This window comes from Canis aureus, chromosome 15, assembly GCF_053574225.1.
Source record: "Canis aureus isolate CA01 chromosome 15, VMU_Caureus_v.1.0, whole genome shotgun sequence".
Lineage (NCBI taxonomy): Eukaryota > Metazoa > Chordata > Mammalia > Carnivora > Canidae > Canis > Canis aureus.
The window spans coordinates 9,820,746-9,892,834 of NC_135625.1; the positions used below are offsets into that span (position 1 = coordinate 9,820,746).

At 46.3% G+C, this 72,089-nt stretch overlaps 3 pseudogenes; 2 read left to right on the forward strand and 1 right to left on the reverse strand.

Annotated features, from left to right (window-relative positions):
- Nucleotides 1-12,210: 12,210 nt before the first annotated feature.
- LOC144284123 (ubiquitin carboxyl-terminal hydrolase 17-like protein 6) lies at nt 12,211-13,818 on the forward strand (annotated as a pseudogene).
- Nucleotides 13,819-24,071: 10,253 nt separating this feature from the next.
- On the forward strand, nt 24,072-26,046 carry LOC144284124 (adenosine deaminase pseudogene; annotated as a pseudogene).
- Nucleotides 26,047-31,640: 5,594 nt separating this feature from the next.
- LOC144284126 (RNA-binding protein 4B pseudogene) lies at nt 31,641-33,233 on the reverse strand (annotated as a pseudogene).
- Between the last annotated feature and the right edge of the window lie 38,856 nt (nt 33,234-72,089).

Genomic DNA, 72,089 nt, shown 5'->3' on the forward strand with positions numbered 1-72,089 from the left:
TGCGAGCCAGCCCCTCCTCAGGGAGCAGGCCTGTGGCAGGCAGGTCTGCCAGGTGGCAGGGGCACAAGGAGCAGGACTGCCTCTGACACCCCGCACGGGAGGCCGGGTCCCCGGGTCCTGCAGGGCTTCCCCGGGACACTTGCATGTGACAGAGCCCTGTCTTCTGATGCCTGTGCCCGCCTGTCCCTCCCCAGGGCCATCTCCTGCATGCTGGAAATATGGCTGGATTATTATGGGGACAACTTTTGTCAGCTCCCCGAATTTCCCTCCCTTATGAAAATTCTCTAATTCCTAAGACAGCACATGCTGAGTTCAGACGTGGAACTCCGTGCCCGGCGTAACCTCCAGCAATTCAGACTCCTCCATACAGTGGAGCCAGAGGCTGGGGGTAAGGAAGCCTGGGGGTGACTGAGCTGGGGACAGGTTGGGCCCCACGGATCCAGCCTCCAAGCAGCTGGGCTGGGAGCAGGGGGTGGGCTCACACTTCACGCCAAGGGCTGCAGCCTGGGGACACCGCCCAGGGCTCTTGCCCTCACACACGTGGAGCAGTGGGAAGAGTGGTCTTGACTTGGGAGGGACGTGGAAAGTCCGTCCTGATGGGGATACTTCGCCTTCTTGGAGCTACAGCTTCGTCCCAAAGAATATACCCTGAAGCAGCTCAGGAGCACACCCCAGCTCCGACCGTGGGGACTGCTGCCCCGTCGGGGCCTGCGGGGATCCAGGCCGTCCTGGCTGCTGTAGCTGAGGGCTCGGCCCGCGCTGAAGCGCCCACTGGGGAGGTGAAGCCCCTGCAGATAGTGGTCACTGCTCTAGTTCACTGCTCCACCCTGGAGGAGCCCCCTGCACCCGCGGCCACCCCAGAGGAGGAGCAGACCCCGGCACCTGCAGTCGGGGTCCCCAGAGTGCCAGAGCTGCCACCTGCATCTGGAACAACTGGCTTCGACCCCTGAGCTCGCCCCAGCTTCCAAAGCAGGGCTCGTGGTGGCTGCAGCCCAACGGAGGCTTGCCCTCCCCTGGCATTTCACTGTTTCTTTATTTTCCATTTTTCTTTAACCTTTAACCTGTATAATGGCTTATGAGTTTTATTGTAATAAAGGATAAGTTAACTTCACACAAAATTGACTCTGATGCTTTTAAATGCTACATTGTACTTAGGTCCTTCACAGTGTGGCAGGCTCGGAGCCCAGGGCACCGGGGGACACAGCCCAGGATCCGGTGCTCCCCTGGGAAAGGCAGAGGACGGGAGGACACAGGACATCAGGTCATTCCTGCCACCGGGCAGCGGCAAAATTTTGAGGGTACTCAGGCCCCTGCTAATTTGTTTTCCAGTATTTTTGGATTGCAAGAGCAGTTGCAGGGCACCCAAATGACATTAGAAATTTTATGCGGGCTCTAGTGAGGCAAGGAGGGTTGTGTGTATCTCCCAGGTCTACAGGGAATGGTGCTGATCTCTGGACGGAACGTGTACATTTTTCTAGGATCTGCCAACCTGGGGACATTATCCACTTGGCTTCCCTGCCTTCATGGAGGGTATATGCCTCAGGAGAGGAATGTGGAACATGCTGAAAGGGTTTCTGCATGAACGGAAACCAAGCAGTGGAGTGGGAGAACTGTAGCCTCGTTGTGTGAAAGTCTTCTGGGGAACAATCAGAAATGGTCTCCAAATATCGAACCCTCCTCTTGAATAGAAAATGTAGTCAGTGTTTTATAACAACCACCCATGAACAATCCATAATAAGAGACATAATAGTAAAAGTAATAATCAAGAGCAATGTAATGATTGGAGGACGATCACAATGACTTTAACGCTATTAAAGCAATTAATACTGCCAAGTCTCCTACAACAAACCTAAGAAGTTGGGAGATTCCGGTACATATTTCTCAAATTCCTTGTCAAATCACAAGATATGAGGACCTTCTTCCTGGGGTATCTCAGGCTCTGAGCCCCATGTTCTTTTTTTTTTTTTTTTGAGCCCCATGTTCTGATCAAGAAAATTATTTCATAAGGCCAAAACAGGTAGCCTGTGGCATAGAAAGTCAAACCAACTAGGTCCAGGTAATGAGAGATCTTGAGAACTTGTGTGCATATCCCAGTGGGGGAGCTTTAAAGAATGGAGATGGAAGGGGGGCTGTCTGGGGCTGGCCAGCCACATGATACCCATCAGATTTCAAGTATTTGGCCAGCCCTGGGTGCATGCAAAGAAGGCAGGAGCCAGACTCACAGCCAGGGTGCATGAACCAGGCTATGACTCCCACTAAACCCCAGTATTTTCTTAGCCTTAGCATCCCATTGCCCTTCTTCCACCTCTTCCATCCAACCACTGGAAGTCCAGGTAACCATATTTGCATATAGAGGCTCTGGGCTGTTGGAGTGTGAGCCTCTGTCAACCAGACCAGCAGGGGTGACAAAGGCCAGCATAGGAGTTTCATACTGCTTTTGGGTGAAACCAGGAAGTGCTGAAGTTGCTGAAGTAGGTGGGCAGTCACCACCCAGCGCCTTCAAAAGGCAAGTTCCCCTCTTTTGGAACAAGGAGAGGACTTTAAACATTTCCAGGGACTCAGGCTGGCTGAGATTGCCCAATGGTGGTTCCCTGACGCTGAGCTGAAGTACAAAATTCTAAGGATATTTGGGCAGGTGTCAGCTGAAACCTCTCCAGGAAGACAAGAGCTGCTCCTTGGTTCCCAAGTAGACTCGAAAACATTTGACGACTCTGGCCATCCAAGAACAAAATCCCTATGTCTTCCCGCTCATCACAGGAGGTATCTGGACCTACAGGAGCTCTCATAAAGTTTTATTAGAGATTCAGTTAGGTCATGGGAAGCCTGGTTGGATTTCAAGTTTTGACACTATCGGTTCTCAGGGTCTGAGCTGAAGCAGATAATTCTGAGGATGCTTCAGTTCAGGATAACTTTCTCCATCATCTTCACAGAGGCGAGTGATCCCTGGGCCCCCAAGTGTTCTTTAAAAACTTTGTGGAGGTTCTGGTGGACCAAGGATGCCCGGAAATGGCCGCAGCTTGCTATGTGGAGAGGGTTTCTAGGAGGTGTTCAGAGGAAAAACCAGGCATAGCCCAGTTAACTCCCTGAAATGAGGATGGAGTAGAGATGGAGCAGATAAAAGGGGAAGGGAGAGCTACTTGGGGAGGCAACCTGAGCTCCATGAATAGGGACCACCAACCCCAACTGTCAGAGTAGACAAGCACATCTCCGCACCCCTCACCCCTGCCCCCAGCCTTATCCCCTGGGTGTTCAGGCACAGCCGTGGTCAGTGCTTGCTTTGGAAGTGGTGCTGTTTAGAGAGCGCTACAGAGTTCCTGTCCTGCTCGACGTGACATTCTCCCCAGGGCTCATTCTTTTCTCTTTTTTAATATATCTGATTTTGTTTCCCCCTTTTCTGTGTTTCAATCCTAAGCTCTCTGCCTATTGTTCGACCCTCTTAAAAAGTTCAGTCTGATCAGGTATGTCCATCAATCTCATCATCTTGTAGAACTCTGTCTCAGAGATTTCTGAGGTGTCACAACCAATATTGTTGCCAGCTGTGCATGTTGCTCCCTGTCGCATGGAGATGTCTCTTGGCTCTCATCCTGGGATTCCCACCAGAGTGTTCTCTTGAGTTTTCCACTACTTTCCTATTGTCACTATAATGAATTACCATACACTTAGTAACTAAAAACAACAGAAAATATTTTTTTTTTACAGGTTTGGAGGCCTAAAACCTACAATGAGTCATTTTAATAGTCGTATGGTGGTATCTCACTGGAGAAACCCCTATGGATTCTCTATGTTTCTTACATACTTCATTGTCTCATTTGATGAAAATACTTTGCTGCAGTTTTCACAATTGGCGTTGGTTCTTTAAAAGCAAATAACTTTGCTTAGTAAAATTATATATGGAGAAAATATAGAAGTGAAGTATACATAATTGTTTCATTGAAGATCTAGTAGGTTCCTTGAGAATAGAGAGTGTGCCTCATTTGTCCATAAGTCTGCAATGTGTGTTAATAAAAAACCCCAGGACCACCGTCATCATTACTCTTCCCCCATTTTGAGTTACTACCATTGGTAATTAAGCACTGTTGTCACCTCTGTGTCTACTTCATACATTTCAGCAAACCCTAGGTTTCTGTTCATCAAAACAAATGAATAAATATCCTACCTCAAGTGTAATAATATCGCCTATTCCTCCTTGAATATACTTGGCCAGAACTTTTAGATACTGGCTGTTCTCTTTTATACTTCCAGTTCTTTCCTTGGTCAAAAGCAGGGAGTCTGATGCAGGCTATGGTAAGGCATGGCTGGACAGGATGGTTAAGACCTCTAGTTCCTGTTTCTACCCTAAATGTAGAAGGACACATTCGGTTATGGAGTCAGCTGGAATCTTAGGAGGAATCCATTTGAGAAGACCAGAGTTGAAAGGTAACAGGGGGAGCCAAGGGTGACTTAAGCCCCATAAAAATGACTTAAGCCCCAAAGATCAGTTGTATGGAGCTAATGTTCTTAGACTCAGTTTTCCTATAAGTAGATCCTTATCATTTCCCATTGCCTGGGCCCCCGAGCTATATCATGGCTCTGTCATGCTATTATCTGAAAGTCACTAACTCTTGGAGAATATAAGCAGAGGAGGTTTGGAGACAAAAAACACTGTTAGGAAAATTCCCCATTTTCTGTTACCCATCTCCTGTTCTGTTTCACTGATGAAGCACAGATGGTTCTAAACACCTGGAAAGCCCCTGACTGCAGTTCATCCAAGTCCATCTTACCAGACCTAGGATGTGATGCACACAATCAGGAGGGAGCATTCAGGTACCAGGGAACTATGGTTCTCTCAAACACTGACTATCCCATAGGACGTAGTGGGATGTAGGTAGTGTAGGTCGTGGAGTCTTTGGCCTCTGTGTAGGATTCTCTCAAGTGCTCAGTTTCTCAAACTGAATAAGTCTTTTATAAACTTGTTTTGTTACCTGAGGAGACTTGGTTCAAAAAAGAATAGATTTTCACGAAGATAGTAATGGTTCTCATGGGTGAAGGTGTCCATACAGACAGGTGGAAAATGACTTCATTTCAGTCCGCACTCACCAGGACTAGTAGAATGTCCCTGCATCATGAGGACATTTCAATACCTCCCTACAGGTATCTGGGGACAGGGGTGTCCTATGATAGCAGAACGGCCTTCAAGGGAGGACAGAGAGCCCTTGTTATTTTGGATGCTCATGGAAGTGGGCAGTTTTGAATGGAAGTAATTTTCAAATGGGAACATAAGCTACGGACACTTTGGCAATAAAATGGAACAGCAATCTTTCAGGTCAGTTAAAGTGATTTTGACTAGATTGACAAGAAGTTGGTTTGAACGAGGACAGGGTATTTTGTCTGAATTCTTGTTTCAGACTCTGCTAACTAAAGTGAAACTCAGTCATTCTGTTCTGAGCTCCCACAGGCTTCCCATCAGGCTGTGGAAACTGCCATGTTCTATGTTACTTTGCTGGACATGTATTTTCCAATGAAAGTCTGAGGTTCTAGGGCACCTGGGTGGCTCAAACGGTTAAGCATCTGCGTTTGGCTCAGGTCATGATCCTGGAGTCCAGGGATCCAGCCCCGCTTTGCTCAGTAGGGAGTCTGCTTCTCCCTCTGCCCCTGCCTTCCCACTTGTGTATACCAGCTCTCTCTCAATTGAAAAACAAACAAACAAACAAATAAGTAAATCTATCTATAAAGTCTGAACTTCTGTTTCCCAAGCAAGGAGGTGAGACATTTGTTATGTTCCTCTCAATATCTCCTTTTCAAAAAGTGCAGGACAGTGAAATACCACTGGGCTGAAAGACAGAACTTCTAGATTTGAGTGCTGAAGCTCCACTCTGGCTTCTAACTGGAAGTGTGGGACACAGAACCAGGGCACTTTCAAATCTCAGATGCTCCTCTGGTCGGTGATCTATAGTTGCCAAACATCACTATGCAGGAGATTTGATCGGACATGTGGTTTTAAAAATTCAGATTCTTAACTTAAAATTCCGAATATGAAAGTGTGAGAGTCGGGAACAGACCTCTGATTTTCAAAAATATTCTAGGTGACTAGAATCAACTTTCTAAAAAAGATTTTTTTTATTTATTCATGATAGACACCGAGAGAGATGCAGAGACACAGGCAGAGGGGGAAGCAGGCTTCCTCTGGGGAGCCCGATGTGGAACTCGATCCCAGGACCCCGGGATCATGATCTGAGTCAAAGGCAGATGCTCAACCATTGAGCCACCCAAGCATCCCTAGGTGACTAGAATCAATTTGGCTCTAGAAACACTGATTTATATTACCTCCAAGGCCACTTCTAGCTCTAACATTTTAATATTCTAAGAATTCTTGTAAATCTGAGTGTGACACTTATCCTTAGTTTTTATGATTGAACAAGAAACCCGGTCTGTGGGTGTGTATGCGTGTGTGCATATATGCATAATATGTAGCATGAAATGTAGAACCATATCCAATCCCTAATTCTTGGTAAATGAGAACAATGTTAGTGAGGAGAGAGAAGGGAGGAAAAGGTATGGCACAATTTGCACACACTGGGGAATAATCTATGTACATTTATGGTGTGAAGGAATTGTGTGATTTGTAAGGGACAAGAAGCCTGAGGAAGTCATTTTCAACTTGAGTGCCTGAGTAAGTGGTAACAATATTTACTAAGATCTAGAACAGTAAATGAAGATCAGTTTTGGAAAGGAAGGGATAAAGTGCAATAAAAACTAGTTATTTGTGGGTGCCCATCAGAGATCCAGTTAGGGAAGACCAATGCCCTGTAAAACTTTAGCATGAAGTTGAAGTCGGAAATACAGTGTAGAATTTTTATCAGACAAAGCTCATTTAGGTCAACAGAAATCATGCTGGGTATTCAGAACACGAAATTTAATGCAAAGGATTGCTTACACAGGTAGCAGATGGTCAAAAGACCACAGAGATTAATAAGTACAGGCCTGGAAGAGGAAATGGGAAAGGCACAATCAGCGGCAGGGGTCCGAAATCCTGGTGTTAGCTACCTACAGCTGGAGGCTGGATGTATGAGTATGGCACACAGCACAGCTGGTGCTCAGACCTCTAAGTCAAGAACAGCTCATGAATGATGCTTAAGACTTTAAGAAGGAGTGCTCCATGGCTGGGGCCTAGACAAGTGGGGTGGAGACATCCTGCAGCCAATGTTCAGACTTTTGAGGGGAAGATATGGCCAAACAGGGGCCATGGAGAACCAGGGTACACAGCAAAACAGGTTGTGGCCCAGCCATGCCTTTATGGGTGCTGGGTGCTGTTAGTTCCTTCAAGGGTTATTGCAAGGCTGCTGAGAAAGCCAAAAGGAGTTGGAGCCTGGAGCCAACCATCTGTTGCTGTTGGGGTGCTGCTGGCCAGAGCTGGAAATGAAAGGGACTGTCTTCACCCTTCATCTTAATTTCCTGCCTACTGCCAATGTCTTGCATTAAAGGGGCTAATGGGAAGCAACTGGCCTCAAGGTCTGGAAGATGCAGTGTGCAGGGCATCCATGCACTGCCGTGGAGTGGAGTAGAGAACGGAGGCTTGGAGCCTGGAAAGGCTGGTGAGGAGATAATGCCACATCAACAGGAGAGGCTGAAACCACGGGAGCTCCTGGAATTGCTTAGAGACATGTGTAATATGAAGATGGATGAATCCAGGGTGTGTGCAATCGCAGGAAAGGGAGAACATAGGAGAAAAGGGAAGAAGAGAAGGAAAGTAGCTGGAAGACTTCTATCTTCAAGGGCAGAGGAGACAGGAATGAAGGAGGAGACAGACCACATTATGAAATACTTGTGAAGTATCGAGGTAACAAGAAACACCAACCATTGATTGCCGAGGGTGCCCCTGGAGTCTTTACAAAGAGCATGGTGACCAACACATGTCTAAGAGTTCATGGTCTCCTCATTAAGAGAAATCCCAGCAGGCTGAAGGTGGTAGAGGATGTTTCTGTAAGTCGAGAAGCAGAGGAAGACACTATACACACCACTGTTAATTTTGCAAGGAAAGCGGAGGGAAAAAAAAAAACAGAAAGAACAGGGGATGAGACCTAAATACATTTAGATTCTCAAAGGCAGTTAGTTTTATCTGAGGCCTGGGCAAACAACTTCTGGGAAGACCCCAGGACCTGTGATACTTGCAAAAAGAGAGCTTCTTCCACCCACTCGTCTCTTGCGTAGTTTTCAGAATAAAAACATCAGCCCATTAGCCATGAAGATATGTAGCAGCACCAGAACATTTTTTAGAAACATGTTTTGATTTCTTTTTACAGCCTTTATAAATTGGCTCATCCTTGGAAGTAAGTTGTGTTTTATTCTGCTCTCCTTTATTTACATCTCTACAGAAAGCAGGCTTAGTCAAATAGGTAAGGGAATTCTCCAGACAGAGCCAAGGGGCTGTCTTTCTTCTGTTCTGGAGCAGTGTGCTGTCAGTCTAGGATGACAGTGGCCTATGACATATATATTGCTAGCCCTGAAAGCTGGGAGTCTGAATTTTGGCAAATAAGGGCAAAAGCAAACCTGTGTGCTGTTACCATCAGCAAGGATCACAAGGTCACAGGAGGGATCTTGGAAAGTGTCCAACTCTTCTGCAGCTGTTTCCACTTCTTCTTCCACCCAGCTGCTCACCGGAGCTGCTAAAAATAATCCCTGTTCAGGCTTCTGCTCTCAGCCAGGGCCCCATTTTGTGGACATGCTAAGAACATAAGACCAAAAGCCAAAGTGTTGCTGTGACTAAGCCGGCAACAGTGGCATCTTCTGGGGTCTCTATCTCCTCCGCTGTAATGAAGGTGTTGAATTAGACTATCTCTAGGAACCCTGCTCTTGAAGAGGCCATGACTGCTACATTCTCACTACAAGAGGCCAGCATGAAGACGCTACCCAATCTTTGGCCAGCTTAAACTCTGACACAGGCCCTTTTCATTATGGCACTTGATGTCCCAGATTGAACAGGGAGGGGAAGCCATGCTAACAGCTATCTGTGAAGGAGCCGGAGAAGCATGAGCCAGCAGGACTGCTAAGGCGGCCACAATTTGTGTCCATCACGTGGGCATGTACTATGTGGTTGAGTCGTCTCATATTACGGAGACCAGAGTCTGAACGACAAAGACCCAGGGTCACAGCTCTGTCTGAAGCCAGGGTTTTAGAACATTTCAACCATGGTCCCACCTTTCCATTCTACCTGTTTAATCTGTTAATCTGCTCACTCACTTTATCAATCCATAAAATAATTAAGGGGGCCTCTGCCAGCAAGTGAGGATTCCGAAGGTCAACATAACACAGTGCCTTCCCCCGGGCCCCTCACGGCCTACAGATCATATTTCTCTGCAGTGTCAGAAGCTGGATTGACAGCTTCATTCAAAGAATGCCCATGTTGGAGGTCAAGAGAATAAATCCAGAGATGTTTGCCGCATGGAGCTCACAGCCAGAGGATCTTTGCTTCTCACTTCCTGTAGCTCCGGCTTGGCTTTTAATTATTCTTCCTTTTTTTGCAGCAAAGTGGCGTCAGTTCAGCTCTACAGCCCCCAATCTTATCTTCAAAGGAAAGGCACTCAACCTCACAGCGACCATCCATCTCTGACACTGCATCCTTCTGTGTATAGCTCCATGGGCTGTGTGGAGAAAGCAAGGCCTCAGTTATCCAGTACTTGGTGACCAGAAAGCAACATAACATCACCCAGGCCAAAATCACAATTCCCTATTACCGAGTCTCCTGCAGACACCGAGTACACATCTGGCGATCAGAAAAAGCACATGTCACGTGAGCAGCTGTATGGGAGCTCAGATTCCCTGCACAACTTACACAGTGTCCCTACTGGGTATTCAATTCCTTCTGCCATAGTCATTTCTAGGATATCTAGAAGCAGAGTATGTCTTCCTGGGATGGAGGCAGTCTACTTTCTAATTTTAATAACATTCCTTCCCAATGCGTGATTGTTTTCATGTCTCCAAATTAATAGTCTCAGATATATGACAAAAGGTAAAGATGGTGCTGTTTATACTGTAGGCAGGTCAACGATAGGCCACATGCAACGATAGACCACAGCCACGTGGCTGTGGAGTTTCAAGAGTTTAGGTGCAAAGATAAAAGAAACCTGAGGCTGATCCATTCTGTAAGAAATATCAATGAATAATGGGTTTAATTCTGGAATTCAGGGTGATGTGGACAATGAGTTTTTCTTCAGAACAAAGATTAAGCTGAAGAGAGTAAAGGTATTTTGAGATAAATGATTGAAAAAAGTTTTTGGTGACAGATGTTCTCAGGAGAAATAATACAAAGAACTGGCAGCCACTCCCAAAGGGAACTTGTTCTTGGAAAATACAGCTTTGAGGAGAAGAAAGAACACATATTGCTGTCTAATACTTGAGATAATACCATGCTGAAGAAACATTGAACCTGTTCGTACCCCAGTTAGGACTCAGACCAACAGAAAGGAATTGCACAGCCTTAGATTTCTGCTCAAAGTAAGAGGAAATTTTTAATAGAGTCCAAAGTTGAACTGGGGATATTGTAATAGACTACTGAAGTTCATCAGGCATCTAGCCAATCAACTGACATGGAATACTCATAAGGTGTTTAAATACTTAATTGAGGCAGATAATAAGAATGAGAATGATGATTAAAAAAACAATGATAAGCAGACAATAATAATATTGTACTTTCTCAGGCACAGAGGATGTGCCTGGCTTTGTTTAAGCAGATTATAGAAACAGAGGGATTGTTAAACCTTCCCAAACAGTTATTTCTCACGTCAAACAATGAGTAATGGGATCTCTGGACAACACGAGGAGACTCAGCAAAAGACATCATTCCTAGGCCCCATGTCTCTGTATGGTTGCTCAATTTAGAGCTAATGGCAATAAAAATGGGGTCATAGTTTGACGATATTCATGATGTAATATTCATTTTGTCAATTAAAACTTTCAGTTAAACACGGAGATATCATAAAGAGCATCCTACACAAAAGTTTTTTTAGACTCCATGGTTTCAGAATAAATATCCTAAAACATGGTGGCATAAGAGATGACACTTTTATTCTCTCAGTGTCCAGGGACGACAAGTGAACATCAAGAATTCAGCAGGGCCCCAGGGCTTGTACAGCCCAGTCACTGACCAAGGCCTTGCAAAATTTCTCTTGGCCTCTGTTTAGTAAAGAAGACAAATGGACTTAGGTTTTCACCTTTCCTAAGGCTTATTCAAATTCATAAACTGGAAATGGTCATGGTCACAGTAGGAATTAATTGTCTTGTCGAATCAAAAATCTTCAGCAGAGACTACCAATTGTGTAAACAGAATAAGCCATAATGACACTTCCAAACCACGAGCTAACCCCGTGCCTACCTCCCTGCATCTACAACTGCCAAAACCATAATGTGTAAAAAAGGTGCAAGCCTACGACATACTCCAATTAAGTCAAAAGTATATAAAGAATATTGGTGTAGAATTACCTGAGGAAAAGTTAAAATTCGGCATAATAACACTGGATTTAAGATATAGACCTGTCAGAAAGGAGCTTTAAAGGAATGTTTCCCAAAAGCATAAAACCATCCAGAGGATTTCACTTGTTGTAGACCCGAGACACACCTAGACAGACAATGATATTCATTAAGACCTTCATCATCTTTGTATATTGGAATCATAGTAGACAGAGATGAAGGTGTAGAAGCAAAGCATGGACACCATATTCCCAAATAATTGGTTACAGCTACAAACATTCTGGCTGGTGAGGATATGGTGTTCCTATGTGATACCTGAGCTCTTTTGGGAGAATGATCTTCCCTGTCCTAGATCACTAATGTCTAACTCTCCTTGGCTCGCTTGAGGTTACTCAAAATGAAAGAGGACACCCATTAAGATTTCCACTGAACATAGAAACACTGAAGAAAGTCTGTTCAGAAATAGGTAGGGGCAGTTAGGGAGCTTGAGAAAGATCTGAAGGTGCTGTCTGTTGTGGGAGGCAAGATTAGGAGCTGGGCTGACCTGAATGGTCTCTGTCAGGGAGAAACACACCCAAATCCTGTAATCCAATCTAGCAATTAGAGTGGATTAGAGGACTTTGTGCCTTATCCCAGGGCCCAAAAGCCATGAAAGGTGGAGGTGAGGGTCACTATCTGACATTTGGAAACTGGCACAGTGAGAGGAGCATCCCTTTGCGACCCGAAGCTCCTGGTTGAATGTATCTTGTGGACACTGTTTCTGCAGACATGGAGGCTGCCCACCTCCACCCCTCAGAGGAGCCTCAGTTCAGCGCCTCTCCCAAACCCCAGTCATGCTGGTCAAGGAGAGCCGGGGCTGAAGTCCACGGAGGACCCTCTGTGCCCGAGACGACATCCCCTGCATCAAAGACGCTCTCCTCCCTGACTGACCCGTTGGCTCCCGCATCAGCAGGGCTGCCTCCCACCAAGACGCCTCTGAGTTGGAAGAGCCTTTCCCACGTGGGAGCCGGGCTTCAGAACATGGGCAACACTTGCTATGTGAATGCGACCCTACAGTGTCTGACCTACACAGAGCCCCTCGCCAGCTACATGCTGTCCCAGCAGCACGGGACCACCTGTAGGAGGCAGACATCCTGCATGCTGTGTACCCTGCAGGCTCACCTGACGCGGGTTCTCTGCCATCCTGGACGTGTGCTCCGGCCCCTGCCACTCCTGCTCGCCGCCTTCCACAGACACAAGCAGGAAGATGCCCATGAGTATCTCATGTTCATTCTGGATGCAATGCAGCAAGCATGCTTGCCTGAGGACAAGCTCTCAGACCCTGAGCGTCCTCAGGACAGGACCCTCATCCATCAACTCTTTGGGGGGTACTGGAGGTCTCAAATCCAGTGTCTCCACTGCCAAGGCATTTCGAGCACTCTGGAACCTTACCTGGACATCAGCCTGGACATTGGGGCTGCTCACAGCGTCATCCAAGCTTTGGAGCAGTTGTTGAAGCCAGAACTGCTGGAAGGTGAAAATGCCTACCATTGTAGTAAGTGTCTGGAGAAGGTGCCTGCGTCCAAGGTGTTGACTTTGCACACTTCACCGAAGGTCCTCATCCTGGTCTTGAGACGATTCTCAGACTTGACAGGCAACAAAATGACTAAGGAGGTGCAATATCCTGAGCGCCTTGACATGCAACACTGCCTGTCTGAGCAGAGGGCATGACCCTTGGTTTATGTGCTCTATGCCGTGCTGGTGCATGCTGGGAGGAGTTGCCACAGCGGACATTACTTCTGTTTTGTAAAGGCAGGAAATGGCCAGTGGTATAAAATGGATGATGCTAAGGTCAGCGCCTGTGATGTGACTTGCGCGCTGCGCCAACCTGCCTATGTCCTCTTTTATATGCAGAAGACTGATCTGGAGAGAGACCTTGGGAGGGAGTCAGTCAAGGAGGGAGGACTCGCATCTCCCGAGGCAGACCCCACAGTGGTGTTTGAGGCCTCAGGAGAGCCGGCAACGGATCCCTCCATGAACCTTCCTGAGTTGGAGGAGCGTGGGGAAGAGACCTCAAGGCAACAAATGACATTAGACCAGTGGAGATGCCTCCAAGAGTGCAACCGCCCTAAGCCTGAACTCAATGTCAGGAGAAGAGAAATTGCTCTTCCTGCGAACGCAGTCATCCTTCACCACTCCAAATACAGACCTGAGATACCGAAGAATCATCCTCAGCAGACCGTCGACCTGCTCACCACTGCAGCTGGGATGCTCCCACCTCAGGTGGCCAGAGACGTGGCCAAAGTCCCGCGTGTGCCAGGGAGAGCCAGACCTACCAAGAGGATGAAAAAGAAGGGACAGAGGTCTTTAGAAGCAGTCCAGGGATGTGTCTCCTAACTTTGGTGCACATGGGCGCACACACCCACACACACAGCGTCACTCACTCACTCCAAACCCGAACACAATCCCATACTGGAAATATTTTGTGTTGTGTGAAGTGTGTGTTCTATATGTATGGAAGAACCATCTATCTGGTGTGTTCATGGGATATGGCCTTCAACTGAAACTTGAGGACACTGATATTTAAACCTGGTTCATTGTCATGATCTTTTATTGGGATAGTGTGGATTTCATATGGGGTGTATCGAGGAACCTGCCTCTCCTTCAGCCTTGGGGAGAGTGGGGGCCACTTGCAGGTGAGAGGCAGGGAGCAATCAGGGTTGAGAGTGGATATGATGCTGAGGACCCGGGGTTGAAGTCAGTATGTTTGACCCTTTCGTCATGCTCCCCACTTCCCAATGCTTTTCTTCTATTTATATTGAAAGAATATTTCTCTGAACATAAGTATGTATTGGGTCTTGCTAGCGATGTGTCTTGGTCATTGCTTGGAAATTGTAAGATGGAAATTAAGTGCTTATTTTTGGGGCGATAACTGCATCCAGACATGATTGAACCACAGTGATTTTATTATGTTCCCTTCACTCTCTCCCACATTAAGACTGAAGAGAAGCAAACTAACAAGGACTCTTATTCCAAAGGGAAATGCCCAGCCTCCCACTGAACATAACTTTTTATGATATTTTGCTACCGTCTACTCTGTGGCATCTCTTGACCCAGAAGAAGTGGACTCTGGATTTCAGACCAGTTCAAATTCAAATTTGGACCTGGGTTGATACCTCTGGAAAACAGTGCCAAGTTCATGAGTCTACCAAAGCGTTTTGAGGTCAGGTTATAGGTGTTCTGTGTTATCATTGCATTTCTTACAGAAGAGTTTGACAAGTTCATTGTAGAATGGAAATTATTGCATGACAACCAAACGCCTCTGAGTGTGACCATAGATGTGCAGTTGTAACATCACATCATAATGTTATTTTCACTCTGTATTCAAACTTGGACATGCCACCCTTACTGGAGAGTAAGGGACAATAGGATCTGTGCAGAAGAAATCAGGCTTTTTTGGAGATTTTCATGTACCTAAGACAAATTAGAGATCTAAGGTGTCAGGGTTATTTTCATGTCTGGGAATTGTGTTTCTTATGGCCAATACAGTTTACTGTGTCGTAAAGAGTGAGGGAACCTGTGTGCATGTCTTGCCAAGAGTTCCCTAAGAGCATCTGCAGGTATCCCCGTCCTCTGAAGACTGTCATAGGGAATGAGACAGCTCATGGACTCGGGGACTTGTCCTCCACAGCAGAGGACCCTGAGGAGGTGTCTGTGGGAATGAGGATATGTCCCCACCTGGACTGATGTGGTGAACCAGCAATTCCTCCGCTGAACTGGATGGAAACGGTCAAGTCCACCACGTGCTGGGTGTCCTGCTTTTGTGCGCCTACACATACACTCCCCCCACTACACAGATGCTGCAGTTTTTCTTTAGGTAAATCTATAGGACTGTCAAAGCGTGCTTCCCAGTCTGGAATGTCAGTTTGTCTTAGTGAAATCCATTTTCTAACAAATGTAGGGAAATCATCCTGGCAATTTGTAACTTGGTTGTAAACAGAAATTAACAAGTTAATCTGAAATTGTTTTATAAATGTCTGAATTTCTGATTTAGAAAAAGATCCCATCCAGAGTTTTGCAAATTACACCATGTTTTCTCCTAGAAGACATTTTCTGTACTTGTTGATATTATTTCTCTGAAATTGTTATGTAAAATATTGCACCTGCTTTGTTTGTTTTTGCTCTAAAATGTTATTACAAAGTTGTGTGTTTTTTTATTCTTAATAAAAGATTCCCACATATAATTTGGTGTGCAGGCTTTTTCTCCCCAGTATTTCAGAACCTTGAAACAGTTATTTTATTTCCAGGCTGGCTCCTCACAGAGGCCTCTTTGCCTGCTTCCCCTGAGTGGAATTCCACAGCCACCTCTAGGTCACCTGCAGCTCAAATTCATAGCCTCCCCCCATGGGAATTTCTCACTCCTACTCACTGGCTCAATATAGGGAAAGCGCCAGCAGCCATTTAAGAGGAAATGCAATGGGACATAGGGACATTATTCTTCAGGGTTTCTTCAATTATGAGATCTCTGACCAGGAAGATGCTTGTATGAGAAATTAAGGGGGAGGGAGTAGATTGAACTAGAAGCACACCATCTCTGTCCAAGGCTAGCAGAGACCCCTAGGAGGGATGATGGGAGATGGTTGGATAACACACTGTGGGGACTGTGGAGGCTGGAGTGTCAGCAGATTGATTCTCTGGTTAGGTGTCTGGACGTCAATGCTCATCCTGTCCAGGTATCCATTAGTCACTCGAGGGGTGTCTCTCTATATCAAGATCTATTAGTCAAGAGGACAGACCAAGAATCTGCAGAGCCTCCCACAGACCAGATTCACGAGTTCTTTTTCTTTTAAAGTTCGATTTATTCATTTATTTATTTATGATAGACAGAGAGAGAGAGAGAGGGGCAGAGACACAGGAGGAGGAAGAAGCAGGCTCCATGCCCGGAGCCTGACGTGGGACTCGATCCCGGGTTTCCAAGATCATGCCCTGGGCCAAAGGCAGGCGCCAAACCACTGAGCCACTCAAGGATCCACAGATTCGTGAGTTATTTCCTGAGAAACTGGAATTGCCAATCCTAGATGGAGTTCTAGGGGGACCTCATAACTGTTTCCAGGTTACAATGTATTGAGACCTGGCTCCATCAACCTGTGGCAAAATGTCAGGCTGGAATTGTTTTCACAATAGAAATCTGGGCTGCAATTGGGTTTTGGGGACAGCCCCAAGGCTAGATTCCATGGCAGTATATGGAGGTTTAATCTGGGAGGCCACATCCAATCAATGATCTGTGAGCTTGACAAGGAGGGTAGGTTCCTGGCCATGGTGGGTGAATGTAAGCAGAAGGATTACCTGACTCCCTTTCATGAGCTTTTGTGTTGTCCAGCAGGAGAAAACAAAGTCAGGACTTTTCACAGGTGATATCTTAGGGCATGTGTCTCGTGGCAGGTTTGAGCTCAGGCAGAAGACAGGAAACAGCTTCTAGGGAGATTGCCTCCTCCCGTGAGGTGTGCATCATCCCATTACCAGCTGCTCCAATAGAAGACACCACAGATGGACCACATCTTAGCTCTGCCTCTCCACTTCATAGAAATGAAGCACAGTAAAGGCATGGAGATGAGAACAATCCATAACACGGTGATATTATTAAAAGTGCTCATTTTAATGGGAAAAGAACCCCACCCCTGCGGTGATTAGGGGACATAAATACATTAGCCTCCTGTTACCAGAGGGCAAGATGAGAAGGTTTCAGTACAGTGTTTTAGTTTCTTTTGAAGAGGCCATTGCATTCACTCTTCTGGCAGTGGACAGAGCTAATCCTGTCTTCAGAGTGTAGGATAGAGGGGACATTCCTCAGCATCTTAAAAGCCATCTACAGAAAGCCCACAGCAAACATCATTTTCAATGGGGAAACACTGGGAGCCTTTCCCCTAAGATCAGGAACAAGGCAGGGATGGCCACTCTCACCCCTACTATTCAACATAAGATACCTAGGAATCAACCTCCCCAAAGAGGTAAAGGATCTATACCCTAAAATCTACAGAACACTTTTAAGGAGATGGAGGGAGACACAAAGAGATGGAAAAATATTCCAAGCTCACGGATTGGAAGAAGTAATATTATGAAAATGTCAAGGGTACCCAGGGCGATTCACACATTTAATGCAATCCCTATCAAAACACTGAGGACTTTCTTTAGAGATTTGGAACAAATCATCTTAAGATTTGTGTGGAAATAGAAAAGACCCTGAATAGCCAGGGGAATATTAAAAAGAAAACCATAGCTGTCTTTAAAATTTTTAGTGATACTTTGTGTGATACACGATTTGGAATATATACAGAATCAATACATTTTGTTGCATTAGGGATTTTTCCATTTGGAGACATCTCAGTAAATCAGTTCCACATGGTGGCTCTAGCATGTTGGGGCTCCCATGCCAGCGATCACACAGAAGCAAAGAATTGAAGGACACATGGAACCTGAAGACTCCATAAGCAAGGAAGGGAACTCGGCGAGAGAATGGAATTTTAAGAAATCCCTCACGGAGGAAGAGCATGGAGTGAAGACACTCTGGGTGCAGAGACGGGGGACGGTGGAGCATAAGGAAGAGCCCCGCCGTCAGGAGGATATCCGATACTGCCAATTCCTTCCAACGTGGCTGCTTTTGCCCTTGGAGTGTTCTAGATAATGTCTGCTTGAGGGCAACCTCCCAACTCAGTGACATTTTCAAGACTTTTCCAACAATGTGGTTTGGTTCTGGGGTTTTCTGTGCACAGTCTGGATCCTTGCTCAGTGAGAGGCTCCATCTCACTCTCCAACTGGCACAGATCTATCCCCTTAGCTCTCTACTCAAACTGTCTGATTAATAAATAAAATTTAAAGAAACCCTGATATATTCTCCACAAAATTCAAACTGTCTCATTATTTTCTAATAACTGTGATTCGTGACTGTTATAATTCATTCTGAAAGGAAATAATGGAAACATTAAATGCATGTATACGTGACCAAAGTTTGAAAGAACACGAGAACGCTGCCCAAATCATAAGAATCAGCATAATCAATAAAAAAAAAAGAATCAGCATAATCACACATTAATTACCTTTCAACAATGCATTAGTCAATCGTGCCCCAAAGGAATATAATTGTTACATAGCACCCATTAGTTAACCTCAAAACCCACATTCATTCAGTTGAGAATGTCTTTCTGAGGTGTCACCCAAGGACCAAAATTAGAGTGGAAGTGATCTGAAATCCTGTGCCCACCTCTTCCTTGTCAGGAGATTGTCACACAGACGGATGAGAGTAAAGTGTCTGGACAGGTTAGAGTTGCTGGGATATGGAGCAATTCCCTGCGGGAGATGGGTCCTTGCCAGGCACCTTCTCTTCAGTCAAAGGTGGGGGTGGATTGTGAAGGGTCTGTGATTCAATCAACATGATCTAATCAGGCAGGATGCATTTAACTCCTGAAATATAAGCATTTCATTGCCTCTTTGCATTTCCAAATATTATCAAGCACCAGGTTTATGGGTTGACTTCTCAATATATATTTTGTGCCGATAATTTCTTGAAAAGAAGTCTGTCGCCATACAAGGCTGTAGGTCATCGACGTACACGGTAGTTTGTCATTTCTTTGTGTAGGTGCCTGGGTTATCAAATCGGTGCTGGTTGTATATGACCAAACACATTGCTTCCAACACTCCACCCACGCTGGTTTGGACAAATGGTCTTTCAATATAAAGAGAAGATAAGCAATGGGATGAGGGATGCATGAGGACACGGTCAGACATGCTCACACTGACCCCAGGTCCTCAGCATCATTTCCACACTCAAAGCTGGCTGCTCTCTGCTTCTAATCCTTTCACCTTCAAGTGGCCCCATTTTTCCCCAAGGCTGAAGGAGGGGAGGATTCACCCAATGTGCATCCAACTGTGCTAAATACATCTATTACTAATATCTATAACCTATACCTGTTTGTTCACATAACTCTGTCATCTTCCATATCTGGATGAGAGTGGATTTTGCTTTGGGAAGATAGGTTTGGCTCTGTTTGGTTGGGTTTGCTTTGGTTTGGTTTGGTTTCGTTTGGTTTGGTTTTTTAATGGCAGGGAAGCAGAAGACATGTCAGTTGACTAGAGGGGAGAGCACAGGACTGCTCAGACCTTCTTCCGCTAGCCTTTCTCCCTGGTCTCCCTGTGTACATGGACTGAATCCCCTCCACAGCGCATGAAGTCCTAATTGTGCTGGAGAGCCCAGCATTAAGGCCCTTTGCTCAAGCCTGCCTGCCTCCTCACTCTTCTGCCCTATATTCCTGGAAGTCCAATAATCCTTAGACTACTTTGCTAGTTCCAATCCCAACATGCCCCCGTGAGGATAGACCTTCATACCTTTGGACCTCTGGGATTTTCATAGGCTTCCAGAAAGTAGGGAATATTTCTATTTATGTACGCATCTCTTGAGGGCCCAGGAAGCTGCATTTTCCTCAGAAGCCATGAGATAGCAATAGGGCGGCATTCATGGGATGAGACAGAGGCCTGAGGCTCAAGGGGCCAGACTCTGATCCGGGTCACATAATGATTGCATGAATGGGAGTTACTCAGGGCTTGGGGGCGGGAGAAGGATCCCACATTGTGGCTTTTCTACTGCCTTTTGACATATTAAACCCTAGTGTGCTCATAGAGGAGCTCCTCTACCCTCCACCTACAGGCATCTGCACAGAGAAAGGGAACACCCTTAAGCAGATGCTCTGTAGTGAGAATAGAGCAGTCAGTTGTTTTTCTAAAAAAAAAAAATTCTCTGAATACAAATATGGAAGTGCTTGGTGTGGTTTGGTTTCATTTGGCATGGTGTTGTATTGTTTTGTTTCCATGGGCCCATATCAGAGATATCCCTGAGAATGAGAGACTGAGAGAGAACAAGAGTGAGAGAGAGAGACACCGTGGCCTTGGTCTTGTGGTATTTAGATGACTTGTCAACCATTGCCTCCTTAGGAAATCATCAGGAGGGTAAAAAATCTCCTTGCCCAGGTCTCAGAAAGGAGGCATTATGATCCAACATTAAAGTTGGATCCAGAATATGTATAGAGGGAAACCTCCCACCCCATTAAAGACCAACCTGTGACCCAGGGCCCATACAGTACACAGGGCTCCCTCACAGGGTGCACACGGTCAATGTTCCCTATGCAGTACTTTACGAAGGAGACTGGGTGTGCAGGAGACCCTCAAAGTCTACAGATCCCCCAAAACTATCAAGTTGTTGTCCCGTCTCAGTTAATTAAGGCTGGAGGAATTAAATTAACTATAGAGAGTTTCAGAATTGCTGAGATTAAAAAAAAAGCACAAAATCAAAAGAACCACATGGATGCATTTTATCGGTGCTAACATTTTATTAAGGGAAATAAAACACTACACACAAATCTAAATTAAGGCTGAGAATAACTGAAATGCACAGATGAAATATTGCCCACCTCAATTCCCACAAAGCTACCACCACAGTCTAGAAAAACTCATCTCAGGAGAAAACAATATGTCCATTTGCAGGGCCCACAGTGGGTTCTTGATGCCAAAACCCCAAAGGCACACATGTGTACACCATAGACACATTAACATCTTAGATTCTATTTCCAATGGAGTAACAAGTGCTGATTCAAATTTCCCCCCATTTATTGGAAAACCTATTTACAGAAGAGAAAATTTACATTCCAGAGGGAAGACTACCCTTTGCCACAGCACACAGATTTCCCTAAAGAAAAGTGCAAGGTGTGTTTTGGGGGGTGGGTGTCTATGCATAGCCCCAGGGGTATGAGAGGCAGCACGCTGTGGACCCAGGAATTTCCATGCAAAGCAGCTGAGCAAGTGCTGATTCCCCACATGAGTCCAGGAGGGGCCACGTCCTGAGGTCTTCAGTCAACCCATCAGGTGGCAGTGGGGTGGAGGACAATGTCCGAGGCAGGAGCTGGCTCATTCACTCTCAGTGTCTTCTGAGGATGAGGACACCTGTAGGTCACCGTGGAGGACACTCCAGGGGCCACAGACACAGGCTCCATCCAACAGGTGGGAGGCAGGAGGGCCCTGAGCAGGTCCTGGCTTCTCAGGAGGAAGGATGAGGGAGCTGCGAGGAACCGGGAGCTCCAGCAGCTTCTGTCCAATCTGGAGAAGACCATTCTCAGGGGCTGAGTGGGGGCCCGCGCAGAGGGCGGCCGAGGGGGCTCGGTGCATGGCTGCAGCGACTCCAGGTGAGGTGTGGCAGGTGTGGGCTGGGGGCCCTTGCTCGGCTGGAGGGCAGGTGTCTTCCTGGGCTGCGGGGGTCCGGCTGTGCATCCACAGGCACGTTTGCTTCCTGGAGGACTCAGATTTCCTGAATTCCCCACAGGGGCACCCTGGATGCTCCTGCGGGTGTGCTGGCAGGGGCTCCACCATGCTTTCTTTCGGGGGTTCAGGGTCCTGTCTAGGGGCATCTGGGCACATTTCTTGCCTGGAGCCTGGGGGGCGGCATTTGGAATTGTCTGCCAATGCGTTGCTGACAGCGGGACGGGTGTTCTCCTCAGGATACTTGGGTGGTGCCTGGGTGTGTCCCAGCCCATGGCCCTGGGAGCCAGCCTGGGGACCCTTGAGGGACACTCTGCAGGGCCTCTTGTCTCTCTGCTGCACAACCAGGCTGTCAGCCCTGACACAGGGTTGGCGAGCCGGCTGAGGGGTGTCAGTGATCGGCACTTCCTGGGCACCAGGAGGTCCACCAGGTGGGCTGAGGCTAACTTGAGGGCTTCTGAGACGAGATGTGGAATGGGACCAGACACTCATGACTGGATTGTCAGTACGTGGTTCCATCAGCAGGGCAGGCTCAGGGATAGAAGACCTCCTGGTGGTGTAGACAGGCATCAGCATGTGTGGACACTGTGGGAATACAGAACACATGGGACTCCATGAGTTTGGCCCCAGCACTAAGGCAAAATGAACACTCAGGAGAGAAAGAAAGAAACCAACTAACGGCCAAGACCTTAGTAACACCCCCCTCCCCCGGAACGGGGAAAGAAAAAGGTGGGATCTGTTGATCTGACTCACCCTGGGAGTAGTGAATGCAGTTGCAGGGCTGGTCCGGAACAAAGGTATGACTGGATGCTTTTAATGTCCTTGAGACATTGTGGGGGGACAGGGAAAGTCCTGCCTCACAGCGATGCTTCTTCCATTGGACCAGCTCTTCCATCCACTATGCTCATGAGGCAATAGGAGTCCTGATGCTGGAGAGTCATGGTGGCAGCTCCTGAGAGGGGATGGGCAGGGGGGTAATGTGTCATGAAGGACAGAGGCCTGTTCTCTGAGGTTGGTATGTGCTCCAGGAGTGCCCGCCAATGACCATCACATGCAAACCAGCCACGGTTCGCACACATACAAGGCATAAGGCAATATCATGGGCACCAAGGAAAAAAAGGGTGCAAAGACCACGCTGCTCAACTGCCACTGGTCAGAGAGGAAGTGGAGCCCCACCTCCCCCAGGAGGCACATGGAGCTCAGGGAGTGCCCAAGGGCACAGCCCGGGAAGCAGCGCACACTCACCCTCACATAGTCACAAGATTCCGTGTCTTCCTTCCAGGTGCGCTTCTGCCCCTCCCGGGGTCTCCTGGGGAACCTGTGGAGCAGGGCCTTCCTCTGCTCGGCTTCTTGCCTGCACCAGAAATCAAAGCATGGAAAGGAGAAGGAACTCCCTTCCCTGGCTTCCAGCCGGACACCTGCTCTGGGCTTGGGCCAACCTGGTCCTTTCCCTCCTCAGCCACTCTCTGCCCACTTCTGCCCCACCCTGACTACAGTGACCCACCAGGTCATCGAGACAGTTGTTTCATGCAGAGTCAGAAAGGGTCTGCCTTGGTATGTGCCAAGCTCCATGCATTCAATGGTGCAGGGACACTTGTCCAGCCACAAACCCCACACCAAATCAGCAGGGACAGCTCCATCACCCAAATGTGGACCCTGTTAGTCTGGGAGCTCCTCTGCCTGCCTCGCCCAGCCTGGCTCTGCCCGCAGTCGCCCTGCACACTGTGCATGCACACGGATTCGGGGTCTGTCGTGTCAGCCCTGGCGTTCGGGTCACAAGCCCCATTCCTCACCTTCGTCTCTCTGCGTTCTCCCTCTCAGCCTGGTCCAACAGCCCAGCTTGGTGCCGCTGGTCCCGCTGACTCCCCGGCTCCACATTCTCCTTCAGCCTCCTGGAGCCCAAGTCCATGGGAACAAGGGTCGTGCCCCAGTGTTTTATGGGGCATCTGGTGCTTGATGCCTTGTGTCCAAAGGCCCCACAGTCCCTGCACTTTACCTGGGGGTGGAAGGGGCAGGGGTCAGTGCATCCACTCAAATGCCAGTGAACCTGCCAAGCACATGAATGGGAGGCCGTCCTCATGGAGTGGCACATGGGATGAGGACAGGGGACATCCTATCTGGCTAGTGAAGTGTCAGTATAGTGAAGACCTCAGGATGCATCCTCTCACAGCCAGTGGGAGGGCAGGGCTGGGAGGAGGGATTGCAGGTGTCAGGTTGAAGACATGTGGAAACATCATTAAGATTCGGGACAAACACAAACGTGGATCTAATCTTATAGTGCCCTGAGACTGATGCTCAGAGCCTCTGAGTGTCCCAATGTGTAGACTGCTGGGATTCCAGCCCGTGTCAGGATGGACAACAGGGTCCGGTCAATGATCTTCTGTGAGCCTAGCCTGTCGCAAGACTCCTGGCAGAGCTCCTGCTTCAAAACCCATGCCAGCCTCCCCACTCACCCTGGGAGGCGGGACAGGGGGTGGGGGTTCCGCAACATGAGAGGGGGTGCTGGCTGCAGATGGGGGGCCCCAGCAGGAGGATAGGTCCTGTGGCTGAGGGTCTTCTCTCTAGGGACTCCTGACGCTGTTGCTCTTTTTACAGGTTTGCTTTTATGTCCAACTCAGCCCATTGTGAGATCCTGGCACAACCTGGATGGCCCCAGGACCCTGTGGAGCGCTGCCTCCCTGTTGCGTCCTGGACACAACCACAATGGCCCAGGCACACGGGACACACGTCCTTGAGGGGAGACGGCTTGGCTGTGCACCTCAGGAGGCCGAGGGGCCACTGTGGCCGTGCACGAGAGTGTGAGCAACAAACACTGGTGCCGTGATTTTAAAAACCCCAAACAAGAAAAAACTTAAAGTAGTGCCTTCCATCCTCAACGTGGGAGTAGCGCCTTCCACGGACCTTATTTCTTTGCCCTTTTGCAATGTGCAGGAATGAGTGAGTGGCTGCCTTCCGATGCTCTCTAGGGCAGACTCCTCCCTGGCACAAGAAATTACAGTCACGTGAAGCAAACTGCCCTTTGTCCTCAAAGAAATTGTTTCAAAAGAAAAGTTTTTAAAAAGATTTGCTTGATATTATCTGCCTTGTTCTTATTGACTTGAAATGTTGGCATTTTCTAACTGTGCCTTGTTGGCTACAGTAATTCATTATTCCTGTCAAAACTGAAAAGTGCCCTAATTGAATGTGTTTGAATGTTATCCTTGCACAGTTCTTTAAATCGAGAGACAAAATGTTTTACCTCACTGTTGGACATACATTCCAAGCTTTTCAACTTTAGGAGAAAAAAAAATAATCATGTTTTCCGGTATTGTAAATTTTAGACTATTTCGTATACATTGTATTAAAACTGCCACATCAATTTTAATGTAGAGATTTTGCAAATCCTAGGGGAGGTGGTGGCCCTGGTAAGCCAGAGCCTGCAGGAGGGAGAACGGGACTTCAAGGTGAAAGTGAGGTCCATCCTGTGCCACCTGCGCCACCAGCCCAGTTGGCCCCTGGAGGTGGTGGAGCTGTGTCCGAAGTACCAGCAGACTGTGGTGGCCATCGACCTGGCAGGAGACGAGACCATTAAAGGGAGCAGTGTCTTCCTGGGACACGTGAAGGGCTACCAGGAGGCTGTGAGGAGAGGCATCCACCGCACTGTGCATGCAGGGGAGTGGGCTCAGCGGAGTTGGTCAAAGAGGCTGTGGACACGCTCAAGACGGAGAGGCTGGGCCATGGCTACCACACGCTGCAGGACGAGGCCCTTTATGACAGGCTGCAGCAGGAAAACATGCACTTCGAGATCTGCCCCTGGTCCCGTTACCTCACAGGCCCCTGGAACTCGGACACGGAGCATGCAGTGTTCGGCTCAAACATGACCAGGCTACCTACTCCCTCAACACGGATGACCCACTCATCTTCAAGTCCACCCTGGAACGGATTACCAGATGCCCAAACAGGGCATGGACTTTGCCGAGGAGGAGTTTAAGAGACTGAACATCAATGCGGCAAAGTTTAGTTTCCTCCCAGAAGATGAAAAGAAGCAGCTTCTTGATCTGCTCTCTAAAGCCTATGGGATGTCATCTTTGGATGCTTCAGGGCAGCATCCCTGAAGACATTATGGCCACCTCTCCAAGCCCTCCCCCTGGGGATGGAGCCTCAGTTCCCTGGGTTGAACGACACTTACCTTTACTCTTTCAAGGAAGACGATGATGCCCATAGTCCACTTCTGCTGCTCTTGAAGCCATGTGCCTGTTTCTAGACACAGGAATACCTCAGCACACCACATCTCTCCTGACTACGGGCCAGAGTCTGGTTGAATCTGAAGCCTCCCTCCTATAGTGACGCATGTGAAAATCTGGTGCTTAATAAAGAACTCAAAGGCTGGTATTATTGGGGGAAAAAAAAGGAGATGATCATATTTCTTTCTTTCTTTCTTTCTTTTTTTTTTTTGGAGGACTGACTTTGTTTATTAAGGGAACCGAGAACAGATCACGTACCCTGGAACCTGAGTTATGCAGGAAGGTAGAAAATATCTACAGTGACTGGGTGACAGAACGGAGCACAGCACAAGGTCCCAGGCCAGCCCACCATGGGACACTGCCCCACTCCCTGCATGGAATACTAAAACCGAGTGGTTTTAGCAGCTGCCCCAAGACTCCAGTAATGATGCAATGGAACAAGGATTCTATACGGCTCCCCTCAGCTTCCCCGGAGAGAGTGGATGTGAACAGGTCAGAGGCCTGTCCGCGACAAAGTGGGGCGGCCAAGGCTGCCTCTGTCCTGGCCACTTGGGGCTGGAGCAAAGGCAAGCCTGGCCTCCTGCCCGGGGCAGATGGCAAGGCCAGTCGAATCCACAAGCTGCCTCATGGGCTGGGGAAGGTTGGAAGATGTGGCATCAGGGAAGCGTTCCCACACCAGGCATCCATCCCTCAGAACAGCTGTGGATCCACGGTGACCCCACTCACCCCACTGCCCCCACAGGGGTACGGAAGCAGCCCCCGCAGCCCACACTGAAAGTGTGGCAAGGCTGGAGGGGAAGGTGGGAGGCCAAGGAAGCCTGGGGGGTGGACCCGCCGATAGTAGCAGAGCTCTGGAGGCTTCTGTGAAATGCGCCGACAAGTGTCCCCATTTCATGTCCACCCACAATCCCAGAACAGGCCCTTGTTTGGAAAAGCAATGAGGGTGACAGTGATGACACGGACCTGCAGATCTTCTGCGTCTCCTGCGGGCACCCTATCAACCCACGTGTTGCCTTGCACCACATGGAGCGCTGCTGCCAAGTACGAGAGCCAGACGTCCTTTGGGTCCACATACCCCACACACATTGAGGGAGCTACACGACTCTTCTGTGATGTCTACAACCCTCAGAGCAAGACATACTGTAAACGGCTCCAGGTGCTGTGCCCCGAGCACTTCCGGGACCCCGAAGTGCCAGCTGATGAGGTACGTGGGTGTCCTCTTGTGCGTGATGTCTTTAGCTCGCGGGTGACTTCTGCCTCCTGCCCAAACGCCAGTGTACCCGCATTACTGCTGGGAGAGGTTGCGGCTGCTGGAGTGGCCCTGGAGCGTGTGCACGCGTGGTACAAGCCGGACGAGCCGTTTGAGCAGGAACGCACCGTTCGCACGGCTGGGACTGACGGGCAGGATCACTGGCCCTGACGCTGCACCTCACGATCCAGCATAACCCGCTCACTCCCGAGCCGCGCTCCAGTGCTGACCGCTGAGCCTCACTGGCCCCGAAGTCCCCACGCTCTGCATTCCAGGCCCGGGAGCCGCCCGAATCCCCCGTTTGGCTGCTCTGCCATTCATCTGTTTCTCCAGTGGTCCCTGAGTTTCTCCCTGCGCCCACCCACCATTTGACTACCCCGCTGCCGGTATCAGAGGGTCTCAGGATTTTCTTCTGTCCTTGTCTGTCCCTCTGTCTCTCCGTTCTCTGTGCCTGGGTGGGACTGTGCAGTTTGCTCACTGTTGCCTCCCCTCTCCCTGGTTTTGTTAATAAAATTTTGAAGAACCAGAAAAAAAAAAAATGATCTCTACAGGGATAAACTCTGTAAAGCCTGAAGCTCAATCAATTGATGTTGAAAACTCTCAAAGGGAGTAAAGGCTTGATCTGAATGGTCTAGAACATGTGCTGTAATTTAATAGAAGAGATGGTCGTCTTAATATTTAATGATTTAAAAGAACTTCTCAGTCCATGCGAAGAGTACAGTCCAAGGATAAATCAAATTTCTGAACGCATTTTATGCTACATATGTGTATACTTTGCAATCCTCAGGTGTTCGAGCCAAATATTCTCTTTCAATAAGTCCTTCTATAGGTTTCTTAATAACAACTGTACTTGGGAAGAATCGAGCCTTCACCTGCTGAGTTACCTCTGCTACTAACACACTGTGCTGCATCTTCTTTCTGGATTTCATTATCCGCAGGATAGCAGCTTCGATCTCATGTTTCCTGTCGTCATCTACTTTCTGCCTCGTTTCTTTCCTTTCTGGGTCAGATTCACCTTGTTTGGCAGCAACTGTTTGAGTCTTGACTCTGTGTACTTTGGATGTGAACTGATCATTAACTGTGAATCTGTGGCCATTTTCTGTTTCCTTGGACTTGGGTTCTTTTGTAAGAACCCGCTGTGTTGGTTTACCACAGGCGAGGGACTGCAGGGCTCTACCAAGTTCTCTTTCAGGGATATCTGTTTCTTGCTGAATTTCCTCAAATGTGTATTTTTCTCTGTATGATTTAATTCATACATCTTTTATTCTTCTTTTGGCAAACATCAGATAATATGAGCAAAACTATATTTCTTGCTCACTATAGGTACCTACATTCTTTTTTGCTTTATATAAGTTTGTAAACATATGTTAAGTGGATAAAATTCTTGGCTAAGGACATACTCCAAAACTCTGACATATACTTTTCTGAGTTAGGGGAAAAGAAAGCTTATGAAACTTCCATTAGACCATAATCACACAGCAAACTAAATTAGTATATGCTGTTTTTAAATTAACATCTGCCATTTTTTAAAGACTTCAGGTTTTGGTTACAGCTAAAATGATTTTTATCTGAAGTTTATGAAAGAACAGAAGCTGACCACACAAATCTTACTCATAAGCATATTGGCCGTTTCAAAATAGAAAATAAAAAAAATAAGCCTATAATCAAGGAAATTCCACTCATCTTATTAGAAAAAAATTGCTACCAATGTTATTATAAATACAGATGGCAATTTGTAATAACTAGGTTTCATGATATTTGCTTTATTTCTTTTTTTTTTAATTTTTTATTGGCGTTCAATTTACTAACATACAGAATAACCCCCAGTGCCTGTCACCCATTCACTCCCACCCCCCGCCCTCCTCCCCTTCCACCACCCCCAGTTCTTCTTCTCTTTTGATTTTAAAGTAACAGATTGGGATCCCTGGGTTGCGCAGCGGTTTGGCACCTGCCTTTAGCCCAGGGCGCGATCCTGGAGACCCGGGATCGAATCCCACGTCAGGCTCCCGGTGCATGGAGCCTGCTTCTCCCTCTGCCTATGTCTCTGCCTCTCTCTCTCTCTGTCTCTCTCTCTCTGTGTGACTATCATAAATAAATAAAAAAATAAAGTAACTGATTACTTCATAATAAAGGCAAGCCATTTAGCATTTTATAATTTAATTCTTTTATAAATTTCAGACCCCAAAAAATTCAGATCAAGTATTACAAAACAGCCAGCCTTCAGAATATATTTTGTTTGGCAGACAGAATGGTTTTTCTTCTTTTGAATTGGAATACATTCGTGCAGTACTTAACTTGCTCTAAGCTGACCCATCCCTACTAGCTTCCCACATTGTCACCAGCTGGGCATGTGAGGCTGACACCCGTTTTTAATATTATAAAACTCAGTATTAACTTACAAAAATTAAGTTGCATGCATGGAGCAAAAATTCAAATATATCATAAACTTGATGTTAAATCTTAATACTCATTCCTAATTTGGGAAAAAGAGATCAAACCAAAAAGGACTCATCTTCATAATACTTAGTTACATAAAACATTATCAATAAGAAATGTTTCTATATATGGATACTGTCTTTTTAGAATAGTGTTAACAGTAACCTGAAATCTGAGATAGATAAATCATTCATATCACAAAGCATTATATACTGTCTTTCCTATACAGTCTTGGCTCCCAAACAGTGGGCTTCAACTTCATCCCTACATATAATATAAACATTCTCAAATATTTGAAATAAAGGAAAGGTGTCATTAATAAGGCTAACTAAAATTACAACAAAGGTTTTCTTCTAATCCTAGAGAATGAAACAAAAAGAGAGGTCTTGTAAGACACATTGGAAATGAGGAAGAATTTGAAGTCAAGTTGGCCCTGGACCCTTTTACATTGCTACTCCTTCTGTTTGTTCAAGTTAAAGAATAAGAGAGGCCACCAACTGCTCCTTAGTGGAACAGGCTGCAAAGAAAACAAAGCAGCTAAGTGATGAAGAAGAAAACAAAGAATATAAAAAGTTGTAGTTGTGAAGATGATCAATAAATAATGGAGCTCCTGGCTGGCTCAGTTGGTAGGGCATGCAACTCTTTATCTATCTCAGGGTCATGAATTCAAGCCCTATGTTGGGCAGAGAGATTACTTAAAAGAATTAACAATAAAAGACATTAAAAAAACTGTAAAAAAATGATGGTAGTAATTCTATTCTGAGTTTAAGAAACAGCAGGGAGTAACAAATAAATTAGAGAGACAGTAATCTCCCTATTTTTTTCTTCCATTCCCTTTTAATTTGAATACAAATACAGAAAGAATCATGTCGTCTGCTCATAACTCACTCTTTGACTATAGAATAAGTCAAAACTTGTAAATGCGTCATTGAAAACATATTAACACTCCATCTGCAGCCTTTGAGGTTTCAGCCATACTTCACTACCAGCGTTGTGTGAGCAAGCCATATAATTTCATGTCTCCTTGTGTCTCTTTATGCTGCTCTGCCTCAGAAACCCCTTTTTTCCTCTCCTGGATAGCTCAGTGGTCGAGCACCTGCCTTCGGCCCAGGGCGTGATCCTGGAGACCCGGATCGAGTCCCACATTGGGCTTCCTGCATGGAGCCTGCTTCTCCCTCTGCCAGTGTCTCTGTCTCTCTCTGTGTCTTTCATGGATAAATCAATAAAATCTGAGTGGCTCAGTCGGTTACGCATCCCCCTTGATCTTGGCTCAGGTCATGATCTCTTGGTTGTCGGATAAAGCCAGATGCCAAGCTTTGCATGTTCGGCAAGAAGGCTGCTTGGAACGCTTTGTCTCTCCTTCTGCCTTTCCCCCTGCTCGTACTCTCCCTCTTTCTCTCACTTTTTTTTAAGTGTTAGAAACGTTTATTTGTCAAAATATTTTTTAAAAAGTGGGAGGAGTGAAATAAAACAAGGCTAAATTTCAGCTAATGCTGTACCACGATCACAGGTCAGACATAAAGCAAAACAAACAAAACAACAACCCCCACCCCCAAAACCCCAATGGTCCTAGCAGTTTCAGAAGATTAGCCTCAACGTTAGGGCCCAGAGCTAACAGAAGAGTAAAAGGTCTTGTGCCACTACATGGTCATTTTAAAGGGAAAGGAGATGTTGCAGGTAGACAGGGAGAAGGGCTCAATTCCTAAGGAAAGCAAGATAAGAGGGGGATCCACGGTACAGGAAAAGGGGGATGCCAGCATAATCCTTACCTAGGGCTGCTCAGAGGCTGAGAATATAAGGAACGGAGTGAAAGGCTACAGGGACTAGTATCAAGAGGAAAGAAAAGTCAACTTATAAGAATTAAATTAAGAAAGAAAACACAGTTGGTCACAAACTCCTTTGTTTACTCAAACACGAAGCAATGGAAACATTGTGGCAAGGGGACGCGCAGAGCAGGTTCTCATATATGACCGCAGCCCAAGGTTCAGTCCGCAATGATCCTACCTCCAGTTTCAAAAGGCTGAGCACCGCGCTCGGTCCACATGTGCTCCCGCTCACACTGGGCCATGCCATACAGAGAATCCGTGCAGCTGCTGAGGCCTGCGGCAGCTCACTCTCTGGCCCATAACCGTGGGGAGCACAGCTGTGGCACGACGAAGGGGGCCCCTGTCCCTTCCATAGTAGGACGAGGTGTTGGCAGCGGCAGCAGCCACAGAGCCGAAGTGGCAGCAGCCCCTGAGCTCGGCAACAGGTGTCTGTCGTAGGGATCAACAGAAGTGGGGTTGGGGTGACTGGTCCCAGCTGTGCTCTGGTCGTGAGGCAGATGGGACATGGACTGCTCCGCGCAGTTGTACGCAGAGGCTGCTGCTGCCGCCGCCACTGCCTCATAAGAGCGGACCCGGTAGCGCTTCTAGGAGTCGATGCTCCATATGCATCGTTGTAACACATGGGTTCCCCGCAGCCCAGGGTGTACGGCGAGCGCACTGCTCTATACTGTCCGTTATGCTGCTCAGTAAAGTCCGCCACACGACCTGTGCGATCTACTGGACACTCTTTGGACCAGTGCCCCTCTTTCCCACGCCGATAGCAGCCACTCTGGTCTCCCATCCCAGGGGCAGTCCGAAGTCGGCTTGTGGATAACTGCACGTGCATCCTTTTGTCTTGAAACTCTGTGTTGTCAAGGCCCCTGATGGCCTCCACTGGAGGCCCGTTTGACACCTTGAAGCTTAAATAGGAATTGTTTGAGGAGACCAGTGTGTGCCTCTCAGTTCCACTGGCTGCTTGTGGTCTCCAGGGGAGGTGGGATTTTACTTATTGAGTCCCTCCTGTAGGGCCAGCATTATGTATCCTGAGAAGCAAAATGAGCGTCTGGCCACGATCTGTAATGTTGGAACACCAAGGAGGACAAGTGGTGTCCCAGGGAGGCCTTGCATTGTGGCCTTACTGTATGTGGGGACATCTGTGATTTTGATTTATATTTGGGGTATCTCTGAGGCAAGAGTGCCCTGAGTTCCTTACCCTAAAAGGAACAACTCTTAGACAGTGGCCCAAGAGTTTGTAAGAGGTGCTGATGGAACCATTTGCTGACCAGGGCATCCAGAGCTAAATGGCAGCCTAAAGCTTGGCTTCTACTGCTGACTGTTGGGTGGGTTGTGTCCTTTATTAGGGAAATAAATATTCCACATGAGCTCCCCCCTGTAGCATGGTGCTCATACTACCCATAAAGTAGACAAACTCCATTGCAGTTCACTCAGTTGATGTCATGGGGGCTCCCTACATAGCCAAGGGGACTGGGGAGGGCTGACCTTCTCTGGTATGGTGGCATCCAGCAAGGGACTGAGGAAGAACAGGGGAGACCTCCCCTGCAGGTGGGATAAGCCCGCGGCCTCAAGTTCGACTCTCTCCTGCATTGAGGAGACCTCAGTAGCTATGCCTCCCAAGGCTCAATGGACAGCTGGATGTGGACGGTCACACGCCAGTGTCTATAGGAACCTCTCTTTCCAGGAGAGCCCAGGATGTGGCAGCAGTTGTTACTTGGTTGGTGTATAGCGTAGACAAGGACGATATTTTCTTGCATCTGAGGGCCTTGGGCACTGTAGGTCCATTATGGATATGTGGTCCAGAAAAAAAAAGGCAAGTCCATTGCTTGTCATGGGAAACAAGTCCGACCTAGAGGAGCGGAGGCAGGTGCCCATCGAAGAGGCAAGGACTAAAGCAGAGGAGTGGGGTGTGCAGTACGTGGAGACATCAGCTAAAACGCGAGCCAATGTGGACAAGGTATTCTTTGACCTAATGAGAGAAATCAGAGCCAAAAACATGTCCGAGAACAAAGACAAGAACGGCAAGAAAAGCAGCAAGAACAAGAAAAGTTTTAAAGAAAGGTGTTGCTTACCGTGAAAGCCAAGATGGCGGATGAAGTCAGTCGCCACTAAGGACATAAGGCGGGCTCATTAAGAGAAGAGTATAGTTGACGCCTTGATGTGTTCCTTGCTCTCCCCAACCTCATTCACACATACTTCTTTAAAAGGGGAAAATATTTGTGAATCAGTGGCTGGCAGGAGAAATAAGCCCTTGTCCATGCATTGGAATGGCTACTTTGTTGGGAGGCTTTGGAATTTCCTTCTTCCCTTCTCCTTCCCAAAAGTTTTATCACATACGTAGTGCTATAGGTAAGAAATAAGTGTTAACTAAAAAGAAGTGTACTGTCATAGCATCTTATTTCCCTCCCTAGTTTTATAATATCACCATCTTTTGTTTTGAAATAAAAATGTCTAATTAGGTTTGGGGAAGGGAGTAGGATAAGACTCTCCCTAACTCTTATCAGCTTAACAGAAGTATTCAAATAAATCCATTAAGCTCTAATAAAAACTGAGAGATTTTTGGGATAAGTTTTTTGGCAATACCCCATGGATCTGAAGCACGGTGGATAAAATAAAAATAAATATGAATTGGGCCAAATAGGTCAGTAACAAGCTCACAAACCCTTCACACATATGAAAAATGAAAGTTGAATTCTTTGTATTTAAATATTAGCCAACTATAGCTTGTGTTAGCTATTTCTCTCCTGTGGCATCCTGATTTTTGTGTAGAAGCTTCTTTTTAGCAAGTAAGTGAAGACTCAAGAGTAATATACTTTACAAATGACACAGTTTTCTAACCAGGTCAAGACTATATCTTTGGATACACCATCTCCTAATTGCCAGATCGTAGGCTCATCCTTCTCTGTTGGTAACCAATGTATGTCCTTCTGGTCAACCTCTGCATGCAGAGGTGAAGAGAGCCTCTTTGTGTGTTTCTTTTAAGTATAATGAGTTCTTCTGAAGAATGTGATGAGTTGAAATTGTATTTTCAAATCATGAAGCCAGAGCCTGTGCCAGACCTTCTGCTACCTCTCATAGATTTGCTCTAATTCTAAATGTAAAATCAGGAGAAGTGGAAAAGGAGAAGATAAGCCATTGCCTTTTTACCTCTAGGAATTGGCTGCTATTTCTATGTAATTTTCTTCTGAGACAGCCATAGAGTTGGTTAGAAAAAGGCTTTTACTGATGAGATATTGTTAAGCATTCTTGTATCAATATTCTCAATTTAGCAACAAGAACATTTTTCCTCACGAAAGGAGTACTGTGTGATGAAAACCCAGTATTCAGCATATTTTCCCCCTTTTTTTGGAAGTGACATTTCACACACAGGTGCCAAAAGTGAATTGGGGTGGGGAGAGTGAGAAACTTTCAAATTTATACTTATTACAGAAATTGTGGAAATTATGATCTGACTGGAAAGCAATCTTGTATCACCTCCCAAAGAATCATGGTCATTTTTTAAATAAAAAGCAGACAAAAAATTGTTGTTTCCTGCCTTGTTAATGTTCTCCATTCTCACTGGTGTGAGGTGGGATCTCATGGTGGTTTTGATTTGTATTTACCTGATGGCCAGTGATGTGGAGCATTTTCTTATGTGCTTGGTGGCCATGTCTATGTCTCCCTCTGTGAGATTTCTGTTCATGTCTTTTGCTCAATTCATGATTGGATTGGTTGTTTCTTTGCTTTTGAGTTTAATAAGTTCTTTATAGATCTTGGTTTCTAACCCTTTATCTGGTGTGTCATTTGCAAATATCTTCTCCCGTTCTGTAGGTTGTCTTTCAGTTTTGCTGTGCAGAAGCTTCTTATCTTGATGAAGTCCCAATAGTTCATTTCTCCTTTTGTTTCTCTTGCCGTCATGGATGTATCTTGCAAGAAGTTACTGTGGCCGAGTTCAAAAAGGGTGTTGCCTGTGTTCTCCTCTAGGATTTTGATGGAATCTTGTCTCACATTTAGATCTTACATCATTTTGAGTTTATCTTTGTGTATGATGTAAGAGAATGATCCAGTTTCATTCTTCTGCATGTGGATGTCCAGTGTTCCCAGCACCATTTATTGAAGAGACTGTCTTTTTTTCCAGTGGGTAGTCTTTCCTGCTTTGTAGAATGTTAGTTGACCATAAAGTTGAGGGTCCACTTCTGGATTCTCTATTCTGTTCCATTGATCTATGTGTCTGTTTTTGTGTCAGGACCACACTGTCTTGATGACCACAGCTTTGTAGTACAACGTGAAATCTGGCATTGTGATGCCCCCAGCTATGGTTTTCTTTTTCAATATTCCCCTGGCTATTCGGGGTATTTTCTGATTCCACACATATCTTAAGATGATTTGTATCAACTCTCTGAAGAAAGTCCATGGTATTTTGATAGGGATTGCATTGAATGTGTAAATTGCCCTGGGTAGCATTGGAATTTTCACAACATTAATTCTTCCAATCCATGAGCATGGAATATTTTTCCATCTCTTTGTGTCTTCCTCCATTTCTTTCAGAAGCGTTCTGTAGTTTTTAGGGTATAGATCCTTTACCTCTTTGGTTAGGTTGATTCCTAGGTATCTTATGCTTTTGGGTGCAATTGTAAATGGGATTGACTCCTTAATTTCTCTTTCTTCAGTCTCGTTGTTAGTGTACAGAAATGCCACTGACTTCTGGGCATTGATTTTGTATCCTGCCACACTGCCAAATTGCTGTATGAGTTCTAGCAATCTTGGGGTGGACTCTTTTGGGTTTTCTATGTAAAGTATCATGTCATCTGCGAAGAGGGAGAGTTTGAATTTTTCTTTGCCAATTTGAACGCCTTTTATTCGTTTTTGTTGCCTGATGGCTGAGGCTAGGACTTCTAGTGCTATGTTGAATAGCAGTGGTGAGAGTGGACATCCCTGTCCTGTTCCTGATCTTAGGGGAAAGGCTCCCAGTGCTTCCCCATTGAGAAAGTTGCTGTGGGCTTCTCGTCGATGGCTTTTAAGATGCTGAAGAATATTCCCTCTCTCCCTACACTCTGAAGAGTTTTGATCAGGAACGGATGCTCTATTTTGTCAAATGCTTTCTCTGCCTCTATTGAGAGGGTCAGATGGTTCTTGTTTTTTCTCTTGCTGATATGGTCAGTCACATTGATTGTTTTACGTGTGTTGAACCAGCATTGCATCCCGGGTATAAATCCCACTTGGTCATTTTGAATCATCTTCTTAATATATTGTTGGCCTCTATTGGCTAGTATCCTGTTGAGAATTTTTGCATCCATGTTCATCAGGGATATTGGTCTCTAATTCTCCTTCTGGGTGGGGTCTTTGTTGGGTTTTGGAATTAAGGTGATGCTGGCCTCATAGAAGAAGTTTGGAAGTACTCCATCTCTTTCTGTCTTTTAAACAGCTGTAGTAGAATAGGTACGGTGTCTTCGTTAAGCGTTTGATAGAATTCCTCAGGGAAGCCATCTGGCCCTGGACTTTTTTGTCTTTGGAGGGTTTTGATGACTGCTTCAATTTCCTCCCTGGTTATCGGCCTGTTCAGGTTTTCTATTTCTTCCTGTTCCAGGTTTGGTTAATTGTGGTTTTCCAGAAATCTGTCCATTTCTTCTAGATTCCCTAATTTATTGGCATATGGCTGCCCATAATAAGTTTTTAAAATCGTTTGTATTTCCTTGGTGTTGGTAGTGATCTCCCCTTTGTCATTCATGATTTTATTAATTTTTTTTTATTGGTGTTCAATTTACTAACATACAGAATAACACCCAGTGCCCGTCACCCATTCACTCCCACCCCCCGCCCTCCTCCCCTTCTACCACCCCTAGTTCGTTTCCCAGAGTTAGCAGTCTTTACGTTCTGTCTCCCTTTCTGATATTTCCCACACATTTCTTCTCCCTTCCCTTATTTTCCCTTTCACTATTATTTATATTCCCCAAATGAATGAGAACATATAATGTTTGTCCTTCTCCGACTGACTTACTTCACTCAGCATAATACCCTCCAGTTCCATCCACGTTGAAGCAAATGGTGGGTATTTGTCATTTCTAATAGCTGAGGAATATTCCATTGTATACATAAACCACATCTTCTTTATCCATTCATCTTTCGTTGGACACCGAGGCTCCTTCCACAGTTTGGCTATCGTGGCCATTGCTGCTATAAACATCGGGGTGCAGGTGTCCCGGCGTTTCATTGCATTTGTATCTTTGGGGTAAATCCCCAACAGTGCAATTGCTGGGTCCTAGGGCAGGTATATTTTTAACTGTTTGAGGAACCTCCACACAGTTTTCCAGAGTGGCTGCACCAGTTCATATTCCCACCAACAGTGTAGGAGGGTTCCCTTTTCTCCGCATTGTCTCCAACATTTGTTGTTTCCTGCCTTGTTAATTTTCCCCATTCTCACTGGTGTGAGGTGGTATCTCATTGTAGTTTTGATTTGTATTTCCCTGATGGCAAGTGATGCAGAGCATTTTCTCATATGCATGTTGGCCATGTCTATGTCTTCCTCTGTGAGATTTCTGTTCATGTCTTTGCTACAGTGATTTTATTAATTTGAGGCTTTTCTCTCTTCTTTTTAATAAGGCTGGCTAATGGTTTATCTTACTAATTCTTTCAAAGAACCAACTCCTGATTTTGTTGATCAGTCGCACAGTTTTTCTGGTCTCTATTTCATTGAGTTCTGCTCAAATCGTTTTTAACCCTCTTCTTCTGCTGGGTGTAGGATCTATTTGCTGTCTTTTCTCCAGCTCTCTGACAATTGGCTTTCTGACATTGAATTGTAATCCAGATTTTGTAACTCTGTGGGAGAGAGGACTGTTTCTGATTCTTTCGAGGTGAGGTTTTCCTTCTAGTCATTTTGCTCAGTGCAGAGTGGCCAAAAACAGGTTGTTTTGGGAAAAGGAGAAAAAGAGAGGAGAGAAAGAAGGAAAGAAAAGAGAAAAAGAAAAAAGAAAAAAGGAAGAAAAAAGAAAAAAAGAGAAAGAAAAAGGAATAAAGGGAAAAAAAGGTGGGGGAAGCAAACAGAAATCAAAAGCAAAACAAGGGATTCCTGGGTGGCACAGCAGTTTGGCGCCTGCCTTTGGCCCAGGGCCCGATCCTGGAGACTAGAGATCGAATCCCACATCGGGCTCCCGGTGCATGGCGCATGCTTCTCCCTCTGCCTGTGTCTCTGCCTCTCTCTCTCTCTGTGACTATCATAAATAAATAAAAAAAAATTTAAAAAAAGGAAAACAAAAGAAAACAAAACAAAGCAAAACAAAACCACGGGGTAGTATCTTCTGATTCTGTATACTTTAAGTCCCTTGAATTCCCCTGGAAGTTGTCCGTCTAGCTGGTCTTCTGGGGGAGGGGCCTGTTGTGCTGATTCTCAGGTGTTAGCACTTGGGGGAGCTGCTCTGCCCCCTGCCTGGTGCAGGGCTCAGTGGGGGTTGTTTACCCCGTGAGGCCCCTGGAGTAACAACCGCAGTGGCGGAAGCAGGTCTGGAGCCCTGGAGTCAGCTCCTGCAGTAACTACAAAGCTCTTGGTCTGCAGGGCCTTGAGGCTCCAGGGCGGGGCCGCTGATCTGCTCAGCCTGGGGCAGGAGCGTCCTCGCTGTCCTGGGCCCTCCGGGCCTCTGCCTGTCCCGGGGGAGGCCAGATCCTGGGCTGTGTCCTGGCGCCCTGTGCTGTGGGGCCTGCGCTGTTGGATTTGCGCTCCCGCCCCGCAGACCCCTCCGCGGAGCCTCTTCCTCTGCCCTAGCCCCTCCAAGGGGCTCCCTCCATGCAGCCCCCTCCGCGGAGCCGCCACCGAAGCCCCCGCCGAGCTGCTCCCGCCCCGCAGCCCCCTCTCCGGAGCCTCTTCCTCCGCCCGAGCCCCTCCAAGCTGCTCCCGCCGCGCAGCCCCCTCCTCGGAGCCGCCGCCGGAGCCCCCCCAGCTGCTCCCGCTCCGCAGCCCCCTCCGTGGAGCCTCTTCCTCTGCTCAAGATGCCGAGCTGCTCCCACCCTGCAGCCCCCTCCGCTGAGCCGCCCCCAGCCCCTCAGAGCTGCTCCCGCCCCGCAGCCTCCTCCCCGGAGCCTCTTCCTCTGCCCGAGCCCCTCCAAGTTGCACCGCTGCGCAGCCCCCTCCGCGGAACCACCGCCCGAGCCCCCCCTAGCTGCTCCCGCTCCGCAGCCCCCTCCACAGAGCCTCTTCCTCCACCGGAGCCCCTCAAAGCTGCTCCCGCCCCGCAGCCCCCTCCCCGGAGCCTCTTCCTCCACCGGAGCCCCTCTAAGCTGCTCCAGCCCCGCAGCCCCCTCCCCGGAGCCTCATCCTCTGCCCGAGCCCCTCCGAGCTGCTCCTGCCTCGCAGTTCCCTCCGCGGAGCCGCCCCCAGCCCCTCCGAGCTGCTCCCGCCCTGCAGCCGCCTCCCTGGAGCCTCTTCCTCCGCCCGAGCCCCTCCAAGCTGTTCCCGCCCCGCAGCCCCCTCCGCGGAGCCGCCCCCAGCCCCTCCGAGCTGCTCCCGCCCTGCAGCCGCCTCCCTGGAGCCTCTTCCTCCGCCCGAGCCCCTCCAAGCTGCTCCCGCCCCGCAGCCTCCTCCCCGGAGCCTCTTCCTCCGCCCGAGCCCCTCCAAGCTGCTCCCGCCCCGCAGCCTCCTCCCCGGAGCCTCTTCCTCAGGCCCAAGACCCCCAGCCAGCTGCTCCTGCCCCATAGGCCCCCTCCGCGGAGCCACCGCTTGAGCCCCTCTGAGCTGCTCCCGCCCCCGCAGCCCTCTCCCCGGAGGCTCTTACTCTGCCCTGGCCCCCCCCCCAGCTGCTCCCGCCCCGCAGCCCCCTCCGCGGAGCCGCCCCCTAGCCCCTCGGAGCTGCTCTGGGTCCCGCCCTGCGTGCTGCAGCCCTTAGGGAGCTCAGTGCACTCTCCCGGGGTGCAGGTGTCTGTTAGTGTCCCCGGGAGCCCGAGGGCATCCCCGCCCTCCTGGGTCTTGCTCTAACTCCCCGCGAGCCCCTTTCCGTCCGGGAAGGTTGGTGCAGCTCCTGCTCCTCCGGGACGGGGCTCTCCTGTCCTGGGGACACTCGCCCCAGCCTCAGCCCGGCTCCTCGCGGGGCCCCTCCCCCTTGGAGGCCTTTTGTTTCTTTATTTCTTTTTTCCCCGTCTTCCTACCTTGATAGAAGCCGAACTCTTCTCGCTGTAGCACTCCAGCTGGTCTCTCTTTAAATCTCAGGCCTAATTCGTAGATTTTCAGGATGATTTGAAGGTTATCTAGGTAATTTGGTGGGAACAGGTGATTTGGGGACCCTACTCCTCTGCCATCTTCCCCTCCTTCGATTTTTTTTTTTAAATTAGGAAAAAATCAGGCAATAATGTGGGGTGTGACATACAAATGTCCCCACCCCCCGGGAGCTGAAGAAGCAGCAGGAAGGGGCCCCCCCCGCTGTGTCCTGCTTAGAGGCCTGCGCCCTTGCTCCGCTCTATCACTGTCTGCGGGGCAGAAAGTTGGGGCGGGAGGAGCAGGACGATGCTGCAGACGGGACATCCCACGCGGTGGCGGGACAGGCTGATGTGCGCTGAGGACACAATCCTGCGGCAAGGCTTTGGGGCTATCCGCACAGTTAAAACTTGCTTGAAAGGAATAAAAAGCTTCTGGCTTCTTTTTTTTTTTTTTTTGTAAGATTTTATATATTTATTCGGCAGAGACCAAGCATGAGCAGGGGGCGGGGAGGGCAGAGGGAGAAGCAGACCTTCTGCTGCGCGGGACTGGGGGCTCGATCCCAGGACTCTGAGGTCACGGCCTGAGCCCAAGGCAGATGCTTCCCGCACTGAGCCCCTGGGCGCCCCAGCTCCTGGTGCTGAGGGGGCCCCACGTCCCGGAAAAGGCCCCGATGCAGCCGCGCCGGCAGGTGCCCGCGGCTCACCATGGAAACTGCACCGTCTCCGCCTCCATGTCCTCGTCCCACAGCGGCCTTGAGCTGCGGCTCCATTTCGGGGCAGCGGGCGGCTGTGCTGGCCACAGGGTCACCCGGCATCGTGGGCCCCTGCAGGTGGAGCAGACCCTAGTGGACACACCTGCCGAGAGCAGCCTGATGCCTCCAGGAGCCCCAGGCCCACGTGCTCCTCTCCTGAGTGGCCCGGCACGTCCCCGGGCTAAGCCCCGCCGGTGCCTGAGCTCGGGGGTGTGGGCCCCTCCTCGCCCCGGGGAGCTCCCACGCCTGCACCTCCCTGGGCCGCTGCCCCAGGTCCCGCCGACCGACCCTGGAGATCGAAGGCTGGACCCACGTCACGCTCATTTCTCCTCTGCGGATTATCCACGGTTCTTTGCTGCGATGTCCTTAACCAAGGGATTTTAAAGGAAGGCCGTCTCGAAGGCCACTCGCTGGGATTGCCCCCGAGGACCAGGATGTGCTGGTTCTGCTGCCCCTCCGGCCCCTCTCGTTCTCAGAAGCGGGTTCAAGCCTCAGCCGTGCCCTGTGGGTCCCCGCAGCCCCGCCAGCTACCTCCCCACAACGGTGTCCTGGCCACGGGCCTGGACTGCGGTTCCCCCCTCCCCCCAAAGCCTGTTGCAACCGCTCTCTGCACCTCACCCCTTCTGCTTCTCTCCTTGTCACTTGTGCGGACCCTTGGTGCTCAGACCCGGGGGCCCCAGGAGCCTCCTAACCGCAGGAGCTCCTGCAGCATCTCGTCAGCGCTCGTCCCCCCGCGGACGGGATGCTCTGTGCTCTCGCTCTTCTCCCAGGCGAGCCCTTGAGGGTGACACCTTGTCCCCACATCCCCGTCCTCCCAGTGGCGGGCACAGCTCCTGCCCGGCCGGCGGCTCCCTCCTCGGCTGAATGAAGGCACCACCAGCCCAGGGTTCACACGACCCCAGAGAGGAAAGCCCGACTCTTACACGAGCCCCTGGGAGTCAAATGCATACTCAGGATGGGATTTGCATCCTTTCCAAACATCGAGCTTCTCCACGCACGTCAACCTTATAAAGAGGACATCGTGGGAGAACCCAACGCCCCCCCAAGCCTACCAGCAGCTACTCAGACTTGGTGGCAAGGGCGTGTGGATACAAGCCCCAGATCACACCATTCCCAGGCGTCAGCATGGAATTGGAATGACAACACGGCCAGAGGACAGATATTACGAATACGAATTTTGAGAAGTTCTCTTTAGGGATGAAATGTCCCCACCTTTGTCTGTTCACCGATACTGTATTAGTCCCGGCGGAGGCAGCGAGAGATCAGGGCTCTAGGCTGGTCTCTGGCCCAGGGCAGCTGTCGCACACCCGCACCTCGGACCGAGGGTGCAGGAGATCAGGAGCTCGAGCTGCAGGATCCCTCCAGGGACCCCGTGGCCGTCCCACGATGCTGGTCTCCCGGGAAGATGCTAGGCGGGGACTTTCCCTGGGCCCCCTCACACCTCGGTTCAACCAGGGGCTCCGGTGCTTTGGACGCACGTGAGACAAGCTCAGCTGTCCCTTGTCTCAGACGACCCGCCTTGGGAAATCCCTGCGAGGATGACAGAGGATGATGAATATAAAGCAGAGGACACTTATTGACTCCACTTCTGCGTGTTTCCTCCTGCCGTAGCTGACCGCCCTGGTGGCCCCTCGCTGACTTGGGAGCTGATATGGAGGCGTTTTACGGGAGGACAGACCGACCGTGGGCAGGAAGCGCAGGCCGGGTTTCCCCGATGGCGCACACATGCTTCTTCCCTCCAATGGCAAAGGACAATGTTTGCAACAAGGAACACATCCCCCTCCTCGGTCCTGGCCACCGTCCTTAACGGTAGTTTAAGAGTGATTTAGAAGGACGTCCAGGGTCTTGTCCTTGCACGGCAAAGTGGTTTTCAGCAATAAGAATGACTCGAAGTTTCAGGGAATAAAGATGAGTTTTTTGTTGTTGTTGTTCTTTTTGCTTTTTGTTGTTCTTTTTGTTTTTGTTTTTTGTTTTTGTTTTTGTTTTTGTTTTGTTTTTTTTTTTTACCTCTTCGTTTGGTAATAAAGGCAAAGATGATGGTTGAGAGGGATTTTTTCAGACTTTTTTTATATAAATTTATTTTTTATTGGTGTTCAATTTGCCAACATATAGAATAACACCCAGTGCTCATCCCATCAAGTGCCCCCCTCAGTCCCCGTCACCCACTCACCCCCACCCCCCGCCCTCCTACCCTTCACCACCCCTAGTTCATTTCCCAGAGTTAGGAGCCTCTCATATTCTGTCTGATATTTTCCACGTATTTTCTGTCCTTTCCCCTTTATTCCCTTTCACTATTTTTTATATTCCCCAAATGAATGATACCATATACTGTTTGTCCTCTGATTGACTTATTTCACTCAGCATAATACACTCCAGGTCCATCCACATCGAGGCAAATGGTGGGTATTTGTCATTTCTAATGGCTGAGGAATATCCCACTGTATACAGAGACCACAGCTTCTTTATCCATCATCTGTCGATAGACACCGAGGCTCCTTCCACAGTTTGGCTATTGTGCACATTGCTGCTAGAAACATTGGGGTGCAGGTGTCCCGGCATTTCATTGCATCTGTATCTTTGGGGTAATGCCCCAGCAGTGCAATTGCTGGGTAGGGCAGATCTATTTTTAACCCTTTGAGGAACCTCCATACAGTTTTCCAGAGTGGCTGCACCAGGTCACATTCCCAACAACAGTGCAGGAGGGTTCCCTTTTCTCTGCATCCTCTCCAACATTTGTGGTTTCCTGCCTTGTCAATTTTCCCCATTCTCACTGGGATAAGGTGGGATCTCATTGTGGTTTTGATTTGTATTTCCCTGATGGCAAATGATGCGGAGCATTTTCTCATGTGCATGTTGGCCATGTCTATGTCTTCCTCTGTGAGATTTCTCTTCATGTGTTTTGCCCATTTCATGATTGGATTGTTTGTTTCTTGGGTGTTGAGTTTAATAAGTTCTTTATAGATCTTGGAAACTAGCCCTTTATCTGATACGTCATTTGCAAATATCTTCTCCCATTCTGCAGGTTGTCTTTGAGTTTTGTTGACTGTATCCTTTGCTGTGCAGAGGCTTCTTATCTTGATGAAGTCCCAATAGTTCATTTTTGCTTTTGTTTCTCTTGCCTTCACGGATGTATCTTGCAAGAAGTTGCTGTGGCCAAGTTCGAAAAGGGTGTTGCCTGTGTTCTCCTCTAGGATTTTGATGGAATCTTGTCTCACATTGAGATCTTTCATCCATTTTGAGTTTATCATTGTGTATGGTGCAAGAAAGTGGATGTCCAATTTTCCCAGCACCATTTATTGAAGAGATTGTCTTTTTTCCAGTGGATAGTCTTTCCTCCTTGATCGAATATTAGTTTACCATAAAGTTGAGAGTCCACTTCTGGATTCTCTATTCTGTTCAGACTTTTTGGTAAAACTAGAATCTGCATTCAAAGCTTTCATATTTGTATCTTTACCTAAATTCACTAGAAATGGGTTCCTTCTGCAAGCACTTTCTTCTCCTTTTATATAAAGAAAGGGAGGTGTAGCAGCCTTGAGAGAAATGCTACTGTTAACTCATCACCAAAGAAGAGGATCTTTATCACATAAGCAAAATAATAGCCCCAGAATGGCCTAGAACAAATCTATGCACAGAGGAAAATAAATTCTCAAATGGTAAGTCAGGAAAGTTTGGGGAACACTCATGGATGGATCTTTTCTCCCCTCTTTTTTATAACCTTTATCAAATGGGAGACAAAGCACCTTCGGAGGTCCCTAATTTTATCCTGGTGTCTATCAACCCGCACATTTTCAGAAGCTAGGAGAAGAATAACTACCTTGTTGTCCATGTTAACCATTGCATCATTGGGGGGGGGAAAGATTTTTAAATATGGTAAAATATAAACAACACCAAATATGCCATTTTATCCAATTCTAGCTGTCAGAGCTTCCATGGTAGGGATAGACCATGTTTTGTTTATACATTCATCTGTGGGCGGACACTTGAGGTGCTTCCACCTTCCTGTGAATGGCACACAGTTACTTTTCAGTGTTGGTCGACAGTCCAAGTCCTGACAAACTAACAAATTTAAAGCAATGTATTATATTAATCTGATTAAAATCTGAGAAAGAGGGCACCCCGGGTGGCTCAGCAGTTTACTTCCGCCTTCAGCCCAGGGCCTGATACTGGAGACCCGGGATCGAGTCCCACGTGGGGCTCCCTCCATGGAGCCTCCTTCTCCCTTTGCCTGTGTCTCTGCCTCTCTCTCTCTCTCTCTCTGTGTGTGTGTGTGTCTCCCATGAATAAATAAATAAAATCTTAAAGAAAAAAATGAGAAAGAGACAGACTCTGTGATGCACGTGAGACCTTGGCCCCCAGTCTACCACTGAAGAACATGCTCCTCTCGCTGGATGCGGGGCACAGCCTGGGGTTCTCCACTGGCTCACCCAGGAAGCACCTCTCATCCCCGTCGGGAGCACCCTGCTTCCTCCAGCCACATTTGCTTGACCTCACAACGACAGCACTCGGCACTCTTTGGATTCTTTTTCGTTTCCCCAGCACTTCTGGGAACTGTTGTGTCCAGGGGCTCATGTCTACACATGGAGACGTGGAGAGGATAAGTGGCTGGTTTGGGGCTTGGATGGATGCGAGGCCTCTTCTGTCTCTGTGTCCTGGGCCAAGAGCCCATTCAGATTGCGCTTCCTCCGGGATGTCCTCCCAATCCCAGCCTGTGACCCCCCAAGAAGTGTGGCTCTCACCTCTCCTGCCCATGTGCAAGACACCTTTAAGCTCTTTAAAGGAGAAACCATCTTTCATACACGTTTATATTTTTTAATTTTTATTTATTTATGATAGTCACACACACAGAGAGAGAGAGAGACTGAGACATAGGCAGAGGGAGAAGCAGGCTCCATGCACCGGGACCCGATGTGGGATTCAATCCCGGGTCTCCAGGATCGCGCCCTGGGCCAAAGGCAGGCGCTAAACCGCTGCGCCACCCAGGGATCCCTTTCATCCACGTTTAAACCCGACTTGGAAAAAGGGAGATGTGTGTATTGCAAACAAAGGACATCAAAACATACACTTTTCTACTCAGAAAAGTGCGAGTGCACAGAAGGGTGACAGAATGCCCATTGCCCTCTGACCCACTGTGGCATTTAGCAAAAAGCCTTTCACACACACACAATAATAAAAATCTGGTAAATTAAGATGTTGAATGAGACAATAACTACATACACACAGTTCCCATCTTTGTGTCTAACCCGAAGGATTGATGTGTTACAGAGTGCTCAGGCTATGTCAGGCATCCCAAAAGTCAGACAGACGAGGTGAAATTCTGTGCCCTAGGACGGTCTGCATCCTGCTTGCATGTAAAGAGAGTGCATTTGAGTTCCCAGAGAGGTCAAGCTTGCCTTTCTATGTTTCTGTGGGCCACCAGAAAGGGAATCCGTGAAAGGTTATGGTGGGCGACCCTGGATTTAAAGAGTTGTGCCATGTGGGCGGGACCATCCCGGGAGACATTATGACCCTCTCCGAGGGAAATCACACAAAATCACAGAACGTGGGTTCTGGAGCACCTAGGGCACTCTCCCATGATTCTGGTTAAACAGCAGCGCTCCCGGGATTGTCGGGGAGGTGGCCACACGCAGGCAGGGGAAGGAGCCAGGCACGCCTGCTGTTCGTGCAATGCTACCTCGTCACGTTTCTGTCCTCATTTGGATGGAAAACATCACAGAGTTGAAAAAGACACCCAGAGTTTAAACAAATGTGAAAAAGAAAACAAAGATGTGACATCCATGTTTCTTTTTTTGGGTGATAAATAAGACAGGCAGTCAAGATACTTTTGCTACTTCAGGAAAGCAAAAAAATAGTAATAATATAGTAAAAAAAATACCTGCCACTCATGACTGTGAACAGAAATTCATAAACTGTTCTGCATGTAACCACAAGGGTCCCAGATCAAGGGAGTGCCCACTCTGGGGCGGACCCAGACAGAACAAGAGATACACGAGGCAAGGGCAACAAGGACCCGGGACCAGAGAGCGTCATCCAGCACCACCGATGAAGTAATCTACTAGTTAGAATCATATCATCCTTTAAGACTTTTCATATTTATGTCCTTTGACATACCAATTGATACTAGAAACCTCTTAAACCACATGTAATGATGTCTCCTCCAAATCCCTATATTTAAGCACCTAGCAGGCTTATCTTAATGGATATTCTTAATTGATCTTGTTGGGTTGTTGTAAATTCAGTGAAGGAATCACGTGCACCCTCTGTCTCCCGCGCTTTACGTGAACACGAGGGCCAGTTGATAAGCACTTGCCGAATAACAGAGTGGATCCGAGTGGCTCTCACGCATAAGGTCCATGTCCCCTTCCTCCCAGATTTTTGCAATGATTAAATGATATATATGAAAGTGCCAACCCAGGATTGGGCACATGAAAGTTCATTTTGCCACACGAATGCTCAGGATCTAGACTAAACGTCAGGTACCCTGGTCCTGAAGTTGTAGGCCGATGGCGCTGAGTCTCCTGCTGGTTGTGGCGGCAGGTAGCACGGCAGCCCAGGAGAGCTGTCCAGCTGTCATCTCCTGGTGCAGAGGAACAAGGTGGCAGGCGTCAGCGCCCGTGGTGGAAGTGGGACAGCGTCCACACCGCAAGGCGCTGTTGCAACTGAGTGCCACAGGACACTTGCATATGTTCCTAGATCTACTTTAGAAGTCTCATCCAAATGAATTCTATCAGCAGCATTTATCAGATTCAAAGAAAAGGGGTCTGGTCCACGTGGGCTGTTAAGTATTGATGAAAGACAGTCCTCCTCTTGCAAGCCAATCAACATCAAGGGTGCTTATTTTCTCTCCGACTTCAAAATAACTGCATTCCTTTGTGGGTTTCACGTATATGTCAGTGCACTTTTCCTTTTCCCTAAGAAAAGCCTTCTTTTGTAAAATAAGCTGTATTTATCCTGTTTCAGTAAGTTTTGTCTTCACTGAATAAAATATTACTTTGTTCTCCTTTAAACTCAGTGAGATGGTTGTGGGGAAGTCTCCAAGCAAATAGCAGAAGCTGAGACTTGAAAGATTACTTCTAGGTAACTAGGTCAAAGAGCCATTATGGGAAGGGGCGAGGGAGCGCTCCCGAGGGAGCAGCATGCACGCAGACCCCATGGTAGGAAATGGTGTAACTCATTCAAGAAATAGAAAGTCCACGGGACTGTCCCATGAGAGCAAAGCCAACACCAAGATTCAGCTGAGACAAGGCTGAACAGATGGCTCGATTCCATTTAGGGCATGTGAGTCCTGCGGAGGACGTCAGTACCCATCCGGGGATGGAGCAGGGCGACTGAGGAGTATGCAGAAATGCAAGATGATGAGGTCTTCATCCTGATGTGGACTCTGGCAAGCGTGGCCAGGAAGCCAAGGCAGGGGTCACACAGTAGACGCATCCAGGGATGAACGTCGTTAAGAGTCTGTTGTCTGGTGTGTCAAAACGGAGAGAATAGAATCCGGTGGAAAGTCAGAATGCAAAATGGAAAGTCCTTTGTAATGAACCGGATGCTGCGGTGGGCAAGAGGGAGAACCGTTCTTCACATCTGAGGTACAGAAGTGACTCAATAAAACAGAAAGCCCTCAAGAGGACCCGAGTTGGGAGGGAAGATGAGGCATTTGGCTGTGGAGAGGGTGCACTGGAAGGAAGCTTCAGGATAAGTGACTGATATCAATCAATGAATTCCTTTTTTCTTAATCCAGCTTGACTTACGTGCTCGGGTTGTATTTCTGTGTGACGCACCACCCCGGAGTCCGGACAGTGAAACAGCAACACTAGTCGTGCTCACAGACTCCGTGTCAGGAAGCCAGGGGGCTGCAGCAGGGTGGCTTGCCTCAAACCCACAATGCCTACGGTCTCCGGCCCAAAGAAAGCCCAGAAGTTGGGGTCCCGGACCCCTCCAGGGGCACATGGGCTGGAGGGACTCAAGAATGGCCTTCCTGCCTTTATAGAAGCCTATAGTCACACGGGCGGGCCTCGGGACACTGGGACATCTTTTCTCTGGCTTTCAGGCCAAGTGCTAGGATCCCAGGGACCAGGTGCCCCCCGCATCGCCATCTCTGTCATAGGCCCAGGAGTCAGACAGTATCTCCTAACATTTCTTTTCCAGAGACTCACGAGCCCTCTGTCCCAGCTCTGCTGCCGGAGGCACAGCCCTCACTTCTTGGTTGAGGAGCATCAAGGCCATGTCGCCGAGGACCAGGAGAGATGGAAGGTGCTGCAGGCATCTGTGGGAACCACCAGGGGCCACTTTGCTTCTGTGCCTCTTGCAGCCAGAGCCTGGGCAGCCGGAAGGGCAGTGTCTCCTCTCGCTCATCTTTTGTTTGGCGCCGTCCAAGACGCTCTCTTTCATACCAACGAAACAGGTGTTTGCAGAAACGCCGAGCCTGTCCTCTCTCCCCTTCTGGTTTGTTTCTTGTTCTTTTTCAACTGTGTATCACACGGTGCAATTTATAGGAAAGAAGCATAGGACAGAACATCGGCAAAAAGTAAACATGCAAAGAACTCATGTAAAATATTTCAATCTAGAGCGAATCGCTATGGATAATTTGATGGACATTGGACCTTTGAGAGATCCCTTCTCGGGCTTCCTTCTGAAGTCAAATTCGGTTTCCTGCAGTGGTTACATCCTTCTCCTCTCCTTCAGCGGTAGGTGAATAGTCATGCGTGTCATTAAAATGGCTTCATGAATAAGATTTTTAAATAACATGTGGTCAGAGACCTACAACAAGAAGAGTTCCTTACATACAGCATTAAAACCATAAAGAGGGAATCGGTCAGATGCAGAGAGAAACACCTCTTGCACGCAACGCATGAACAGAGAGGGACGTCCAATCCCGGCGGCTTGGTGACCGGATCATGGGGAGGATGAGAATTGAACTTGCTTCCTTTCCTGCAGGTGCAAGAAGGGGTCACGCTGTGTCTGAATGCTGGTGGTTGATTTTGGAGACACAGGGGATCGTCCCTTCTGTTTCTTTATTTCAACCATCAGAAATACACACATTTAGTACCTTTGTTTTCTGAAAGAAGCCATAAAGTGAATATCCACTTTTTTTCTAGAAATCATCCATAATAATGAAACAGTTGCATGAGCCAATCTATGCCGCTGATGTGCTTTTGTTACATCTGATTTCTCTCCCAAGATTTCCCTCTGAGCGAAGTGCAGAAACAATACCTCAGTCCCAATATCCCTAAAGCCTACATGGCCTCAAGGTGAAATCTGTTGCAATCTGTCAGAGGTGTATTTTTCATCTTGCTGTAAAAAAAAAAAAAATCCAAACATTACATTTTTCAAATCTTTAGAAAATACATTAAATAATAATTTTAAAAACCCTCTAAATATGAATTGGGGAAGAAAAAAGTTCTTGATCACAAACAGAAACCTGCTCTTGAGAAATACGGGAAATTCATTTTAACTAGAAGAATGTTAATTTAGTTTCATTAGAAGAAAAAAAAACAAAGAAAAAGAAAAGAAAAGAAAAGAAAAGAGCATTCAATTTCTTTAAGGAAAGTAACTTCCAAAGAATTTAACGAACACAGAAAGGGAATCGCTTAAGATTTTAATCTATTGGAGTTGTTAGGGGTTGAGTGGCGTCCCCCACAATCCTTATACAGGAGTTCCAACCCCCGAGAGCTCAGAGATGAACTTGTTTGGAAACAGGGTCATGGCAGGTAGAGACCCAGGCAGAGGGAGAAGCAGGCTCCATGCAGGGAGCCTGACGCGGGGCTGGATCCCGGGACCCCGGGGTCACTCCCTGAGCCAAAGGCAGGCATCTGCTCAACCACAGAGCCACCTGGGCATCCCAATTTTACATCTTTCTAAAGGGGCTTCCCTTGGTCAGAATCAGAGACCCTGCAGGGTCCAGCCAGACCCCAAGAAGTGAGCAAATCAAAGGAAAAGTAAGGTCATTAGAGACGGAAAGCTGACGAGACCGGACCGCGCTGGGTCTTGCGCTGAGCCTGCAGGATGACCCACCTTTCCCGCACCCAGTGCAGCACCCACAGTGGCGGGACAGATGCAGGGTTGGGGTGGCTTCGCCTCCATCTTCCTTGTTTCTCTTGCTCCCTCCCGTGGGCCGATGTCAGGGAGCACCAGCTCCCCGTTCCCCGCGGGCATCGCGAGCACAGGGAAGCCCCCCAGTCTCAGTCGCCTGCTTCCCCGAGTACCTGGGTGGTAAGACCTTGGATCAGGCGACCCCCACTAGAGCTGAGTGCTGGAAGGATCATGGGGGACGAGGCCGGGCCAAGGAGACCCAGGAGGATGGAGGCGGCCTGGTCCGCCCCGAGCGACCCCTGGAACGTGGGGCAAGGGCAGCTGCCGCTCTCAGGGCCGCGATAGGTGTCCCGCACCCAGCACGATGCTTCTCGGCCCTGGCATGGAGGCGGCACGAGGTTCCCGGGTCCTTTCGGGAGCACCTGTGTCCTGTGAGCCCCACGGGACCCGCCTCCACGTCCCCGGAGGCCGTTCCCTGGCCTAGTCCCTGCGGGGCCCCCGACCCTGGGCTGCGGCAGCTTGGGCGGCCTGCCCCCCGCCACCCCGCGCTCCCACAGGCAGCCCGGAGGGGACCGCACCATCGTGCCCTTGAACATGAACTCAGCTCCGATCTCTTCCTCCCTGCGCTGCTGACCGGTGCAAGCAGCAGCTCCTGATTCTTTTATTTCTGGAATTGTTTCTTAAACTTCTGCTTCTGCCCACCAGGCCCCCTTTACCTAAGTTTAGCAAAGCTGAAAAGGAACCTGGAGCAATATCGTTTTCAACTGAATAAATTCTTGGTGCATAATGGTGACACTTTCTATGGTTTGTACGTGTCTCTAAGTGTGTGTGTGTCCAAGTCACACGCGCGTGCATGTGGGTGTGCGAATGTAGCACGGTCACGGCCGCGATACCGTGCCCTTTACCCGCTGGGTGAACGGACTAATCAGCAGGTGGTGTTGTCTGGAGAAAATGAAACATCGCTTGGTTGCAGAAAGACCCTAGAGCCAGGAGGTGTGTCCTCTGGAGCAATCCCCTCCACAGGCCCAGAGGGGCCAGGCTCCAGGCCCGCGGCCCCCACGACCCCTCCTCCTTCCCTGGGACACGAGGCCGCGCTGCCCGCTGCTTGCTCAGCATCGCCTCAGGGCGCGGGAGCACCTGTCCCCGCCTCACGCACCACCCGGGACCCCAGCTCCTCCGAGGACACTTGTCCGGGGCTTTGACCCCATCATCTGTTTGTTAAACCTCTGTGTGTGTCGTGCCGCCAAACTCCTCTGGGTCGACGATGCCCAAAGGAACGTGATCCGCACACCCGCTCCCTGCACGCCCCGGGTGGGGACCGCCTCCGGTTCTTGGTCCCTGCGGAGACTCACCGGGCACCGGGCGCCGACTGCCACCACGGGGCTGTAGGGGAGATCTGTCAGGGTTAGGGGGAGATCTCATAGTCTCCCATTTTTATTAACAGTTTTTCATTTCTATCAATTTTTTTTATTCTGTGAATACCAAAATCACTTCAACATGAGCCGGAATCCAGTCTCACTACGATAGACAAAGCACAGCAAAGTCTCCAAAGACCCCAACTGTGTGTGACGTGCCTTACGCACAAACGAGTTTTCTCCGAGGTGATGCTGTGAGCAGTCTGGCCGGGTGGGAGCCGTCCCCAGTGGCGTGCGCATCTGTCCATGCACTACGCTGCCTGTGTCCACGGGGTGATAAACTTACTGTCAAAAAAAAAATGTTTTTTTGCCTTCCCAAGATCTAGAAAGAACTTATTAAACTCAAAAGCAAAGAAACAAACAACCCATTCAGGAAATGGACAAAAGACATGAACAGAAATCTCACAGAGGAAGACATAGACGTGGCCAACACACACATGAGAAAATGCTCCACATCACTTGCCATCAGGGAAATACAAATCAAAACCACAATGAGATCCCACCTCACCCCAGTGAGAATGGGGAAAATTGACAAGGCAGGACACCACAAATGTTGGCGAGGATGTGGAGAAAGGGGAACCCTCCTGCACTGTGGGTGGGAATGTGACCTGGTGCGGCCACTCTGGAAAACTGTGTGGAGGTTCCTCAAAGAGTTAAAAATAGATCTACCCAATGACCCAGCCATTGCACTGCTGGGGATTTACCCCAAAGATACAGATGCAGTGAAATGCTGGGACCCCTGCACCCCGATGATTCTAGCAGCAATGTCCACAATAGACAAACTGTGGAAGGAGCCTCGGTGTCCATCGACAGATGATGGATAGAGAAGCTGTGGTCTCTGTGTACAGTGGGATATTCCTCAGCCATTAGAAACGAGCAAATGAACCATTTGCTCTAAATCCTATGCATATGCCCAGTGTGATTATTTCCTAACGCCTTATTTACTATGAATCAGTGTAAAACAGTTTTTTTTGCACAACCTTTACCCAGCTTGAATAATGCTCTGGTAAAGTCTTTTTCTTGGATGGGAGGTCTTTGTTAATGGAGACAGCTCTGGTCATATTCACAAGGATTACTCTCCCCTTTCACTTGCCAAGGTCGTGAGAAGATCTTGCTCAAATCTTCGCTGTAGGGATCCCTGGGTGGCGCAGTGGTTTAGCGCCTGCCTTTGGCCCGGGGCGCGATCTTGGAGACCCGGGATCGAATCCCACGTCCGGCTCTTGGTGCCTATTTGTAAGATAGAAATAAGGAAAAAATTTTAAAAACTTCCAGGTCTGAAAAGAGAAATCTGACTTCAGTTACCATAATGGAGAGATAGAGAGTCACTTCTTCTTCTTTTTTTTTTTTGAGAGTCACTTCTTTACTGAATTCTCAACTTTGAAAATATACAGAATCAGGACACTGCAAAAAAGGAAGAGTCTGCAAACAAATGGGATGCTTAGATGCTGCCATAAGCAAAATTACTATGAATTTTCCTCTTGACTTTCAATAAATGGATCTATACTAATATGGCAAGGAAATGATTTTCTGGGGACAAATAAGCAAAGATTTTCAGGGATTACATGATATTGTGTATGGGCTAATATTAACTATGACCCAAAACATGACAATGGTTCAATGGTGAGAATGTGAAATGATAGGTGATAAATTGTGTTCTCAACTAATTCTGTAAACCAGAGGTTGTAGTAAGAATATACTCTGTGGGAAATTTTCTAATTCTTGAATGTTAGCTACATTAAAACTTCCTGGTAACTGGAAGAATTGCACATTTGCTCTCTGACCTTTGGAATGAGGTATATTATAGTGTCATGCATCAAGTGTAAATGTCTGTGAATGAACTTTCACCAAAACAGTAAACCAAAATCAACACTGTATTTCTAAAAGAATTTTAGAAGAAATTCTAAATTAAAAAATGATGCAGGGTGGTCTTTTCTACCTTGTTCTCATTTTCAGACATGATTGGCCTGTGCACAAATAATTCAGGACATAATAGATGATGGTACATCATGACAAACCTGATAAAATACTTTAAAATCTGGAACTCTAAATGCAATTGGATTTCCATATGCTGGAGCAAATTAGCATAGATTCTTGCAGTTGATTTATTTTGGAGGAGGAAGAAACTTTTATTTTTGCCTGTATCAGAGAGAGAGAGAGAATAATAAAAACAGCCTTTCTTGGCAGAGAGAACAGGGCATGTTCAATGACTTTTCAGTGTCATATTTTTGGACCATCTCAGCACTCTAGATCTTGAAACAATTTCATCTTCTGAGACCATGACCTCCTATTGGGATACTTCATAGATCTCACCATGCTGATGGATTGTACAACCAGGCAGACGCTCAACCACTGAGCCACCCAGGTATCCAAATATTTTCTTTCTAATTATACACTTATACATTATTTTTGACTCTCCTTTTAATTCCTTTAAAAATATTTATTTCATAAGAGAAAGATGGCTAGAATGTGACAATAAGAATTGGCCGTTTTATTTGAGGACTTCGGAACAGAAGATAGGAATGTGCCAGGGGAAAAAAATTTTTTTCCTTCTGGCTTTTTCTAGAATTTCTCTATTATGAAGTACAGGGAGAAAAGAGAAGCTGTATTATTATATAAAGATAGTTTCAGGTCTTCTAATGATTTGAGTTATAGGCTGTTCATATACACAATTGCCCATGGGATAATGTCTCACATAATAGAGTACCCCATTCAAGTCAAATACAAGTCAAACACATACATATATACACACAGTATCTCGGGCAACCCGTTAACTGGAGGTTTCATAATTCACCATAACATCGTGTCTTCTAAATAGCTTTGCTAGATTCTCTCTTGTACTGTGTCAAAGATGAGGCTATCAAATTCTCTGTATTTTAATATCGTGAGTGCTGCTGGTCCCAGCCTACTTCTAACTATCCCAGTCAAGTCGTAATATATTTTCTTGACACTAAGCATGTCAATGCTTAATGCTTAATATATAACAGTAAATAACACTCTTAAGTTTACTTTAAAAATTTTTGTATTCATAAGGAAACATGGCCCAGATACAAGTGCATAAAAAAGAACTAAAATAAACCATTAAATCTCATGAATTAAATTTGATGAAATAACTCAATATTTCATATTAAACACAGGTTAACTTGTGACAGAAATGCCTCTGCAAAACCTGCTCAATCTGTGCACCTGGGTGCCCTAAGAATAGCTTGTCTTCTCTGAAGGTGTGATAAACTAGGTCAGTTGGGAGGGGTAACTTACAGACACTTAGGCCACCACTGAGCCAGGTTTGCTGTCAGGCACTGACATCTGTGGCTCTCTGTGAAAGCACTAGAAGAGACAGTACAATTTTCTTACAAAACAGCAAAATGAGAATTCATGATAACTATAACCACATTTTATTTTTAAGGATAAAAATCCCCAATTCACCTAACATTTTGATTACATCTGAAGTTTGAGTCATCTACATTTGCTTAGAGAAACTGACAACAATATACATGTGTGACTGGCAAAATAGTAGATTCAGTGTGAATCTACTAAATAAAATATGTGCAGGAGAAATTAATGTTGATTCTAAAATGCTTCTGCTGCCCACCTTTAATAAGTGTATATCTAGTTTTTACTTCTGTTGTCCTAACCTAAGAAATCAAACCTCAGAGTATTTGGTTGTTTTTGGCTGTCACTTTAAACAATCTTAAATACTACTGGAAAGAAAATGCCGCAGGTATTAACAGCTGATATTTTAAACATCTTATGGTCTTTAAAAGTCTGATTAAAAGATAAAGAAATAATATAGAGAAGTTAGAAGCAATTTAATTGAGAAGTGGGTGTGCCAAAATGAGAAAGGAGAATAGAATAATGCATACATCATTAATTCATTATCGCAACAAATGTAGTTTGCTAGGTACAGAATATGCTGCGAAGACCATGTTAGATGCATCCCTCTTCATCTGACAGAGAAGAAAGACAAACAAGAAATCTCAAGAAAGTTTGAATGTTATGTTAATGAATCATCATGGGAGCACTAGTCAAGGAAATCTGCATTTGGTAAGGATGGGCTTCTCAGAGGCAGGGACAACTAGAGTAATACTACATGTTTGAATGAATAGGAGCCAGAAAAGGGAATTTCCAGATTAAGGTAAATTTCCAGTAAGAGCAAACTGCATTTGGTAAGATCCAGTAGTAGTGACAAAAAACATAGTACTAGAAGAACCAAAATCCAAAAGACTTTCAACATGGCCACAGCAGATACTGTAAGTGGAGAGTAAGGAAATAAGCTGGACCTGGAAATCTGGGTGGGGCTAAATTTTGAAGGACCTCATAAACCACATCAAGGAATGTTTATGCATCAATATAGTAAGAGGTCACTAGCCAGCTTTAAGCATGGTGTAGCATTTCCTCATTTGTGTTTTAGAAGAATTACACTGGTTATAGTTTACAGAATGTAATGAGGGAGTCCATCCTCATCAATGAAGAGACCAGTTGCTTAGAGACTATTGTTAACTAGATTGGAAATAGGAAATGGGAAAGAAGAGAATTTTTCATTTTCAATAAGTAATATTAAAGAGGGAGAAATGACAGCACTGGAGACTAAATGTATGGAATAAGTACAAAAACAGAGAGGGTAAAAATAATTTAAAACTTTAAAAAATTTAAAAAAAAATTTTTTTAATTAAAAAAAAAAGAAAACAGAGAGGGTAAACCAATGCTGAGATCATTTCACTGGCTGAGGAGCTAAGAGCAAAGAAGTATGTTTTGTACAACTGACAAAGAAAAAAGGGGGAGCAGCTAGTATTAGAGACTGGTGAACTCAGTTGTGGTCACGAAACGTTGAACTACTTGTAGGACACTCAAAGGTAGACAGCAATTTAAGAAAAGAGTTAAGACCCAGAAGTCATCAAAATACAACTGCTATTTGAATGTCTGGGAATGAATACAATCCTTCAGAGCAAATGTATGATTGAGAATAGAATAGGATCTAGAAGTAATATTAAAGAAGGCTAAGGCTTACAGGAAGAGAAAAATAGAAGAAGTTTTCCTAAAAGAAAGACTGAGGGGGAGGAGGGGCAAGATGTCGGAAGAGTAGGGTCTCCAAATCACCTGTCTCCACCAAATTACCTAGAAAACCTTCAAATTATCCTGAAAATCTATGAATTCGGCCTGAGATTTAAAGAGAGACCAGCTGGAATGCTACAGTGAGAAGAGTTTGCGCTTCTATCAAGGTAGGAAGACGGGGAAAAAAGAAATAGAGAAACAAAAGGCCTCCAAGGGGGAGGGGCCCGCGAGGAGCCAGGCTGAGGCCGGGGCGAGAGTCCCCAGGACAGGAGAGCCCCGTCCCGGAGGAGCAGGAGCTGCACCGACCTTCCCGGGCGGAAAGGGGCTCGCGGGGAGTTGGAGCAGGACCCAGGAGGGCGGGGATGCCCTCGGGCTCCCGGGGACAGTAACAGACACCTGCGCCCCGGGAGAGTGCGCCGAGCTCCCTAAGGGCTGCAGCGCGCACGGCGGGACCCGGAGCAGCTCGGGGGGCTCGGGGGCGGCTCCGCGGAGGGGGCTGCGGGGCGGGAGCGCGAATCCAACAGCGCAGGCTCCGGAGCACAGGGCGCCGGGTCACAGCCCAGGATCCAGCCTACCCCCGGGACAGACAGAGGCCGGGAGGCCCAGGACAGCGAGGACGCTCCTGCCCCAGCTGAGCAGATCAGCGGCCCCGCCCCGGAGCCTCCAGGCCCTGCAGACGGAGTTCCTGCCGGAGCTGAATCCAGGTTTCCAGAGCTGGCCACGCCACTGGGGCTGTTGCTCCTGGGGCCTCACGGGGTAAACAACCCCCACTGAGCCCGGCACCAGGCAGGGGCATAGCAGCTCCCCCAACTGCTAACACCTGAAAATCAGCACAGCAGGCCCCTCCCCCAGAACACCAGCTAGACGGACAATTTCCAGGATAAACCAAGAGACTTAAAGTACACAGAATCAGAAGATACTCCCCCGTGGTTCTTTTTTCTTTTTCTTTTTCTTTTTTTTTGTTGTTTTGTTTTGCTTTTTGATTTGTTTCCTTCCCCCACCCCCTTTTTTTCCTTTCTTTCTTTTTCTTTTTTTCTTCTTTTTTTCGTTTTTTTCTTCCTTTTTTTTCCTCTTTCTCTTTTCTTTCCTTCTTTCTCTCCTCTCTTTTTCTCGTTTTCCCAATACAACTTGCTTTTGGCCACTCTGCACTGAGCAAAATGACTAGAAGGAAAACCTCACCTCAAAAGAAAGAATCAGAAACAATCCTCTCTCCCACAGAGTTACAAAATCTGGATTACAATTCAATGTCAGAAAGCCAATTCAGAAGCACTATTATACAGCTACTGGTGGCTCTAGAAAAAAGCACAAAGGACTCGAGAGACTTCATGACTGCAGAATTTAGAGCTAATCAGCCAGAAATTAAAAATCAATTGAATGAGATGCAATCCAAACTAGAAGTCCTAACAACAAGGGTTAACGAGGTGGAAGAATGAATGAGTGACATAGAAGACAAGTTGATAGCAAAGAGGGAAACTGAGGAAAAAAGAGACAAACAATTAAAAGACCATGAAGATAGATTAAGGGAAATAAATGACAGCCTGAGGAAGAAAAATTTACGTTTAATTGGTGTTCCCGAGGGCACCGAAAGGGACAGAGGGCCAGAATATGTATTTGAACAAATCATAGCTGAAAACTTTCCTAATCTGGGAAGGGAAACAGGCATTCAGATCCAGGAAATAGAGAGATCCCCCCCTAAAATCAATAAAAACCGTTCACACCTTGACATTTAAGAGTGAAGCTTGCAAATTCCAAAGATAAAGAGAAGATCCTTAAAGCAGCAAGAGACAAGAAATCCCTGACTTTTATGGGGAGGAGTATTAGGGTAACAGCAGACCTCTCCACAGAGACCTGGCAGGCCAGAAAGGGCTGGCAGGATATATTCAGGGTCCTAAATGAGAAGAACATGCAAACAAGAATCCTTTATCCATCAAGGCTCTCATTCAAAATGGAAGGAGACATAAAGAGCTTCCAAGACAGGCAGGAACTGAAAGAAAGAATATGTGACCTCCAAACCAGCTCTGCAAGAAATTTTAAGGGGGACTCTTAAAATTCCCCTTTAAGAAGAAGTTCAGTGGAACAATCCACAAAAACAAGGAATGAATAGATATCATGATGACACTAAACTCCTATCTCTCAATAGTAACTCTGAACGTGAACGGGCTTAATGACCCCATCAAAAGATGCAGGGTTTCAGACTGGATAAAAAAGCAGGACCCATCTATTTGCTGTCTACAAGAGACTCATTTTAGACAGAAGGATACCTACAGCCTGAAAATAAAAGGTTGGAGAACCATTTACCATTCGAATGGTCCTCAAAAGAAAGCAGGGGTAGCCATCCTTATATCAGATAAACTAAAATTTACCCCAAAGACTGTAGTGAGAGATGAAGAGGGACACTATATCATACTTAAAGGACCTATCCAACAAGAGGACTTAACAATCCTCAATATATATGCCCCAAATGTGGGAGCTGCCAAATATATAAATCAATTATTAACCAAAGTGAAGAAACACTTAGATAATAATACACTTATACTTGGTGACTTCAATCTAGCTCTTTCTATACTCGATAGGTCTTCTAAGCACAACATCTCCAAAGAAACGAGAGCTTTAAATGATACACTGGACCAGATGGATTTCACAGATATCTATAGAACTTTACATCCAAACTCAACTGAATACACATTCTTCTCAGGTGCACTTGGAACTTTCTCCAGAATAGACCACATACTGGGTCACAAATAGGGTCTGAACCGATACCAAAAGATTGGGATTGTCCCCTGCATATTCTCAGACCATAATGCCTTGAAATTAGAACTAAATCACAACAAGAAGTTTGGAAGGACCTCAAACACGTGGAGGTTAAGGACCATCCTGCTAAAAGATGAAAGGGTCAGCCAGGAAATTAAGGAAGAATTGAAAAGATCCATGGAAACTAATGAGAATGAAGATACAAGTGTTCAAAATCTTTGGGATGCAGCAAAAGCAGTCCTAAGGGGGAAATACATCACAATACAAGCATCTATTCAAAAACTGGAAGAACTCAAATACAAAAGCTATCCTTACACATAAAGGAGCTAGGGAAAAAAACAGCAAATGGATCCTACACCCAGGAGAAGAAGAGAGTTAATAAAGATTCGAGCAGAACTCAACGAAATCGAGACCAGAAGAACTGTGGGACAGATCAACAGAACCGGGAGTTGGTTCTTTGAAAGAATTAATAAGCTAGATAAACCATTAGCCAGCCTTATTAAAAAGAAGACAGAAATTACTCAAATTAATAAAATCATGAATGAGAAAGGAGAGATCAGCACCAACACCAAGGAAATACAAACGATTTTAAAAACATATTATGAAGAGCTATACGCGAATAAATTAGGCAATCTAGAAGAAATGGACGCATTCCTGGAAAGCCACAAACTACCAAAACTGGAACAGGAAGAAATAGAAAACCTGAACAGGCCAATAACCAGGGAGGAAATTGAAGCAGTCATCAAAAACCTCCCAAGACACAAGAGTCCAGGGCCAGATGGCTTCCCAGGGGAATTCTATCAAACGTCTAAAGAAGAAACCATACCTATTCTCCTAAAGCTGTTTGGAAAGATAGAAAGACATGGAGTACTTCCAAATTCGTTCTATGAGACCAGCATCACCTTAATTCCAAAACCAGAGAAAGACCCCACCAAAAAGGATAATTACAGACTAATATCCCTGATGAACATGGATGCAAAAATTTTCAACAAGATACTGGCCAATCGGATCCAACAGTACAGTAAGAAAATTATTCTCCATGACCAAGTAGGATTTATCCCCGGGACACAAGGCTGGTTCAACACCCGTAAAACAATCAATGTGATTCATCATATCAGCAAGAGAAAAACCAAGAACCATATGATCCTCTCATTAGATGCAGAGAAAGCATTTGACAAAATACAGCATCCATTCCTGATCAAAACTCTTCAGAGTGTAGGTATAGAGGGAACATTCCTCAACATCTTAAAAGCCATCTACGAAAAGCCCACAGCAAATATCATTCTCAATGGGGAAGCACTGGGAGCCTTTCCCCTAAGATCAGGAACAAGACAGAGATGTCCACTCTCACCACTGCTATTCAACATAGTACTGGAAGTCCTAGCCTCAGCAATCAGACAACAAAAAGACATTAAAGGCACTCAAATTGGCAAAGAAGACGTCAAACTCTCCCTCTTTGCCGATGACATGATACTCTACAAAGAAAACCCAAAAATCTCCACCCCAAGATTGCTAGAACTCATACAGCAATTCGGTATTGTGGCAGGATACAAAATCAATGCCCAGAATTCAGTGGCATTTCTATACACTAACAATGAGACTGAAGAAAGAGAAATTAAGGAGTCAGTCCCATTTACAATTGCACCCATAAGCATAAGATACCTAGGAATAAACCTAACCAAAGAGGTAAAGGATCTATACCCTCAAAACTATAGAACACTTCTGAAAGAAATTGAGGAAGACACAAAGAGATGGAAAAATATTCCATGCTCATGGATTGGCAGAATTAATATTGTGAAAATGTCAATGTTACCCAGGGCAATATACACGTTTAATTCAATCCCTATCAAAATACCATGGACTTTCTTCAGAGAGTTAGAACAAATTATTTTAAGATTTGTGTAGAATCAGAAAAGACCCTGAATAGCCAGGGGAATTTTAAAAAAGAAAACCGTATCTGGGGGCATCACAATGCCAGATTTCAGGTTGTACTACAAAGCTGTGGTCATCAAGACAGTGTGGTACTGACACAAAAACAGACACATAGATCAATGGAACAGAATAGAGAACCCAGAAGTGGACCCTGAACTTTATGGTCAACTAATATTTGATAAAGGAGGAAAGACTATCCATTGGAAGAAAGACAGTCTCTTCAATAAATGGTGCTGGGAAAATTGGACATCCACATGCAGAAGAATGAAACTAGACCACTCTCTTGCACCATACACAAAGATAAACTCAAAATGGATGAAAGATCTAAATGTGAGACAAGATTCCATCAAAATCCTAGAGAAGAACACAGGCAACACCCTTTTTGAACTCGGCCACAATAACTTCTTGCATGATACATCCACGAAGGCAAAAGAAACAAAAGCAAAAATGAACTATTGGGACTTCATCAAGATAAGAAGCTTTTGCACAGCAAAGGATACAGTCAACAAAACTAAAAGACAACCTACAGAATGGGAGAAGATATTTGCAAATGACCTATCAGATAAAGGGCTAGTTTCCAAAATCTATAAAGAACTTATTAAACTCAACACCAAAGAAACCAACAATCCAATCATGAAATGGGCAAAAGACATGAACAGAAATTTCACAGAGGAAGACATAGACATGGCCAACATGCATATGAGAAAATGCTCTGCATCACTTGCCATCAGGGAAATACAAATCAAAACCACAATGAGATACCACCTCACACCAGTGAGAATGGGGCGAATTAACAAGGCAGGAAACAACAAACGTTGGAGAGGATGCGGTGAAAAGGGAACCCTCTTCCTCTGTTGGTGGGAATGTGAACTGGTGCAGCCACTCTGGAAAACTGTATGGAGGTTCCTCAAAGAGTTAAAAATAGACCTGCCCTAAGACCCAGCAATTGTACTGTTGGGGATTTACCCCAAAGATACAGATGCAATGAAACGCCGGGACACCTGCACCCCGATGTTTATAACAGCAATGGCCACAATAGCCAAACTGTGGAAGGACCCTCGGTGTCCATCAAAAGATGAGTGGATAAAGAAGATGTGGTTTATGTATACAATGGAATATTACTCAGCTTTTAGAAATGACAAATACCCACCATTTGCTTCAATGTGGATGGTACTGGAGGGTATTATGCTGAGTGAAGTAAGTCAGTCGGAGAAGGACAAACATTATATGTTCTCATTCATGTGGGGAATATAAATAATAGTGAAAGGGAATATAAGGGAAGGGAGAAGAAATGTGTGGGAAATATCAGAAAGGGAGACATAACGTAAAGACTGCTAACTCTGGGAAACGAACTAGGGGTGGTAGAAGGGGAGGAGGGCGGGGGGTGGGAGTGATTAGGTGACGGGCAGTGGGGGTTATTCTGTATGTTGGTAAATTGAACACCAATAAAAAAATAAAAATAAAAATAAATAAAAAAAAGAATATCTGAGGGACTTATCCCAAGCCAGAAAGAGAGTCAAGGTAGTATGTTGTAATGACTACCATTAGTGTATTTTAAGAAGAAAGGAGATAACTTTTGAGTATCTTAAAAGATCTATATAAGGTCTGAAATTTCCTGGATATTAATAATAAAAGAGTCATGGATGATTTTCTTGGGAGAGTTTTTAAGCGAGTGGTGAATGTCAAGGAGACCTTGCAGATAGTTACAGACTGTTTGAGCTGAAGAAGTAGAAATGGTAAAAACATAATAAGAATTTAATATGACACATGTGTTACAGGTAGAATTTCCTAGGAAGCAAACATTAAGGAGGGGTTATCAGGGTTTTTATTAGGGAATGTCCTTGGTATGAACATCTTTGGAAAGAAGGGTAAGGGGAACAGAATTGGGAAGTAGACCTATGATTTAATACTGACCACCTCTTCAGCTGAATCCAGGAAGCTCTGGAGCAAAAATAGCCTATTTTGAGACTACATCTAAAATTCCTATCTCTATTATCATCCCATACTCTTCTAGCCATCAGCTATTACCACCACAATAGTAGGGATTTTACCTGGAGATGTGACACAGCTTCTTACAGTCTAATACCTTGGCCTCCATGGCCTTCTCAGGTCAGAATTGTGATGTTTATGCATTGATGATCAAAACTGGGTGGGAGAGACATCTGGTTTCTAAGTCATGTAAGGGTCTTGGAAGTCACAACTCCACACAACAAATAAAAAGGTAAAGAGACTGAAAAACAAATACTCCTCTTGGATCTGGACGTGAGGCGAGGACATAGGGCAAACAGATGCCCCCAATGACTGGAGACACAGGCAACTATAGAGAGTCGAGGCTTATGAGAGGAAACCACTACAGCAACCAGGCCCACAGTAGGAAAACCTGAGTTGTAGTTGACAAATTACTGAGGGCTCCGTGTGAACAAGCCTAAGAGTTATATACTCTAGGGGATTCATTCACGGAGGTGGGGGGATAAGGCACAATATGGTAAGGGTTACTTCCAGGATCTTGACAGGTCCCCCACAGTAAATATCAGAGAAAAACTCCCTTCCTACTTCTGGCAGGGGGAGAGGAAAAGGAACCATTTTGAAATAGGCCAGAGCACTCTGTTCTTCTGAACAAGGCAAATCTTCAGGAGAAACTTGTTAACCAGAGCCTGACCTGCTGGGGTGTTGTCAGAGCCTAAGTGGCCCAGAGGGAGGGAGATACCAACTCTGGTCAGTTCTGGCCTTCCACATAGAAGAAGGGAAATGTACACGTCTAGCCCACTCTGGAGCCATCTTGACCCACCTCAGGAGGGAGAAAAGCTCTAAGAAGCTCTTGTGAAAGTCACAGTCCAGAGGTGCAGGCTCACTATAGGCCTGAGAGCTGGTCACAGGCCTGTAGAATGCCTCCCCCTCCACCACAGCTCACCAGCACAGTACTGAAAACCTACGTGCAGCAGTTCCTTTTACCCGATACAACATGTCTGACTCTCAAGAAAAAAACGTCACAGCCTAGTAGAAGTCATACAACACAGTTTGAAGAGACTAAACAAGCGTTAGAAGCAGACATGGCAGGGATGTTGAAATGATCAGAGTGAGAATTTAAAAGAGCTGTGATAAACATGCTCAGGGCTCTAATGGCTACAGTAGATGGCATCAGGAACAGTTAAGCAATGTAAGGAGAGACACAGAAATCCTAAGAAAGAGCAAAACAGTAGAAAATGCTAGAGTTCACAAACATTGTAACTTAAATGAAGACTGCCTCTGATGGTGTTAATAATTGACTGGAGATGGTTGATGATGGGATCTCTGAGCTAGAAGATATATTGTTAGAATGCCTGAAAACCAAAAATAAAGTAACCAAAGACTGAGGAAAAAGCAGGATAGGGCATTGAAGGACCCTGGAAACTAGAAAATATATAACATACTTTTATTTATTTTTTTAAAGATTTTATTTATTTATTCATAGAGACACAGAGAGAGAGGCAGAGACACAGGCAGAGGGAGAAGCAGGCTTCATGCAGAGAGCCTGATGTGGGACTCGATCCAGGGTCTCCAGGATCACGCCCTGGGCTGCAGGCGGCGCTAAACCACTGCGCCACGGGGGTTGCCCTATAACATACTTTTAATAGGAATATCAGGAGAAGAGAGAAAGGAAGAGCATATGTTTGAAATAATGACTGAGGATTTCCCCATATTAATAAGATCCATAATTAATTAATCAGATACCATAACACCCACCCAGGGAGCTGAAGCAGGAAAAATGTCATTATAAAACACAAAGTAAAACAACAATAAGATACCACTATCCACCCGTTAGAATGGCCAAAACCTGGAAAACTAACCTCACCACCAAATGCTGACAAGGATGTGAAGCAACAGCAACTCTTACTCATTGCTGCTGGATGTGAAGAATGATGTAGTCTCTTTGGGAGTGAAAAGTAGTTTCACTCCCCAAAATAGAAAACTTTTGTCCACACAATATTTATAGCAGCTTTATTCATAACTCCCAAAACTTGGAAGCAACCAAGACATCCTTCAATTGGTAAGTGGATAAAAAACTGTGGTATAAAAACAAAACAAAACAAAACAAAAACTGTGGTATATCCAGAGAATGGACTACTTTTTCAAGGCTAAAAAGAAATATGCTTAAGGGATGCGAAGACATGGAGGACCTTATATGCCTATCAGTAAGTGAAAAAAAATCAATATGAAAACTCTACATACTGTATGATTCCACCTCTATGAAACTCTGGAAAAGGCAAAGTTATTGAGGGATAAAAAGAGATCAGGTATTGCCAGGAGGTGCGGGGCCCGGAGAGATGTTTAAGTGGATATCAATGGATTAAAAAGGATTTTTAGAGCCATGAAAATATTCTATATGATACCATTATGATGGATTCACTTCATTACATATTTCTCCAAACCCACAGAATGTCCAATGCTTACAGCAAACTGTAATATAAACTATAAACTTCCGATGATTATAATGTATTCATGTCGGTTCATGACTTGTCACAAATGTCCCAAATGTTAATAATGGGAGAAGCTGGGCTTATGTGGGGCCAGGGAATAAGTGGGAAATCTCTCTACCATCCCTTCAATTTTGATGCGAACCTTAAACTGCTCTAAAAAAATGTCCTAATTAAAAAAAAAAATAGATAAAGGAGTACCAAGTGTTGCTCACATAGACTCCCATATATTCTCTCCTGCTATAATTATGTGACAGCAGTCCTGTGCCTACAAAGGTGGTGACTCACTGTCTTGCCTTCTGGTTCTGGACCCAGTACCCAGGAAGCAGCTATGGTTTACAGTTGAATGGGGGCTCATGCGACGTTCCCTGGAGGACAGCGAGTCTCTTCTGAAACTGATTCATCTCACTATGCAGAGGCCAGGATTGTGGAGATGATTCAGTATAAACTCCCCTAGCATGTGATGAGACTGACGGTAAACAGAGCCGCTCTTGGCTTCCCTTTGCTTCCTAAGTCCACCTATTTTTCCTATGGAGGACGGAACACCACCCGAAATCTAGTATTTCAAGTACCTATCAAATCTTTTGTACGATGTGCAACCTCATAAAGTATCTCCTTCAAGGCCATGCTTTAGTTGTTCTTTTAGCAGGCATTCCAAAACTCTGTTAGGCTTGTAACCTCAGGGCCATGGCCCCATACCCACATATCATTTGTTGTTTTAAGATATTTCTCTAGGTCTGATAAAATGTTACATGGAGACTCTGTTGAGTATATCAAACGCTTGGTCAACTTTCAGATAGTGGTGGTGGCTACAGCCTCATGGCAGGAAAAACAAAAACCTCTACCCAGAGTGTGTATTTACCCCTATGGAAATGAATTTCTGGCCCTTCTACGGTGGAAGGAATCAAGGTAGTCAACTTGCCACCCACAGTGTGATTGAATGTCTCACAGACGGATTCAGCCAAACACGGGGCTTGGGGCTCAGCCCTGGTCTCTGTTTCTGGTAGGCTGGACATTCAGCCTTATATCCAGTCTGAAAAGCACACCCTGTAGGAGACATGTTCAGTCTCTATCTTTGCTACCACGGCCCTTTCGTTCGTGTGCTTATGACGTCTGTACAGCGTTGGGGTTGCTGAAATGGAGGCCAACTGACAGCGGGCTGAGTCATTTTACCTAATTGTTGCTTAGGACCATTTCTATAATGGATGCTCTTTCCTGGACATTAACATGTGATGTAAAGATTGTCATCCTTGCCCATTCCATTCCATTTAAAATCTGCCTTTACACCCAAATCACTTTGTCCCAGATCGTCCAATGTTACTCCTTCTAGAAGACCTCTGACCAGAAAGCCTGTTTGTTTGCAAATCTCCAGGAGTCCATGAATATCCTAATCCTATGAGGCTTTTCTATTTATACAAATTGGATAACCATGTGCCTGGCATGAAGCTCTGATAGGAGGATTTTCCCTCATCATCCTTGCTTGGCTGTGGTGCAAACACATCCATTTTCTACTTATAGCTACACGCTAAGATGACAAGGGATATAAGAGAGCCCCTCTCCCTCCGATGGTCTCAGGTATAAGCTGTGGAAGAGGCACTGGCCAAAATCTGGTGGCTAACATGAGGGTTTAAAAGATAGTCATGCAGTTTTCAAGGGTCTTCTGATTATTCTTATGCTTGATCCTGAATGTAAATCTTTCCTTTTATGTGATATGGCCCAGTTCTTTTTTTAAAGATTTTATCCATTTATTCATGAGAGATGCAGAGAGAGGCAGAGACACAGGCAGAGGGAGAAGCAGACTCCCTGCAGGGAACCCGATGTGGGACTCGATCCCAGGACCCCAGGATCGTGACCTGACCCAAAGGCAGATGCTCAACCGCTGAGCCACCCAGGTGCCCCTACTGGCCAGCCTACCTTACTTCATAGAAAGGTAGGTTTGACAGATTCATGTCAAAGATATGTCAGACCTTAAGTGGTGAAAACATTTGATTCTGTAACTACTGACAGTAAGAGAAAAAACCCTGAGCTCTATTCTGATTTGTGCTAAGATTACCAGGCAGGATAAAGAGAGGATGAAGGATAGAGGGGGACGAGAGATTCAAAGGAAAACTTTCAAAGGGTTGGTCAGTATACATGGGATTAGGCTAGGGGTGTGTCTATTTCATGGCCACTCTGGAAGTTAGGATTCTATCTTCCCACAGAGACTGGCATACAGAGGCCCTCTCCTCCCTGATTACATTTTAGGTCCTAGAGAAAGATACTGCTGCATCGTAAGACATACATATACATCTCAGCGAGCAGAGAAGGAGTTCACAATTGTAAGCCCTTTTTAGTAAAAGCTCTAAGAAAATAAGGTCTGGGGTCTGTTGTCAGGTGTTGGCTAGAACAAACACTAAATTCTTTTGACATCCTTAATTTCTTATCCAGACAGGAATTCAGAAGGGAGCAGAGTTTTCCCAGAGATGCATCCTCAGGGGGCAAAGAGTCTTGCTATGGTTTGGTCGGTCTCTCAGCACATAGGTTTGAATGGAATGTCTGTACGAAGATAGTTTGCAGTTCTCACTCGTGACAAGTACTTCTGGGGACCCGATGAACTGGTGCCCTGTGGTCAGACACTGCCTCTACAGTGGCCTGGCACAATACCAGGTGCTATTTGCAAAAGCTATGTGACCTGCCCTTGCAGAGGTCATCATCTTGCTCCAGACCACTAGGAACCTGTGTTCTCTCTTGAGGCTTGTTTTACATTCCATACTACTCCTTGCCCCACCACTGATTCCTCTAAGCCCAAAGTGTTTTCTGAGTAAAATGGCGCAAGTGCTATTGCACATCAGCAATATGTGCAGGCTGTGCACATATTGTGTTTGCACATCAGCCTAGATCTGCAGGATCTTATGCTCCACAGCAAAAGTCAGTAGGCTTTTGTTTCTGGTACTTGGGTCAGAAGAGTATTTCTAGGCATAGGATATACAGCTTCCAGCATCTGCTGAAGTGTACGAGGCATTATACTTCCTTCTTCACATTCAGAAATGCAAGATGTAGTAAGATTCTTTTTCCTTTGCTCTAGATGGCATGTTCACTCTCCTAACCACTGCACTTCTGAAATGTCCTAAGATATCTCTTTCACCCTCTGGAGTGCGTGTTCTTAGCAATGCATCTAATGTGATAGATTCTTCTTGATCATCTGGTCCAATGTGCATGATGTCTTTGCTATGGTGCATTAATATGATGCCGTGTAGGATGTCCAGATGGTCCATATCTCTTTGGACTATATTATGACAGAGAATGGGAGAATTCATATAGCCCCAGCCAAGAACTATAAATGTGCACATTTATTCATGCTTGGTGAATGTGAACTGTTTCAGATTTTCCTTCCTGGTCAGAATATAAAAGAACACATTCACCAAAGCTATCATCATTCACCAGGTACCTGAGTTTGAGGTAATCAGCTCGAGCAGAGATGCCACATCTGACGCAGCAGCTGCAGTGGTCTACTATCATCTTCGAAGATCTATGTAGTTCCTCCAGGTGCCATGCAGTGAATTAAATACAGATATGATGGGAACCATCATCCTTACAACCTTTAGGAACATCAATTACAATATTAGTCTGTTCCTCTTCCCAGAATGGCATATTTTTCTTGACTTAATACCTTGTCTGGAGGAGGAGTATAGATTCAGAGGCTTCCACTTGGCCATCCTCACTATGATATACCTTACCCTGGAGGCCAAGAATCCCCCCTTCGGAGTTTGCACCAACTACCAAATATGTCTATTACAATTATACATCTAAGGACCAGAGAGATGGTAGAGGGAGGAATCAGAGAAACAGAAGAGACAGTTCAGGAAGAGATCCTTGAAGGGACATAAAAGAATATTTAGAATGGGAAAAAATGGTATAAAAGGCAGTATGTCCTTTGTAACAGGAGATCCACGTGTACAGCAATCATACTTTTGTAAATCCAGGGAACTCCCAAATGATGATTCATTTCCTCCAAGAAGAGGTGGCAGGATTGTCATCAAAGAGTGAAAATCCATGGTTTTGAGAAGGGTGAAGAATATTTTGGAACAGACACTGTGGAAGCTAGGGAAATAAAAGTAACAGAAACAACATCAAGGGCTCAGTTGAAGCTGGCAAACATAAATTCACAGTGGCACCAATTTCTGAGTTGTGTAATGATTTCCAACAGTGCTCACATCTGGGGGTAAGGTTTGAGAATTCTGGTGAGGATGAGAGTCCACTGAAATGGGGGAACTGAGGACCCTACCAATAGAGTAATTAATTTACCTAATGGTAAGTATTTGTAATAATTATTTAAATTTGAAATGGTTAGATTTGCTTTATAGATTTTTAAGAAAAGTCTCAGATCATCTAAGGTATGAAAATCTTCATTATTCTAGAAGTAACTTTGGTTTATCCAAACTCGAGGTAAAATAGGTAAAGAGGTAGTACTGAAGGGAGGCAGGCGTCCTGTCTTTATTCACATGTACTGCTGACAACTTGATCACGGTTTCTCCCTGAATGCAGCAATATAAATACCGAAGGAAAATCAATGGACACTTACTGAGTGTATCCAATATGTGGCATTATAGATTACTTTTAATTTATCTCATATATTGGGCAAAGTCAAACTTTTCTGTTCATCTCTTATGAGGAAAATCTAGTCTGCTGATTATAGGGTATAGAATGAACAAAAACTATCTGGCTCACTCCACATTGCAGTCGGTACAGAGTTAAATCAGTGGATGACTTTTTATTTTTCTTTTTGGCTACTTTCAGATTTACTGAGAGAGATGAAACAGTCAATTCAAACACTTCTTAATTAGTTCTTAGAACCTGAAAAATTTGCCTTTTCAAAATATACTTAACATTTTAGGATAGAATTGTGCTTAAGTGAAGATGAAATCAAATTTATGGTTAAGAAGTCAATAGAGTAAGTAGCTGACATCACTAAATACAGACAACTCTGGTGACTATTTTATTCATTTATAAATTTCAATCACTAGACATAAGTTTGAGACTTATATGCCCTTTGAGTATATAACTGAAATTAAAATGAAAACACTGTTGCAATTATTTTTATTAATTTCAAACAATCCTGTGCAATAA